This window comes from Amaranthus tricolor, chromosome 11 (assembly GCF_026212465.1).
Source record: "Amaranthus tricolor cultivar Red isolate AtriRed21 chromosome 11, ASM2621246v1, whole genome shotgun sequence".
NCBI lineage: Eukaryota > Viridiplantae > Streptophyta > Magnoliopsida > Caryophyllales > Amaranthaceae > Amaranthus > Amaranthus tricolor.
This window is the reverse complement of record NC_080057.1, coordinates 13,397,569-13,461,932: the sequence shown is the minus strand read 5'-3', so window position 1 is coordinate 13,461,932 and position 64,364 is coordinate 13,397,569. Positions and strand designations below refer to the sequence as shown.

At 32.9% G+C, this 64,364-nt stretch overlaps 2 protein-coding genes across 2 annotated transcripts; both read left to right on the top strand.

Moving 5' to 3' along the window:
* Positions 1-16,488: 16,488 nt before the first annotated feature.
* LOC130826842 (tropinone reductase homolog At2g29290-like) lies at positions 16,489-28,903 on the top strand. Its single transcript, XM_057692437.1, has 5 exons — positions 16,489-16,799; positions 23,205-23,412; positions 26,475-26,691; positions 28,166-28,272; positions 28,591-28,903. Exons 1-5 carry the CDS (start codon positions 16,705-16,707, stop codon positions 28,780-28,782), a joined length of 819 nt encoding a protein of 272 aa, XP_057548420.1. The 5' UTR covers positions 16,489-16,704; the 3' UTR covers positions 28,783-28,903.
* Positions 28,904-41,535: 12,632 nt separating this feature from the next.
* Positions 41,536-51,064, top strand: LOC130826512 (uncharacterized). The gene is made up of 13 exons (XM_057692094.1): positions 41,536-41,559; positions 41,603-42,171; positions 42,253-42,439; positions 42,551-42,625; positions 42,677-43,116; positions 43,161-43,254; positions 43,637-44,215; positions 44,528-44,640; positions 44,755-44,956; positions 45,102-45,209; positions 48,395-48,445; positions 48,515-48,685; positions 51,032-51,064. The coding sequence occupies exons 1-13, from the start codon at positions 41,536-41,538 to the stop codon at positions 51,062-51,064; spliced, it is 2,646 nt and encodes an 881-aa protein (XP_057548077.1).
* Positions 51,065-64,364: the final 13,300 nt, after the last annotated feature.

Sequence of the window (64,364 nt, the reverse complement as noted above, 5' to 3'; positions counted from 1 at the left end):
AGAAACACATTCTTCTTCTCCTCATCATTCTCGATGTAAAAAAAATTCTACAAAAGAAAAATTATATTTATTAGTGTTAATTAAACTAATTTTAAAATGAAACTAAATGAACAAAAATAGAAAAGTTATTGCTTACCACAGTATCATCCCATAGAGAGTTCTTCAAACCTTTTGGAACCTTGTTCCATGCGTACAATATTGAAATCTTGCGGATACATAGGCCCACTTATTTTCCATATTGCCTACGCCATTTTTCACACGATTGACCCTATGCATTGCATTCCAAATGCATGGGTTCTGTGACTTTGAGGTTTTTTCTAGGACCTCGTCCTTTTCTTTTCTTAGTGTCATTGTCATGTGGTGAAGCGTCTTCAGCCATACGCTCGTATCTAATGATTCGGTCCTCTTTAGTGTCATAACTATGATGCTCATTATCCGAGGTCTCAATCTCGGAGGCAATTTCCTCTCCGAAAAGATGCATTGTATATGAGTACCTGAAAGAGTATGAGTAGAAATACATTAGAACATAGGAACATAAATTCAATTCTAACCACTTCAACACAATAATATATACCAAATAGTGTTGTGTGCAAAGTTTCATGCAAAACAAACCAAGTTTGAGCTACTTTATGTGCGAAAGTGCCAAAAAAGCTTTAAAATCCTTAAAATCGCAACTTACCAAGTAATATTAAGAATATGACTATGATTTACAATTCTAACCATTTCAACACAATAATATATACCAAATAGTGTTGTGTGCAAAGTTTCATGCAATACAAACCAATTTTGAGCTACTTTATGCGCGAAAGTGCTAAAAAAGCATAAAAACCCCTTAAAATTCATACCTTGTGAATCACTTAATTCAAATGTATTCATTCTGTGTGATCTACACGCATATAACCAACATCTACAACATCTTGATCCACTAATTTTGGATTGATAAAGGGCGGGGAGTCTTCAAAAGCTTCATATTCTTCCTCATCCTCAACATCACCTATACTAAGGATACTTCTTTTTCTCGGTACAAAAATAGACCATTTTTTATCAAACCGGTTTACAATGTAGAATACTTGCTTGCTTGTGTGGCTAGTATGAATGCCTCCTCACTATCATGCAAACGATCTAAGACTACAAGAGTTAATCCACAAGGGTTCTCATTTTTTATGCATCGTCGATTATTATCTACCCACTTACATTTGAAAAGACCAATAGTGAAAGTATAGTAGTCAAGCTCCCATTTTCATGTACCCGCCCGTAGTATACCAATTTAGCATCAACCAACGCTTGATCCTTGGCACTCGCGTAAAATGTAGATGACGCCAAAATAAGAACCCCACTATTCTGTAGATAAGATGACTTCTTATCTTGACCCTCAATCCAAAATGTGAAGCCATTGACATCGTAAACCTCATATTTGTTGACATCATCACGAAGAGCAAAAGCTAACCACTTAACAATTTCTGATACACCCTTGAGTTCTTCACTTATTACTTGATTATGAAACCAATCAATAAACGTCTTCTTATGCAACTGCATCAATCCCCTATTCCCTCTACAAGGATATTTTTCGCGCAATATATCTAAATGCTCACTGAAAAAAGGATGGACTTCAGGAATGTGATGCAACACATACAAGTGTGCTTGTAGAAGACTGTCTCAAGGAGGTGTGATCGATTTGTAGCCAATTGTTTCTTTTCCCTCAAGCCTTCCTTCATGTCGAGAAGTGGGAAGTCCAATAGGCTTTGCCGTGGCCAAATACTCGGCTACAAAGTTACTAATCTCCTCGCTCACAGTGCCTTGAATCATATTCCCCTCGGGTTGTGCTGGATTCCTCACCTTGTTTTGTAAAACATCCATATGTCTTTCGAAAGGATAACACCACCTAAAAAGAACTGGACCCAAAAGCTTGATTTCACAAACGAGATGGACAATAAGATCAACCATTATGTCAAAGAAAGAAGGTGAAAAATACATCTCAAACTTGCATAAAGTTACAATCACGTCGACTTGATGAGCATCAAGTTTAAAGGGATCAAGAACTTTACTACAAATTGTGTTGAAGAACGAACATTGCTCGGTAATAGCATATCTCACATGTTTTGGCAGTATTCCACGGATTGTAATTGCTAAGAACACTTGCATCATTACATGGCAATCGTGAGATTTCATGCTTCCCAACTTCAACTCACCATTTAGGGTAACAAATCTCCTCATGTTGGATGAGTACCCAGAAGGAACCTTAATGCCATACAAAGACTCACAAAATGCCTGCTTCTCTGCTTTGGACAATGTGTAGCAAGCTGGAGGCAAATAAACTTTGTCATTACTCATCTTCTTACTGCCCTTTTCCTTGTTACTGCCACCAACTTCATCAGCTCTATTTCATTTCTTACTCACGTTAACATGTGCCCACAACTCCGGACGAAGACCCTTACATTCAAACCAATCTCGCACGGCCCTATCATCCTTTGTCTTACCCGGAATGTTCATGCGAGTCCCGAGTATGGCATCGCATACATTTTTCTCTACATGCATAACGTCAAGATAATGCCTGACCTATAAAATCTCTCCAATATGGAAGCTTCCAAAAGATTGGTTCTTTTTTCCATAATCGATCTTCACCCCCTTACACTTGCCCTGTTTTACCAAATACAGTCTCAACTCCCTTAACCTTTTCATAAACCTCATAACCGGTCAACGGTCGACGAGCTACACGGTCCTCCACCTCCTAGTTGAACATCTTCTTCTTTTTTACGATATTGGTGATCTCGTGGGAGGAACATTTGATGGTGCATGAATATGTGTTTGCACTTAGGAATCCACGTGGATTCCATGTCATCGATACATATTGGGCATTCTTTCTTCCCTTTGTTTTTATACCCCGATAAATTGCCATATGCCAGAAAATCATTAACGGTGCATAAAAGCATTGCATGTAAGGTGAACTCCTTATTAGCATATGCATCAAACACGGAAACGCCTTCATCCCACATCTTTCTCAAATCCTCAACGAGAGGTGCAAGATATACATCTATGTCATTGCCAGGTTGTTTAGGACCCGAGATAAGAAGCGAAAGCATAATGTACTTGCGCATCATACACAGTCCAAGTATTATGTTGAGAACTAAGATTGCCGAATGGGTTCATTCCATCCGTACACAGTCCGAGCCTTAAATTACAAACCTCATCCTCAAAAGTCTTATGCAACCTATCAATACTCTTCCACTCCGGAAAATCAAATGGATGTGTGAGAAAGTGACCTTTCTTTATCCTATTTGCATGCCACCTCAAATTTAACGGATCTTTCTTTATAGAAAACAAGCGCTTGAATCTAGGTATTATTGGAAGATACCACAATACCTTAGCCAGGGGGCCTTTAGCATCTCGAGCCCCTTTACGCTTGTAGCGCGATAACCCACACCTAGGACACTCTTCTAATTTCTCGTTTTCATTCTGATACAATACACAATCATTCGGCCACGAATGAATCTTCTGGTACTCTAAGCTTAAAGGACACATGAGCTTTTTGGCATAATATGTCGACTTTGGAAGTTTATTTCCCTCAGAAAGCATCTCACCTAACGCTTCTAATAACATTGTGAAACTAGCGTCACTCCAATTAAACTTTGACTTAATGTTGAAAATTGTCAACACTGTTGTTAGTTTGGTGAACTTTGTACATCTAGGGTACAAAGGCTTTTGAGAAGCCTCTGTCAACAAGTCAAAAACACGAGGACGTTTTTCTAACTCATCCTCGACTCCCTCCATCATCTCATCAACACGATCCACATCCTCATCGACACTCTCTTCATTTATCTCATACCCATCAACATGATCTACTACATCCTCATTGACATCAGCCACATTATTGACATCCTCAATAATACTTTTCTCTTTGTAAACTCCCTCCTCAACATGCCAAACCCAAACATGATCTTGAGGCCTAAACCCACGTCGAAGTATGTGCTCCCTAAGGATATGAACACTATTTACCTTTGATACATTGCCACAAGTGACACATGGGCAATAAAAACCAACTCCTTCGTCCTAACTTGATGTTCAACCGCAATACTACAAAATTCTAATACGCCATCAATAAATTCTGACGATTCAATGCTTTCATACATCGATTTTTTTTCATCCTAATTAGTGTGATTAATCAATTCAAAATAAAATTAATACACATATATACTTATTTATACCAAACAAATTTAACCCTAAAAATATAAGCACTACATTGTGTTCTAAAATAAATCACTTAAAATAATTAACATTGTATACTTCATCTTTAACAAAATACACATAAAAGTTAAAATCATTTAACCCTAAAATATGTATATTCTAATTCTAAAAATTACAAACATATGTACAACAACAAACCACATTTTTAACAAAATACACATAAATCAAAATAAATAAAAAAATAATAACATAACTTTTAAAAATATCAAACTCATTATACAAAATATAAATAATAATGTCAAAGTCCCTAAACCCTAAAAATATGAAAAACAATAAAAATTAGCATCACTAGAAATTACCTTGTGTATGTAGATGAAGAACAATTACAATGTCACCTACAATGAAATAAGAAAAACAAAATTACTACACATAACCATTTTTTCCAAACAAAAGTAAAAATAAACATAAAAAAATACCGTTAGTTTGTGAAAATTATCTTGAAGAGAGAAGATTCGTGGGTATATGAAGAAAAATTTGTGGGTTTTCAAAGCTTAAATAAGAAATTCGTGGGTTTATGAAGAACAGAGTATATGAGGAAGCAAATTTGTGGCCTTCAAATGTCGTGCTTATGTCATGCGTTTATGAGCAAATGAAGAAGAGAGCAAATGAAGAAAGCTTATGTCATGGGTTTATGAGAAGAAGAAGCAAATGTCGTATGGGTTTAAGGAAAATGAAGAAGAACACAGTAGAGTCGTAACAGTCGTGGGGTTTGGAGAACTTGAACAGATTGAAGAGAAGAACACAGTTTAGTTGTGGGTTTTCGAAGAGCTTGAACAAAATTTCGTGGGTTTTTGAAGAAATATTTGAAGAACTTGAAGAAATTAAAGAACTAGAAGAACAAGATTCGTGGGTTTATGCAAAAATACAACAATTATATGAGGGTTTTGAGCAAATGGGTTTTGAGAAAATGAACGTTGAAATGCGGGTTTTAAATTTTCCAGAAGTAAGGCTATTTGCTGCGGGCTACACAAAACCATAGCATATAAGTACTTATATGCTGCAGGCATCAGGTGAACCGCAACATTTGTAGTATTTTTTTTTTCTTTTTTTTTGCTATTTAATGCTGCGTCTAAAGAAAACAACAGCAAATGACATGCAGCAGATACGTTTGTTTCCACTAGTGATTTTTCTTATTAGGAGAAGTACTTTTTTCCATTAAAGGACATTTATTTGACTCTCACATAACCCTCTCCTCTTCCTCTTTCTACCATGTAATCCTAAACAATTATCTTTATTGGAAACTACAATAATAAAATCTAATAAAAAGACACATGACATTCTCATAGAGATTTTGCGATATAAAATAATTCTTACCAAAGTTAAACTCAACTTATTCCTTAATGTATGAGTAGTATATCACAATTAAGTATGTTATTAAATTTTCTTGGAACATATATTTGCTTTTTTATGTTAAAGTATTTGCTAATTAATAAAGTTTCTTCATTAAAATTTTAATTTCTAAAATATTTCATCAAAAAACAAAAAATACATGATAATCAAAAAATTAGTTTAAGAATGATAAAGAATTGTTATGATAATGTTGTTGGAAGATTACCCAAATTGTCTTAAAAAGTATGAGAACTTTAATTAATACTTGTAGTAACAACCAAATAATTTTTTCATTAAAAACGATATACATTATAAAATTCTCTATCTATTTTATAAGAAGTATTATAATTTTATATTGACAACATCTAATTGCATCTCTATTTAAAATCTATATTTATATATAGTTTTTATACTGACAACTTCATGTATTACACGAGTTTCTATATTAGTATTATTAATAATATTTGAAATATTGATACATTTGTGGGAAATATTTAGGTGAACGTATGGAAATTGGTTTTGTATTGTGGTGATTACTTGCATGGATTTCTATTTTAATTTCAAAAATGGGAGAATTCCTGGTTTTTTAGGCTATTCAATAGCCTGTAAAAGAAAACGCTACTTTGTGTAGCAATTCAACATTAAAACAAACCGTCACTTCAACTAGTTGCTTCACAAGGCGTCGTAAACTTTGACTTTTATCTTTTTTTTTTTTTTTGAAAGTAGCAATTTATTTTATCGACATCCCTATTTTAATGAAATGATGAAAATGCTTCTGGACTTAAAATTTGTTTAACACACTTCAATCTCACTTAATAACACTTTTATCACTCTAAAAGCACTGTAAGAACTCTAAAAGTGTCGGAAATGAAATCCTGAACATTTTTTTGTCGCCACCCTACATATATTAAATTTCCAGTATCGCCCCTTCATAATATAAGAACTCAAACATAGTAACATCTCTCAAAAAAACACTCTCTGAGTCAAAACAAGCTAAAAGTTAGAATCGATTTACAATGGCTAACCAAAGCGACTATGAATCTGATTCGGTACATAGTTTAATCCATTCGAATGGTTGTTTTTATTATAAAAAGAAGAAAAAAGGAGTCGCACAAAAACGTGCGACTGGACCACGGTTTGGTTGCGTGCGACTGACATTTTTTTTATTTATTTTTTATATCTCTTTTTTATTTGAGTTATTTCTTATTTTCTTATTATTTAATATATGTTGTAGTAAATTATTTTATTTTGTAATTAATATTATTGTTATTTAAATTATTTTAATAATTTTTTATTTTTTATTTAATTTATTTTGTATTTTATTATTATTAAAGTTATTTTATTATATTATTTAATATATGTCGTAGTAAATTATTTTATTTCATAATTTATAGTATTATTATTTAAATTATTTAAATAAATTACTTAAATTATTTTGTATTTTATTATTATTAAAATTATTTTATTTTATTATTTAATATATATCGTAGTAAATTATTTTATTTTAAAATTTATATTATTATTTGTTAAATTATTTAAATAATTTATTTATATTATTTTGTATTTTATTATTATTAAAATTATTTTATTTTATATACATTTGAATTTAGTTGAAATTTTAATTATTAAAGTAAATTATTTTTTTAATATTGAATTTTTTTATTATTAATGTTTGTTTATATAATATTTTATTAACCAAATCTATGTTTCATTTGATTCTATAGATGAATTACATTACTCTGGTAGATTTGTTACAGATAGGGAATTTGATTCTGTAGATGAATTACATGCTTTGGCCTATGAGATAGCAATAGGAATTGGTTTTCAATTTACACGTGCTTCATAAACACAAAAAGAAGGACGTTTTAAAGTCAGTTTGTATTTAAGATGTCACCGCTATGGTAATATTAAGGGTGATTTGCATAACCTAGATAATGCTGTCCGACCTGGTTCTAAAAGTAGAACATGCGGGTGTAAATTTATGATTGTAGGAAGTAGTCGTAAACCAGAAAAAAGACCTTGGACGGTGAGGGTGTCTCCTGGTGAAAAAGGAAGACATAACCACCCATTCTTAGTGTACAGAGATGGTCATGTAAGGGCAAATAGGTTGAATATAGATATTCGGCGGCACATACGAGAGCTTATTGCAACCGGCATGCAACCTGCGTTTATTATGACCTCAATTAGACAAAATTTCCCTGGTTTTTTTGCTACTATGAATCAAATTTATAATGTTAGACAATCAATTAGGAGAGAAGAGATGGAGGGTAGGACTCCCCTTCAACACTATCTTTATATGGCCACAAAGCATAATTACGTGGTTTGGACAATCTTGGATAGTGAAGGGGAGTTGAGCAGATTATTAGTTGCAAATCCTACATCCATCCAGATGATACATACGTGGCCCTATGTTGTGTTGATAGATACAACGTACAAAACAAAAAACAAAAGTGGTCGCTTTGTGAAGTAATTGGAATGACGCCAACCAATCACAACTTCTTGGTTGCATTTTTCTTGATGCGAGATGAGGCAGTTGTGTCATATTCGTGGCTGTTGGAGGGATTGAGAGAAATGTTTGGCAGAGCTTAGACTCCTAGCGTAATTGTAAGTGATCGAGACGAGGGTTTATCTGCAGCTATTCGTGATGTCTTCCCAGGTAAAAAGGTTGTGTTGATTAATTGGTGTCGTTCTATTTATTGAATATATCTTAATTACATTCAATCTTCTTTTTAATGTAGATGCGCGACATTTATTATGCGTATGGCATATTGCCAATGACGTTGAGAACATGGTGGACAAATTATGTGGCAGGAAAAAAAATCAACAAGGGCAGATATTTAGGAAAACTAGATGGAACCCCTTGGTTAACAGTTCTACGCACTCTGAATTTAAAAAACAGATGGGAATCGATTGTGTCTACTTGGTCGACTAGGAACAGAAAGGTCGTTCAATATTTGGCTGGAACATGGATTCCACATAAAGAGAAATTTATGCGTGCATGGACGAATGACTCTTTACACATGGGTAGCCAGACTACCAGCAGAGTTGAAAGCCAACACTCGTCTTTCAAGTACTATCTTGGTAGCGGTAATAGCTCATTTGATACCCTGTTTAAAAGGGCACACGCATAGATAACAAATCAGCAATTGAGGATCCGATAAGCACTACAGGAATCCATGAATTCTATTTTAAGGTCTTTGCGACATAATTTCTTTAGACCGTTATATCGCCATGTATCAATTTTTGCCTTGGAACAATTGCCGCTTAAGCATAACCGCATGTTAGATTTTGGTGATTATGTATTTGACAAATGCGGTTGTGCATTTCAAAGCACCCATGGATTGCCCTGTGCTTGTTATTTCTATTTTTCGATCAGGTCACAAGGTTCGTTGTATTTGGACGACATTCATCCATTCTGGAGAACTTTAATGTACACAGAGGTAGAAGCTGACACCAACGAAGGAATACGGCACGCAAACGCCGACGACAAAGAGTACTTATAATCGTTGGTTGATGAAGTGTTAAAAGTCGATCCCACAGTTGTACGACGCATGTCTCAGGTACTTAAAGATGAATTACACCCTGATGGTGCCGATATACCTGAGCCATCTGCAAGTCCACCGAGAAAGGTAAGACCAACGACAAGCAAAACCCTCAGGAGAAATAAAATCGCCTTTGAATACAACAAATCATCCACTCGAGGTCGTGGGTCTAGATCTTCATCCCGCGGGAGATCTAGTGGTCAAGAAACGCAATCCTCAGATAGAATTGACTTTAGTTTCAACTTATCCGGTACATGACTTTCCTTTCCGTTAATTAAATTAGTTTGTTACAGCTTAATCTTATTAACCTTATTTTCAATAATTGCAGATGATCTAGTAGGTCGTGATTTTTCACTGTTTCCATGGTCCAATCACATCTCGCACATTCTCCCTCCTTACTTGTTTGATTGGATTGATGTTATAGGTGATGGTAACTGTGGTTTTAGAGCTATTGCCGTCACAAAGTTGGGAGGCAAGGAGGCATAACCTCTTTTACGACGTGCAATGTGTATGCAAATGCAAATGAACAGAGAGCAATACCTATGTGTGTAGCTATCGGTAGAGATGTTAGATAATGCTATATTTTGTATTGGTTCACATAGCAAGGGACCTGCACCGTTTATTCACTAGTTGGAAGCACCGATGGGATTGTACTCTGTAGCATCATTTCTTAACATTAGCATTGCGTATTATGGTTCTGCTGACGGTAATCCAAACTATAGTTGTTTCATACTTCTATTAAGGAAAGCAGCGGGTGTGCATAGTGTAAATAAAATTATACATATTTGTTGGGTGAATAGAAATCATTATGTTCAACTATTAATGAACGATGATTCATCTCCACTGCCGCCACTCCAGCGATCATGGAGAGAAGCAGCTGACAATTTTTGTAGACATTTAGAAACACATTTTCGTAGCAGGATTTCGCTATGGAATAGACTATACGGGCTACAACCACCACAAGGTAATAACACTGCTAAAGATGCTGTCAATTTAGATAGTTCATAATGTAACTATTGTGTACATCAATATTTAGGTTAACTATAAATCTCAATAGAATTCAATATGTAAATCAAAATTGTAAAAAGCATTGATGCAAATTAATAGAAGCAATATGTATAGAAGTTTAGAAATACAACACTACTCCAACAATTAGTTTTTAATTACAAACACAAATAGTTTATGAAGGACCTTGCCCTTTAAAAGCTTGTCATTCGGCAAATAAATCTCTAACTTCACCAATGTATAGATCAGCGGCCTGTCTTTCCTGAGGGCTCATATCCACGAAAGTAGGCATCCTCAGCAATGGCGCGATTCGACTCGGAAATTCATTTGGAAACTGTAAGAAAAAAAAAATTTCAACAAAATCATAAACAGTATTTAAATAATACAAACAGATAAAAGAAAAACAATTAAATTTAAACACTAACGTATTCAACTCTGCTATCTGTTGGATCAAAACCGGCACTCGGTCCTTCGCCGAGAAGAGAAATGGGTGGGAGGACACGCTGAACCAGTCAACGTAACTAGGATCAACCTCTGATGGAACAGATGCCCGACGAAGTGTCTAATCACCAACGCGGGCACAATAGGGGAACCTACTCCATGCCTTCGTGTAAATAGGCGGAGAAGCAAAGGTCACGGAATAGGTACCCTGTGCCGGTCGCAGAGCGTGGGTAGGTCTCATAGGAGCGGGGGTAATAGCTGCACAAAACCCAGTTGTCTCACTGTCCTCTTAGGCAAATATACCTCGATGATATCAAAACAAGTGATACCCCCAATATACGCGATGCGTGGGTGCTCATTTAACAATGCCCTGGGAGAAGTAATGTATGGAGTCCATTCCACCTGCATATAAGCGAAATTAGCATTAACAAAATAATCCAAAATCAAAATAAAATGTATAACAAAGTGTGATGTGATGTACAAAAACTGAGTTTCCGTCATGGAGTCCAATATACTCCTACAGTCTCTCAGCTTGCTGAGCTCACGAACTGGCTTCGGCGTGGACCACATCTCCGCCCTTGTGGCACATCAGCTTGACGAGGATGGGTGAAAGGCCGAAAACCAGCAATGGTCTTGAAACAGCTCTAGACGCCATTCCCAATTTTCGATACAAGTACGCTAGCATCACTGCACCCCAAGCGATCTCATCCTGATCGGCATTGACAGTTAGTATAGGGTGAGGTCGCATTCCAGTTCTGCTCTTATCCACCAGTAGTGTTGAGCCGACAATAGCCAAGTAATAGGTTGTACACTGCGTCTCCAAAGCTTAGGACTAATGGCACATCTGCATAACTTCACCAACGTTGATGCAATGGCTGGTGAAGTACCCCTTCCTTTATAGCTCTCACATGGGCACCCCAAACAGACCAGCCAATGCGAGCTTCCAATCATCATCAGTAGGTTCAGCCGGGAGTGAACCTTCAATACCAATGCCTAATATGCGTTGTACGTCGTGCAACATAATCGTCATCTCCCCCAGGACATATGGCAGGTAAAAGATCGTACAGCTCATCAAACATATCCCGCAGTTCGATTATCGCCTCCATCGGCTTCTTTCTACTACGGCACTCCAAAATCGGAGGCGTACGCTCAGAGCCCTCAAAAATTACTCATTATCATCATTGGTTATATGGTTTAATTTGCCACGACTGTTGATAGCAATTTGCATTAATCTGCTCCATTTCGTGTAATTGTTGTAATTCAATTTTTCAGAAAGTTGGATTGTGGATAGGTTTTCTGTGGGGTTTGGTTTATTGAGTTTCTGGAACATTTGGAACATTTGTTCCATTTGTTCCATGGTAAACATTTGGTTTTGCATTGTTTCATTTACTGATTCATCCATTTGCAGGTAGAGGGTAGATGATGAGTAATGAACGATTTATCGGAGTTTTCCCGGATCTGAACCGTTCGGCTCTGATACCATGAGAATTATAACAGCGGAAGATTAGTGGTTTTAATTCAGTCTTATTATTAATGGGTAAATAACCCTCTCAATATATACATCAACTATGAGACTAAACAAGGCAATAGGAATAGTAGTATGATATTATTTACATAAATAAGAGAATAAAAAATGAATCACAGAAATATTTTGTGATTATGAAATATTCTGTGAATATTTCCACAGAATCATAGGTAGTTTTTTCCTTGTATACCGCCGCCTGTGGCGCATATTCTTTTGAGATCTCCCAGTGTCTCCCGTGCACTTAAAGAGTGAGGTCGACAAACCCTTCACAGAAGGTGGGCTCTTCTTTCACACTGATACAATTGTAGGGAGACCCTTGGATATATAGGTTTTTATACCCCGATGGTTAATGTTTTGATTTTGTATTTAATTGAAAATTATTTTGAAATAAAAAATAATAATAATAATAATAATAATAACAACAACAACAACAATAATAATAATAATAATAATGATAATAATAATAATAATGAATTAATAAAAATAATAATAATAATAATAATAATAATAATAATAATAATAATAATAATAATAATAATAATAATAATAATAACAATAATAATAATAATAATAATAATAATAATAATAATAATAATATTAACAATAATAATAATAATAATAATAATAATAATAATAATAATAATCATTTTAAAAAAAATTTAAAAAATAAAATAAAATAAAATAAAAGGGTGGAGTCGCGCGTTACTCAGCCGTGTCTGAGTCGCACAAAATGCGCGACTCCCCCCTGTTATTTTTTTTATTAATTTTTTTAAATCAAATTCGTTTAGAAATCACCTCAAATTATTACTTGCGTTTTGAATTCCTTAGCTTTAGCTCCACAAATTTTATAATTTAATTTAGTGTTTTTAGAGTGATAAAGGTGTTATTTATTGAGATTGGAGTATATAAGAAATTTAAAGTCCAGGGGCAATATCGTCAATTCATTAAAATAGGGATGATGATAAAATAAAAAAGGTGAAGAAGATTAAAGATTGTGACTAAATACAAATTAAAGTCATATACCTTTTTGTGTTCTATTCGATATACGAGGCAAATTATTCTTTACAATCTTTAAACATCGCCACCCTTTTCATTTTATCGCCACCTCCTAATAAAATTACAATTTTGCCCCTAGACTTAGAATTTCTTACATATACTCTAACCTCACTAAATAACACCTTTATCACACTTAAAAAACAAAATTACAACATAAAATTTTTGGACCAAAAGCTAAGGAATTCAATCCGCAAACAAATAATCGAGGTAATTTTTATTCGAATCATATTATTTCAAATAAAAAAAAAGTGAGTCGCGTGCGACTCACCCAATTTTATTTCTTTTTAAAAATTTTATTTTTTTTAAAATTTTATTTTTTGAAATAATATACTTAATATTATTATTATTATTATTATTATTAGGGATATTGTCTATGGTACCCCTGTACTATAGCAAAATATCAATGGTACCCTCCAAGTATATGCTAATTACAATCGTGACACTATTAATCATTTTTCCGTTAAATGCCCGTTAAATTTTTAATTTAACCTAACCATGGTTAGTTTCTTCTTCTTCCCTTTTCCCTTTCCTCTTCTTGCTCTCCTTCCATGCATGTAATAATAATAAACAAATTAATATTAAATAGTAAGAAAATAATAATAATATTAATAATATAAATTATAAATTATTTAAATTAATAATAATAATAATAATAATAATAATAATACTAATATTAATAATAATATTAATAATAATGATAATAACAACAACAACAACAATAATAATAATCTTAATAATAATAATAATAATAATAATAATAAGAAGAAGAAGAAGAAGAAAAAACAAAAAAAAAAAAAACAATTTGGGTTGTACAAAATGTGCGAGTGGACTAGGGTGGAGTTGCACAAAATGTGCGAGTGCAGGAGTCGCACAAAACATGCGACTGAACCATGGCCCAGTCGCACGTTTTGTCCGACTCCTCCGTGGTCCACTCGCACATTTTGTGCGACTCCACCGTGGTCCACTCGCACATTTTGTGCGACCCAATTTTTTTTTTTAAAAAAACACTCATTCAAATTGATTATAGTACGTACCCGATCTGATTCATAGTCGCTTTCGTTAGCCATAGTAAATCGATTCCAACTATCAGCTTGTTTAAAATCAAAGAACTTTTTTAGAGAGATTTTAGAGAGATAGTATTGTGTTTGAATTCGTATATCATCAAGGGCGCTACTGAAAATTCAATGTATATAGGGTCGCGATAAAAATGTTCGAGATTACGTTTAAACTTTAAATTTAATGTTTTTAAAGTGATAATAGTGTGATTAAGTGAGATTTACGTTTGTTAAACAAATTTTAAGTTTAGGAGCAAAATCATAATTTCATTAAGAGAGTGACGATAAAATAAAAAGTGTGGGGATAAATAATAATGCCTTATTCTTTCTTTTTGGTAAGGTAGGCATTAAGTGTCTTACCAACCATATCGTGGGCGATAATTCAAGAAATACTCTATTCATCTTTTCAATTTGCAATAATTTTACTTTTTAGTTACTTTTTGATTTTGGCAGATTTTTATTTTAGAAAAATTATACAGAATAATTTGATATGTATAATTTCTATTATTGATTATTTCTAAATAATCTAACCTTTATATATTGTTTGCTGACAGTATCTCTTCTTACATTTTAACCTGCTATTGTAGGTACCTACTAGCCGTTACACTCACTTCTTCGTCCCCTTATGCTTCTTCGTTGGTCTTGCCATATTTCTCTTTGGTGGTAGGTACTTATAATAGCCAATTAAAATTTGAAAATGGGTGCTGTCAGCAAATTATATACAAAGATTGGATTATTTAGAAACAATCAATAAGAGGAATTATTCACAACAGATGAAAATTATTCTAAATAATTTTTTCATTTACGTAAATAAGCGCAAATTTTGTCTTCTAACCTCATCCAAACATGCACCTACCAATTCTTCTCTGAATCTCATTCAATTATTTCTTTTATTCACTTATTTTTTTAACTTTTTATTCAACTTTAAATCAATCAAATAATAAAAACTTTTTATGCAATACAGCATCTGACTTCCTATTGTTCACCATCTATCTAATTGTGTCACTATCTTTTTTCCAATTTCTTTTTATATTCCTCTCAAATATTAAAATCTCTCTCAACTCACTCAAACATTTTTTTATCTCTCTAAATCTCACCAAAACTTCGATTGCTTGCAATTGAAACTCATAGATATATAGAAATTGACTATGAAACTTCATCTCTAGGAATTAGTTTTAACCAAATCTAGTTTTATTTTGTTATTTTATTATTAATATTAGTATTTGTATGACATGTCCATTTTCATATTGGTTATTTAATGTACACATATAATTTAATTTTAATTAATTATTATTTATAATTATCAGATAGTGTTATTTAACAAAAATAATAAAAAATATATATTAATAATAAGGCTTACACAAAAATAATATTTTGTTTCAATAAAAATCACATAAAAATAAACAATACTTAAACACAAACATTTAAAAATAATAGACATTAATTAAAAAAAATTAAATGAAAAAACGTAAAAGAAGTCGTAAATATTGTTTGACTCGACCTAAGCAAAGTCACACCCTGTGCGACTCGTAATTTTATGGGTTTTACAAAGAATATTTGTTTAAGATTTTGTTTAAAAATATGTCAATGGCTAAAAAGTCAAAAGAGATGACCAGAGGAGACAATAAAAAAAGATTAAAACCTATACCAAAATTAAATGTCTCATTTATTTTTTGATATTCATCATCAAATCAATATTCCACTCAAAAATAGAGTCAAAGTGAGGAAAGATAACGAACAATTCATACATGAAACCCCTTAAAACAGAGCGGCAGAGAAATGCAATCATTAAAACAAAAAGGTGAGAGTCCTACATATAAAGAAATATGAATGACACCGTTACCTCAAGAGCAAAACAATCAATTATTCTTAGTGTTTTATTCTCTAACTATAAGTTAAAATGTAGTAAACATGAGAACTTTTTGACTTGTTTTAATATAAATTTTACTAATATTTATTTAAAAATTTTATTTTTAACCAAATAGTAAAATAAAAATGTTTTCAATGAGAAATAGTATATTCAATGGAGTATCAATTAACTCTTCTGTTCTTTTTTACTTGCAACATTATTGACTTCAACACTATTTATCAAGCAAATTGACTTTTATATTGTCGGTAATCTATAAGTTAAAACATAGTCATATGAAATCTTGTTTGAATTCTTAATTCAACTTTTATTAATTTCTAATTTTCATAATTTTTGGATATAAATAATTAAAAATATTAATAATTGAATTTGTAAATTAAAAAGTCTGAAAAAATATGTGGTGCAAGTAAAAAAAATAGATGAAGTATTAAAATAGAGGGGACTATTTATTAATAGTAGTAGCCCATTTTAAATAGTACTAAGTGGGGTCATTTCAAACAGAACCCAAAAACGTGAAGAATGTGACCCTCACTTTCCCATCTATAAATATGTGCAAATTGCAGTTAATGTGTGGTGTTGAGAATTCAGACAAAAAATACACAGGTCATAACTTTTAAATTTCAAGTTTACAGATAAGGAGTGATGATGATGTCTAACTCCACCGACGGCTGCATGAATAAACGATGGTCTCTCATTGGCATGACTGCTCTTGTTACTGGTGGTTCTAAAGGCCTTGGGTTTGTTTCTATCTCACACTCTTCCTAATTCAATTATATGCTTATAACTTCCTTTGTATTCATCATAAAATTAATGGTAACGTTTTATTTTCATGCTCTTTAATTTAATATTTTATTTTTAATACTTTTAAACTGTAAAATTAAAAATTGATTTTAAAAATATATGTTCTAGGATGGATCTAACGAAACCAGCTAGATTATGTTTAACATTTGCTTATATAAGACGATTAGACCCATGGGGCTAATTTGCTACATTATAGTATTCCCTCTTATTCATTTTAAGTGTCCTATTTATTTTATACACTCTATCTAATACACTTATTCAATCTTTAATATATCAAATTATATATCATTAAAAATTATAAAAAGTTGATATGAATAAAATTTACATTAAAACGAATTAAATAAGATCTCATATGATTATGTTTTAACTTTTAAATTAATAATAAAACATAATTTAAAAGTGATCAATAAATAGTGTCCCAAAAGTAAATGGGACACTTAATTTACTCTATTTAATAAACTATTTGAGCCAATTTACTACTCTGATTTCATAACTTATTACTCCATGAAAGTGTTTGATTTGCTTGCTTCGTACACTGATATCAGTATATTATATTCAAGTTATACTAGTATGTATATCGTTCAATGCACGAATGTGTATGTATATAAATACATATAAAGAAAAGTGAAGATATTAAGTATTTACAATAATCAATCAAAAACAATATCTATTGGATGATTTCGCCTTTCATATTGTCACTGAAAGTCACAGTTCCTTCATCATAGGTTTCTAGTGAGAGAAATTTTGATCTATCATCTATCATGTACTTCGAACACCCACTGTTGAGATACTATGAGTTGTTCCCCCTCACTAAAACCTTCAAAATAAATTAATTGTTAGAATTAGGAACCCACTCTTCCTTGGGTTCCTTGTCAATTAGACATGAATCATATTTGTTTATCCAGATGCGATCAACATAAATTTCGTTAGAATTATCATGCTGTTCCCTTTTGGCACATTGATATTTTACGTGTAGATTTTCCACAAAAGGTATAGACTTTACTACTTGGTAGATCGACATAGACCTTTTTCTTTTTATTATTCTTATTGTAACCTAAGCCTTCGGTGCTTTTCGTTTTATCATCTAGAATCCATTTAGGTGCATCTTAGATTTTTCCTTTTTCCTCTTGAGTTTAATTCGAATTTCAATTTCTCATTTTGGGCTTTACTGGAATCTAGGTCAATTTTTAATTTTTTAAAATCAGTACTAAAATCATGAATGAATATGTCGTTTAAGTCCTTGTTTAAGCCTAATAATTTATATTGAGTCAACTCAACATTAAGAATAATATTTTCTTGTTTTACCATTTCCAAAGTTTCCTTTAAGGTGATGTTATGATCTAGCAAATTAAAGAATCTAGTTTGAACATAGGATCTAAAAGAATTTACACAGGAAACATAGTCCTTACTAATCTTAAAGTCTTTTTCAATTTAGAGACATTTAACACTATTTTCTTCTAATTTTTCTTGTGTCTCCATAAGCAACTCAATTAATTTATATTCATCCAAACTAAATAGATAATAAGGAAATGAACTAGAAGACATTACCTCCTTTCCTTTAAACTTTTCAGTCTTGCTGTCGTGTGAAACCATGAGACATAAATTGGTTGTTTCTTCTTCTACGGGGTTTTCTGTCTCTATTTCAATTTCGGATTCTCCCCATGCAGCAATCATAGCTTTGCAAAAGTCAGTTTCGTTGAGATTTCCTTTTATCGGTAGTCTTCCGGTTTTCTCTTGCCCTTTTCCTTTTTCCATGTTGCGCAATCTTGGATGAAGTGATCAGTACTCCACATTTGTGGCATTCGTAGTCGGACTTGGAATTTGCAGATCTCTTGTCTTTGTTGTTTCTTTGATTGACGTATCTATTATTCCTGAAGAATTTCTTAAATCTTCGTACCAACATAGCAACCTCTTTTTCATCATATTCTGACTCTTCTTGATCATTCACTGCCAGAGCCAAACCTTTGTTTCTAGAATTGTCAGTTGTTCCCAAATGTAGTTCGTGAGTCATAAGGGAACTAGCCAGCTCTTCCAGATTGAATATATTGAAATCTTTTGATTCCTGTATGGCTATGACTTTGGCTCTCCAACGTTCATCTTGAGAGAGACTCCGTAGAATTTTCCTAACCTGTTCATCAGCGGGAATATTTCTTTCAAGAAGACAAGTTCATTTGTGATAATGGTGAACCTGATAAACATCTCTTGGATGCTTTCTCTAGGTTCTATAACGAACCGTTCATATTTAGACATTAGCAAGTCTCTATTAGAGCACTTTACTTTACTAGTACCCTCGTGGGTAACTTCCAGCAGATCCAAAATCTTCTTGGCAGATTTGCAACCCATAATACGGTTATGTTCGTTTGGTCCAAGACCATAGTGAAGTAATTTAATGGCAGGAGCGTTCATCTCCATTTTCTAGAAATCTTTGTCATACCTTTTATTTGTAGTTGTTGAATGTTGATTTATCGTTGTCCGATATACATGATCTTATTCGTTTTCGTTGTCATCATCTTGTTGGTTAGATGCTTCCGTTAATTCTGCTCCTGACGATGATGCAGAAGTATCCATCATCATCCATAGATCATCATCATCTTGATCATCATCGTTCTTGAGTCCTTTTGTTTGGAGCTCCGCTTGATCCCAATCTTTCTTGCAAACACATATTTGAATAGTATGTAGAGCAAAACGAGATATCTTTTCATCTAGAACTCTTCCACCTGCACTAAAAGAAGACTCCGACGCAATAGTAGAAGCAGGAATTGCAAGGATATCCTTTGCAATTCTCGATAATATGGGGTATATTATTGATTTTTCTTTCCACCATTCTAAAATATTATAACTACCTTGTTCAATTTCAAAGTGATGTTTAAGATAATTATCTAGTCCTAAATTTGAAGCGAAGGGTGAGGAAGAAGATGTTCTTACAAAAAGTATCATCTTGGCTTATTATGTTAGCTATTATGGGATTATAATAAGTAGACGTATCGCGACTTGGGTTATATATACTAGAATAGTGATCATAAAGTTCTACTAAAAGCTTTTTACAATTTCCAACATAATTATGTACATCACTAGTGGGGCAATCTAATGATTGGTAGTAAAATCCAATTAATTTAGTAAGGTTTTCCGTCTTAAAACATGGGTCTAAAAATGTCGCAATTACATAAATTAAAGGAAAATCAGTAAAATACGTCTTTCACTTGTCCATCAAATCTGCAAGAGTCGGCTTTAAAAATATATTAGTATCATATGCGAGTGTTTAAGAAGATGATTAAAAATAGTAATACATTCACTTATTAAGTAGACGTTTGGTTCGTAAACATATGAAAAAATCTTAGTTGCGTGGACCTACGCTTCTAATATTTTCTGTACGCCTATAGCTAGTTTCCATGTTTCATCACTTATACGGATATCCGTACACTCAATATACAGTTGTGTTATAACCGGACGATAAGCAATAGCCTTTTTTAATAAATCATGGGTTGAGCCCCAACGCGTAGGAGTATCTAATGACCAATATACTTTTTTTACTTGATAATGGTCACATAATTGCTCATATGTTCTCTTTACCTGTCATAATCTAAGCCACTTCACTATGTTTCTAATAGGATCTAATAAATCACTTAGTTGTCTAAAACCTGCTTGGCAAGATAAGTTAACAATATGAGCACAACAACGTATGTGTAATAATCTACCACCAAGGATAAAACTAAAAGCAGGTTAGTTATACAAAAGTTCGAAGCATTTAATGTTGGCGGTTGCATTATTGGTAGAACAACAAAATTTCTTATCTAATAAGTTCCATTATTTTCATATCTCTATTAATCTATATTTTATATTATCACTTATATGTTTTTCGAGCATTAACTCAAAAGCAATTAATTTTTTTTGAATAAACCAATTATGATCTATCCAATTGCTGTTACACATATATAAGGTTCTAAATGTGGGGGAGCAGACCAAATATCAGTTGTTATGCTAACCCTACCATTAAAGATTTGATCATTTCTACTAATTCATAGTATTTTGATTCATATAATAATTTTATTGTGTATCGTTTAAGAGTGTTCCTAGGGATTAGTCTATATTGTGGCTGCAAAGTTTTTCTAGTGTAATACTCGCATGCATTACTTTCACCATGGTTAAATGTCAACTCATCACAAATTACATATTTTTAGAAAATTCATCAATCATTTCATTACGATTATATTTAAAAGGCATACAGCCTCCACCGGGGATGTCCATTGTCCACTATCGGTTTCCACTTGTGGTCCCGCTGCCGCTTGCTGCATGAGTTCCTTTTGTGATTCCATGCTTCTTTGCCAAATGTTTGTTGAAAGATCCCGTACCACCACCAAATACATATTCACAAAACACAATAAATGAATTTTTAATACATTTTGATTTACAAAATATAAATATCATGTATAAACACTTAAAAAATATTTACCTCTGGTAAAATTGTATGAAACTAAGGGCTTTACCCGTTGACTTTCACAAATTTGACAAGTGCATAAGAAAACATTCGGATTGTCGGTTGGTTGTTTTATAAAATACGACCACACATGTGAAACAGCTCTATCACTTGGAGGTTGCATTGCCGAAAAAGGTTGTCTTACTGGTTCATCTTCATCTAAATTTAAATATAAAGACATACTCAAATACTACAATATATAAATAAATAATAATTTAATATTTAATCAATCTGAAGAATAAAATTATAAAACTAACCGATACTTTTGAAATTGACTCGTTTACCACGAGTTTATCTTTGTTGTTGTTGTTGTTGTTGTTGTTCTTGTGGTACTTCATGTGATCTCATTGATGATTGTCGAGATCTAAGTATCCCAATAAGGGTCGTTGGTTCCTGTTCTTCTTCTTCTTCAATTTGTATTTCTCTTTCCACTTCTTCTGCATAATCGTGTAATTCTTGGTTGTACCATTCTGGATAATTTGGTTCATAATATAATTACTAACCGAAGGTGTTGTTGATACCGACGGAGTTGAAGTGGTCTTTCTTTTGGAACTAGAAGCTCCTAATGATTTTGCCACTTTAAGAACTTTTTAGAGGCTTTTCTCAAAAAGAAGACATGATAATAATTGAAATAATAATGTAATTAAGAAATAAATAAATAATTAAAAGACTAATTATGTAATTATGATATAATTAAAAGACTAATTATGTAATTAAGAGAATAATTACGTAATTAAGTAGAGAGAGTAGGAGAAGAGATGAATTGTGAATGAAAAGATTGAAAGTGTGGAGTATATATAGAAAAATCTCAACGGCTAGTAACGGCTACTTTTGACCGGTTCCAAAGAACCGCCGGACCGGGTGAACCGCACGATTTCGGTTCCGGTTCCAAGGAACCGTTGGGCGGGGTGAACCGTTCCGGTCCCGTTCCCGGTTCTTTGGTCCGGTTCTAGCGGTTTTTTTCAGCGGTTCTATGGTTCCGCGGTTCCAAACCTGTCGCGAACTATTCCAGTTCCGGGTAACCCGCTCCGTGGCCATCATTACGTAGCTATGTGAAAGTAATAATTATCCATTACATCCTTAATCCTAAAATCAAGGAAGAGTAAGTGGAACTTGATATGCAAGAAATAAAGCCACAATTTTTCTTTCTAAAATAAGGCAAGTTAGTTTTTCTTGATTAAACCAATAATTCTAGCCTATTTATGTGGAGAAAAATTAGAAGAAGTTTTCTCCAGCTTTAAGAAAAAGTACCGATTATTCTTAAAAGTAGTTATAAAATATTTTGCCAACTAACTTAGTAAATTAACGATGCAACAATTAATCTTACCCACACATCAACTAAAAAAATCAGAAAAATATTTTCTACAGAATTTTCAGCTGATGTTTCTTTCAGACTTGAGTTTTGGGAACAGAGCACTGTCTCCACTCATCGACAAGTATCATCAGATTATAAACTTAGGAATAGTAGACCTCTTGTCTATATTTGACTTCCTACAATGATCTTCCTTATCTAACTTCCTTGGATATATTTGACATGTACAATGTTCATAGACCAAGTCGTAGGCACTATCAATGATCTTTATCAAGATCGGATATTGACCTGTACACAATCTCTAAAATACAGTCGTTAGTATTAAATGTAGTCATTATCAAAATCTAAAACAACCAACAAGATTCATTAATTAAACAGGGTAGTTATTATGCTCTTGAGAAAATAAAGTCAACAACTTTGGATATGAATAAATGCGCACCCATAAAGAAGAAGCTATCAACACTATCTGGCTTGCCATACGCTTCTCATTTCAATTATTTCATTCACGTACTTGTTCTATCCACTATTTTTAAATTTACATTTTGTTTATTACAGGCATGCAATTGTTGAAGAACTATGTAGATTAGGAGCCAAAGTTCATACATGCGCTAGAAATGAGTCTGAACTCAAAGCTTGCAAAGATAATTGGGATAAAAAAGGTTTTCAAGTTAGTTCATCTATTTGTGATGTATCTTCTCGTGTTGAACGAGAAAAATTAATGGAACTCGCCTCCTCTAAGTTCCAAGGAAAGCTTAATATCCTGGTGAGTAGAATTGTTCAATAGGAAGGGCCAACATTTGAATTGGGTGACTATTTTATGGATAATGATATGAGGCCAAATTAAATTACACAAGAGTCTCAATAAGATAGCTTGACAAAAAATGCATTTGATCCAACATAACCAATTTCTTAATTTGTTATTTCTTACTAAAAAAATTTAATAAATTTTCATGACAAAAATTATTTAAACGTTCAATATGTCATATAATGTCATATGAAAATTTTACAAGTTCAAGGAGATTTGCTGTGAAAATTTATATACTCAATCTATCGTATATAGAAATGTTTACTTCTCCATCTTAATAAATAAGTCGATTATTTGAAAACCTATTTTTATGTCCAAATCAAGATTATTGGTGAAATGAGTGGAATAATAGGTTTTAAATATTGTCTACACTGTTGATTATCTATGTGGGTCATTTTAATAGAATTAATATTGTGAAAGTTATATGTGCGCCTTAAAATGAAAATACATGCAAGATTTAACAAACATATTTTTATCTTTCTTTAGCTAGGGATGTGAATTGAATAAAAAACATATATATATATATATATATATATATATATATATATATATATATATATATATATATATATATATATATATATATATATATATATATATATATATATATATATATATATATATATATATATATATATATATATATATATATATATATATATATATATATATATATATATATATATATATATATATATATATATATATATATATATATATATATATATATATATATATATATATATCAGGTTAAGGGCTCAAATCCTTATGTAAGCAATTATATTTTTAATAAACTAGAAAAGCTATATAATAATGTCATTATTACTTTTTATCTTTTATAGTTTACATTCATCCTTAATTAGTGTGTGTATTTATATTTTTGTTATCTTAATTTGAATAGTCTTTCTTTTGGGACTTGCTAGGCAAATAATAGAGTAAAAAAATACATGATATTTTTTTCAAAAGAGATAATTATATCGAAGCTTTAAACTCCATTTCGTGAATATAATTTTTTATGATGTCCAGTTGAGTTGTAGTAAAGGTGTTCATTCGAGTCATCGTGTTGATTTCTAATTTCAGTGTTTCGTCGATTCAAAATCGGGTTTTGTGTCTATATTGAGTTTTATATAATTGTAAATAATTTTTAAAGTCGGTAAAATCGGGTTTGGTTACAAGAATGGGTAAATATCGGATAATCGGGTCTTTTTTGAACACCTCTTATTGTCAGTCCTTAATTTAAAAAATTTTCATAAGTTAACTAGTTTTATATAGGAAATAAGCTTATTGTGATTACTTATAACCTTAATATGATTACTTATGATCTTAAAGTAAATAATTGAAGAACTGGGCTATTATATGGACCAATCTCATTGTGAACGGGTCTCATACAAGACGAGCTATTCTAGCAATGTTATTTCTCTTTCCTCATCTTTGTATTCTTTTTATACTATTACTACCCCCTCTGTTATTTAAAACAGTTTGCAATTGTCATTCTAAAGTGTTTTATTTATTGTTCCAATAAAGAATATTTCTATTTATGTCATAAATTTTGGACAAGAATAACATTATTTATCCTCACTTATTTTATATTGTTTATGGTCCTTATATGTTTCCCACTATCTTTATTTTAACATTTTTATATTTCTAATGGTCCCTACATGTTTCTCACTAACTATATAAAAATATTTTCTTATTAGTTGTGATCCCTATATTTTTTCCATTAACTTTCTTTTAATATTTTTTTTGATGTTTATAATCCCTATTTTTCTTCCAAAATTTCAATTAAATAATATATCCAGTATTTAAAATATTCTATATTTCTGAATTCCTGTAAATATTCATTGTGTTAACTTTATTAGGAAATGTGGGGAGTATTTTCTTAGTACTACTATTCTAAAACGCTATAATAAAAAGGCTAAAACTCATATTTAATAATTATCAATTATGACATTTGAATAATAAACAATTAATTGCTCACAATAGCCATTCATCTTTATTTCCTTAATCTTGAAGAATTTAAATGATCTTTAATTAAGTTGTTATTTAAAAATAATTTCCACCCAAAAAATCCTTAAATGTTCAATTTTAATACTCAAACTTAAACCACCTGTTTTCTATGTTGGGTAGAATTTATTACATGTATATGCCAAGTTATTTCTTAACTTATCCATATCATCCTATGCAGCAAATATTTCTAACTGATTATTTTTAAAAAAATATATTTACGTTATGTAATAGAGTGGGATTCATAATATATTTAATATAACTCATTCTAATAAGTCATAATCACTCAATTTATTTTGTTTTAAAAATGATATATTACTTAGTTTAATTAATTTTTGGGAGTACTAAAATTATAGATTGGTTAATTTTAATCATGACATTAGCCAATTAGGGTCGTCTTTAGATATTTTTTGAGCCCTAAGTGAAAGCAAAACAATGTGCTCTTAAAATATGAGTTTTTTTTTTTTTTGAAAGGTTTAAAAAAAATATTGTTACTTGGTTACTTAAACATTTTGAAAATCAAAGAAAAATATAGCAAATTATATCCACCAAAAAATAATCCAAATATAAATAATTAACTAGCCATTAACAAGGTCATGAATGATCATCAAATATGAAAAATTATTGTCATTTATTATACTATTATTTTTTCATCTATGTGAAGTAATATAGCTCTTTTTTAATGGATAAAAAAAAATTAACAATAATACAAAATTTAGGCCCCTTAAAATAATAGGGCCCTGAACCGTCGCTAATGATTCGCTTATATAAAAGTTGGCCTTGAATCCTGCATTAACCCATAAAATTTTTCTATCTAGCTATAGGCTACATAAAGATAACACAAAAAAACATTTTAGTTTTTTTAGAAAATTATATGATATCAAAAAGTATAAATAACTAATGTACGTATTAGATATTAATCATCATATTAAGTAAGAGAAATATAAGCTAAGCTTATAAACATTCCGGATAGGAGCAAACCTTTCTATCTTTTACTAAATCGTATATATATGTAGGTGAACAACGTAGGAACCGCCATCATAAAGCCCACAGAGAAGGTCACAGCTGAAGATTATGCAATTGTTATGAGCACCAACCTTGAGTCAACTTACCATTTAAGCCAACTTGCACATCCTCTTCTCAAAGCATCTGGGTTTGGTAGTATTATCTTTATGTCTTCTGTTGCTGGTGTTGTTGCTGTCAATGTTGGCTCTCTATATAGCACTACAAAAGGTATCAATTTTCTAATCAATTTCTTTGTATGGAGCAATCTATATCCTTGCATAGGCAATAACCCGGGTCATTCGATAAAAATCACAATTATAACTGAATTGTGTAACAAATAATAAAGAAGAGTCACAATTGAATTGTGTAACAAATAATAAAGAAGAGTCACAATTGAGTCGTTTCACCACACATGTAGAAAATAAGTGTTCACCCTATCCTACAATAGTGTTGTGAAATTTTTTCTATTTTTTTTAGGACTGAGCAAAACTATATAATGACAGAAAATCTGATGATTCGATTTGATATCCAATTCGAAATTCTGATCTAGTTCACATCGGATAGCAGTTCAAAATTCAGATTTCAGATACATATTCGCATATCAAATTTGTGTGATTAAATCATGCGAATATTCGACATTGTTCAGATTCTCATGTATCAGATATTAAATATCCGCATGTTATTAGAAAATTCAGATATCAGATACTAATAAGAAAAGAATTATATTTGATGAAAAAATTATGAGAAATTCCACGTGGTAACCATGAGGTATTTGGTTTTCCATGTGGTAACTAAAACTTTGAAAAAATCCATGCGGTGCCCTAAGGTATACCAATTGTTCCATCGTAACCTTTTTTGCTCATAAAATGTTTGCAAATGTTAATTTCGAAGCTTTAACGCTACTATATGCCTATTCATACGACTCACCATTTCTAATTCTATCAGTTTCTACCTTTTCCCTTAAAGATAGTAGAGTTAGGGTTCATATTTTGGGGAAAAAGGTTGAAACTGATTTAATTTGAAATGGTGAGTCGCATAAATAGGCGTAAGACAACCTTAAAGCTTCGAAATTAATGTTTGCTAATGCTTTATGTGCACAAAATATCGGACATTTTAAATATTCGATTCAAATTGTTTCGATAATCGAAATTATATATAAGATCCGATTGAATGTTTCAGCTTGGATATTCGAATTTATTCACCATTATTTTCATACCTTTAGCAAACATAATCTTTGGCTTAATCTTACCCTTCTGATTTTCAACCTCTGCTCAATTGATCTCTCCTCTATACACACACACACACACACACACACACACATATATATATATATACTCACTCCGTTTCTTTTTGTTTGTTTATTTAATTTTTCACTTATTTCAATGCAAATTTTGAGCCTCGATAACTCATATTACGCATAATAAAAAATTGTAAAAATTATATATTAAAATTTTCATCAAAACGAATCTAACAAGGTCCCACATGAATATATTTTGTCTTGACTTTATACTTTAAAAATCAAATTTAAAATTATCATTCATAAAGTGGAAAAAACTTAAACTGGACAAACAAAATGGAATGGAGAGAGTATAAATATATATTTATAATCTCGAATAATAAAATAATTTCTTGTTACAAAAATTATGTTTATTACAATAAATTGATTACAATTTGAAACATCTATCAAATATATTGTGTGCAGGTGCAATGAATCAATTAGCAAAAAATTTGGCATGTGAATGGGCAAAGGATAATATTAGAATCAATTCTGTTGCACCTTGGTTCATCAAAACCCCTCTTACTGAAAAGGTAATGTTATATATCAAGCATAATATCTTTTAAATGTTCAATTGTTCTATTATTTTTACTTTTTCGATGTAGAAAGTAAAATATAGAAAATATAATGTGAAATATGAACAACAAAAACATCAGTGCAGAAATTGCTAACAAAATGTTAGTATCGATAATTTAAAATCGACTACCCGAACATGAAAATATTTTATTATTCAACTCTTTTAACTGGGCTTACTTCTTAATTTTACTTTTTAATTTATTTATCATATAATTATCAATGTTTGTTACATTTTATTATCTTCCTTTCTTCTAATGTATATGTGAATATGATAGGTTCTTAGTGACCCAGAATATCTAGAAGCTGTAGAAGAAAGAACTCCACTTGGAAGAACCGGAGAAATGGATGAGGTTTCTAGTTTAGTTGCCTTTCTATGTATGCCTGCTGCTTCTTACATTACTGGCCAGACCATTTGTGTTGATGGTGGTTTCACTATTAACGGATTAAACTATTGCCAATATCGGTAATAGTAGAAGTTACCCCTCAAGTTTATAAAATAATGTATATTTTTTTCTATCTTCGATTTGGAACAACATAAGACAAAAATCAATGAGTTAATAAATGAAGTTTGTTGGTTTTTGGTTGTTAGTTAGTTGAATAGATAAATAATAGTTTTATATTTTTTTCAGCTTGTTCAAAGTCGACTTTCTTGTTAGTCGAAAATTCAAAAGTTAGATAAAATTTTGAGCAGCATTTTTAGATTTCAACCTATTATCCCACTCTTTTAAGTTAATCTACAGTAGTAACTCATAGAAGTAGAATATAACAACAAATGTTAAACTTCTATAACAAAGAAAAACATGTTTTCATATTACATAAATCAATAATATGAGTTAAAAACCGACAAACTTTGATGCGTGACTTCTACTACCATATAGGGACTGAGTACTGCAGAATGCTATCGACTCAGAGATTAGTATCAAATAAGATACTTCTAATTAGTTTACTTAAACTAGATCAATAGTATGATAGCACCGCGAAAAATATTAATAAAAGAAACAAGTTTTCATTTAAATTTTATCTTTCAGTCAATTATTTCTATCGAATTATCATTCCTATTTATAATAAAAGGTAAGATCATAATTGAAAATTCCCTTTGAAATAAACCTATTCAACTATAAAGTTTAATAGAGTACTCTCAATGTAATATTATTAACTTGTTAAAAATTGATCTTTTAACTATTTTGTGTGACCTCTTAGGATTATGCACTTATGTTTTTTAAGTCTGATCTTATTAGTTCAGAAATGTACGGTATTCTCTAGCAACCAACGTGCGCATTTTATATGTACAACTTATATCTCCATATCAATCCTATAATATTTAATATGTATTGTTAGATTGTTCCACGAATATAATCCTTCAAGCTCCCGTTTGTCCATAAAAAAGATAACACTACCATAATTCCCTAAGTCTTATGATATCTAAAGACACAAATCTCTTAAATGATGATAATTCAAAACACATATTAATTAAACAAATAAAAGTAATTATATTTAGTTGTTTAAGTTGGTCCAAAATCATATTAAATATGAATAATTTATATATATTTTAAGTTCAAAATATTTTAAATGTTGGTAGATTATTTGATAAACTAGCTAAGATTGACATATGCTTGAAATACGTTTAAATGACTTAAGTTTATCTTAAGGATGAATTTATAAGGTTTGAAATAAGTTTAAATGTTTTTAAGATAATTATGTGGCAGCAATATCTTGTATGAGTTCTAATGTGGCAGCACAGCATTGGTTGTTAATAACTAAAAATAGCACGCAATGACGTAGTTATATGAGGTGTCAGTGCAACGTCAGTTTGAGTTAAAGTTCAAGATCTTGAAGACTGGCACAGATTAACCAGATCAACGAAATTGACGGATGAAGCTTTCTTGTTTTTCAAGGATATGTTGAGGCGTGACATATATAAATACAAGGCTTCGTTCAAGAATTAAGATTGCACCTCTTCTTACAATTTTCTCTCTTGTGGAAATAAGATCTACTATTCTCTAAGTATTCAAAAGAGTTCTAATTCTTAGCTCATCTAGCGCTTACAATTTGTAATAGGAGTAAGTGTTAAAAAGTGTAACAGGCTCAAATTTCTTAATCTTAATCTTCCGATTAATTATTCTGAAATTTTGTTTCGAATTCCTAATCCCTTGGTTATCTAATTCAAATCACCTTTAATTCCTAAACCTTATTCCGATTTTGTAATTTCTTCCAAATATTAAACTTAAATTTATATATATTCTTAAATTTCTTTATAAGCACTAAAATATTATTTTATTATTTTATACTACAAAAAGTAAAATTTTAATATTATATTTACGGTTTTATTAAAACGTTACGTTTCAATTTCGTTTCCTTAAACTAACTTTACTACTTATCATTTTAACCTTACAACTTTGATTTAATTATTTTATACCTAAAAAGTAACTATATTTTTTCTTATTACCTTTAAATATAGTTTTAACCAAAATTTTCTAAGTAAACTATCATATTTTCATAATCAAACCTTAATCATACTTTCCCATTAATCTAAAACATTTCACTAGTATAAACTAGAACAAAAATTTGATGAACCAAAATCCTTTCTACATCAATCCATAATGTTCATCACTTACACAAGCTATCACCATTCCCTTACACAAGTTAACCTTCTTTTACACTCCAAACTCTTACACATCCACTTACACACTCTAAATCACTTACACAAGTTAACCTTCTTTTTCATACAATCTTATGAACTAAAAAGTTGCGCAAAATCCATTATAAATACCCCTCTTTAGCCATGAGATCACTTGCACCCCCATCATCAAATCTTTCTACCATTCTTTCTTATATCTTCTCTTCATTAACATCTTACTAACTTTATACCCTTTTTATTTGTTGAAGAATCAAATGAAGATGAAGCTTGATCTTATCACTTCTTAAGCCACTAATCATCAACTTTTGAAAAGTCAAGAATTATCTTTTGGAGCTTGGATATCATTTTCTTTTGGGTAATTGAAGATCTACTTCTTTGAAGCTTGGAGCCTTGAAGACTTTCTCTTTTGGAGCTTATTTCTTTAAGTTCTTATTTTCCTATTGTTATTCTCTTACTTGGTTTAGCACCACCTTTGGAGGAAAATGGTACACATTTTCTTAACTCTCTCGTTATGTGATATTTATTTATGGTTACATGATAATATAAAAGCATGATCAACATGATTTTATTTTAGTCATTTAAACTTTACATGGTAATATTAAAGTCATATCCAGTTTAGTGATATTTTTGTCAAAACAATAATACTTTTGGGACACTCGAAAAAAAAAAGTCATATATATGGAAATTTTTGATTAATATGATAATATAGATATATATGAATTTTTACTAGTTAAATAAACTTATGTCTTTAAAATGATTCCATATCATCTTGGTGTTTTGATAAATTTTTAATCGGTTTGTTGGTAAAATAGTCAAACAAATTTGTTAAAATGCTTAGCGTTGTTTTTCTCGAAAACTCATTTCATTTAGATTTTGGACCTTTAATAACTTGTCGGATTATGTTTTCTTAGTTATGATAGATCCGTTTTACTATTTATTGATTATTTGATAAAATACGTTATTAATATTACTCTTGACTTTTATGATTATTTATGACATAATAATGACTTAATTGAGCCTCAGGAATCTTAGTATAGCTATGAAAATTTGTTATTTAATTAATATTAATTTATTAGATACTAGTAATTTGTTTCTATTAAAAGGGTAGAATTGTCAAAAATTTGACTAGTGCCAGTTTGACTTATAAGAATGTAAACTATTTCAGTTTAGAGTCTTGTTTGATATTGCATGATATTGATTGTATGACTCTGATAGTAAGGTAATGTCGAACCATGGACCGGCATGTAAAATCCCGGTGTCCGTGTTAGCCGGCACGTAAAATGTGGTGTCAGACAGGGGGTCCAAGAAAAACCCATCCGCTGAAGTCTGGAGCATAACAGTATTGAGAGGAGTGACAACTCCCACCACAGTTAGGGTTTAGGACTACGGTCCTCACCTAACCAGACCCTTACATATATCAGTTTTCATTATTGTTGTGATCTTGTGATGTGCTATGATGGTAAAGTTATGAGGCTTAATTGAATTTGATTAAATAAGAATTAAGGTTACCAAGTATTTAGTAGCAGTAATGAACTTCTGCAAGTATTGAGAATGTAACTTAATGGCTTAGTAAAGGTCAATAATGAGTAATAACCATCTATATTGTGCTTGATGATTATTTTGTAAGCATGATTTAACTATCGCATCATAAGCTTGTTGAGAAAATTGTACTCGGCTTTATCGCTGACCGATTTAATCGGCTGTCATCTGTATTATGGATGACAGTATTTTGCAGGAAAATTTAGCTCAGGTTTCGATCCAGGCCGCAACTTTAATTATTCTATCGAGGACTTAGCTTCAATGACTTTACTTGATGACTATATTGTACTTATGTTTTTTTTCGTATTTAAGTAAACCTTATTTTATATTTTCTCAATTGTAAGATATATTTTTTTTTACTTATGTTTTGAACGATTTTAGTTTAAATGGTTTTTAGCAGTTCAGCGTTTTACACTTCCGCATTATTTATCTTAAGTATAATTATTAATGTTAATTATGTATCGAGAGTGCCACTCCTGCTACAAAAAGAGTTAGAATTTTCATAGATTAATACGCCTAACCTTAGAATACTTTTTAAAGTGTTCAACTTGTAATCTCTATTGTGAGATTGGGATTTGCTTTTATTAAGGGACTTGTAAGACGTTTTTCAAGTGGAAGAACGTGGTGAGAGAAGATAGAAAGATTTTCTAGTTTGTCTTAAAGTCTATTAATAAAAGGCGTTGAATCCTAAGGGTTGGAAGAGAACCCATAGGCATAGGTTGCTTAGAACCGAACCTCTTTAACATATCGTGTGTTATTGTTTAAGTCTATTTCTGCACATACGTTATAGTTTTATTAATCGACCTAAAAATGTTCCAGAATACAGTTTTGAAAGGTCACCCAAGCTCTTGAGCTAACCTTCCAGACAAAAATTTTATACGGACATACTCTCTATTCATCCCCTCTCTAGAGAGTATTCGACCTCCTATCAACTTTTAATTGGTATTAGAGCTCAAGACTCTGAAACATGAGTCTGAGAAAAGCTTACAAGCCTTAACAAAGCTAAATGACTCCGAATCTAAATTTACGAAAATGATTACACGTCAAAAAGGATTCAATGATAAATGTGGTATAGGTTATAATAATGTTACACGTAACTACAAGAGTAAAACCACATTTGTCAAGAGTGCATACAAACATTGACGTATACCTACTTGCTCATTTTGTTACAAAGAAGGACATTTTAAGTTTTCATGTCCCTACAGACGTAAGGACAATTATATTATTAAGAATTCCTTTCCTTTTGAATTACGTGAGCAGATAAAGAAAATATGGGTTTCTAAAGGGACAAGATCACCCAATATGGTTTACCCCGAATATGGTCCCAAATTTGTCACTTGGTTGGTTAAGTAAAGTTGAGAAAGGTTATTTTTTGTTTTGTAGGAAAAGCAAAAGTGGATCTTAGATAGTGGATGCTCGAGACATATGAGTGGTAAAATTTCTTTATTTTCTGAAATTAAAGAAAGATGCAATGGCTCGATCACCCTAGGAGACAAAGGTAAATGCAAAATTTTAGGTGTTGGCAAAGTTGGTAAGAATCGCTCTAAAACTATTCATAATGTCTATTTAGTTGAAGGTCTAAAATTTAATTTGCTAAGTGTGTCTCAACTATGTGATAAAGGTAATCAAGTAATCTTTGATAAAGAAAAATGTGTTGTTAAAAACCCTAACACCGGAGATACATTTATTACCACCCTTAGACATGATAATGTTTATGCTTTGAATACTAACGAAATTGCAGCTCAAAATTTCAAGTGCTTGAAGGCTATGTCAGATGATCCAAAACTATGGCATAGACGTCTTGGTCACATCAATATTCATATCATGCATTAGAGGAAAACAAGTAAGAAGTTCATTTAAACCGAAGAAAATGGTAAGCCCTTCAAGACCATGTGAACTTTTACATATTGATTTATGTGGTCCAATACGTGTATGGAGCATATGAGGTAAATCTTACATTCTAGTTACAGTTATTGATTATTCTAGATTTACGTGGGTTGATTTTTTGAAGGATAAAAGTGAAGCCTTGAAACCATTCTCAAGACGTTGTAAAGAAATACGAACTCAGCTAAATCTTCCAATAGTCTCGATTAGAAGTGATCATGTGAGAGAGTTTGATCAATTAGGCTTTAATTAGGCTTTGATTCCTTTTGTGAAAAATACGGTATAACCTATAACTTTTCAGCTCCTAGGACACCCCAACAAAACGGTGTGGTTGAAAAGAAAAATCGAACTTTAGAGGAAATGGCTAGGACAATGCTTATAGAAAAGAGATTAGCCAAACATTAGGCCAAGGCTTTTAACACAACAAATTATGTCTTAAATAGGTGTCTCATTAGACCTATACTAAAGAAAACACCCTACGAGTTATTTAAAGGAAGAAAACCAAACATAGCCTTCCTTAGACCATTTGGTTACAAATGTTTTATCCATAATAATGGTAAGGACAATCTAGGTAAATTTGATGCTAGAAGTGTTGAAAAAATATTTCTTGGATACTTATTAAATAGTAAAGCTTATAGAGTTCTAAATAAGCGTACAAGTATGGTTGAGGAAAGTATACATGTAGTATTTGATGAATCCGACAATGGAATATTAAGTGAAGGATTTAAAGAGTTAAACCTTAACAAACATTATGATGATATAAGTGATGATGAATTGGATGCCAATGATCTTAATCAAGATAAAAAGAAAAACATGCAGGATACTATACAAAGTCTTGATGAGGTTGAAGAAAAACAGGTTGAAAACATTGAAGACTCACAGCCTGATCTTGAGACCCATTCTCAAGACCTAGAGACAGCTCCTAAACGTACTGATTAGACACACCAATTAGAAATCCCTCAATGGAAGTAGGTACAAGTTCTTTGAATGATTTCACACCATCCATATTACGTAGAAGACTTAGAATGTCACCTCAACATCCACCAGAAAACATCATAAGTGTCCAAACAAAGGTACTCAAACTCGATCATCTCTTAAAAATTTATGTGCATTTTCCAATACAAGAACCAGAGTGGATCATTGCTATGCAAAATGAATTAAATGAATTCAAAAGAAACAAAGTTTGGGATCTAGTTGAAAGGCCACCAGACCGTACAATTATTGGAACTAGATGGGTCTTTCGCAATAAGCTCAATGAGGATGGAGACATTATAAGGAATACAACAAGGTTGGTAGCTCAAGTTTATAATCAAGAAGAAGGTATAGATTATGACGATACTTTCGCTCCAGTTGCAAGGTTAAAATCTATCCGTATTTGCCGACAGGGGAAGAATCTTTGAAGGAACGTATCTTGGATGAGGCCCATTGTACAAAATTTTCAGTCCATCTGGGCGGTGACAAAATGTATCAAGACCTTAAGCTAATGTTTTGGTGGTCTGGGATGAAGAAGGATATTGCAGATTATGCCTCGCCCTGTTAGACTTGTCAAAAGGTTAAAAGTGAGCATAAAAGACCAGGAGGTTTACTACAACCTTTGGAGATACCGGTATGGAAGTGGGATGATATCTCTATGGATTTTATTGTGGGTTTACCCCAGACGAAGGCGGGAAATGATGCATCATGGGTCATAGTGGACCGTTTGACTAAGTCAGCCCGTTTCATCCCTATTAGTTGTCGTTGGGAGATGGAACAGTTAGCTCGAGCTTACATTAAATATGTCGTGCGATTTCATTGTGTGCCCCGTGCTATTGTGTCCGATAGAGATACACGGTATTTGTCACAATTTTGGCAAACCTTGCATCAGGCAATGGGCACTACGTTACTTTATAGTACGTCTTCCCACCCACAGACGGATGGGCAGACGAAACGGATAAATCAGATTCTAGAAGATATGTTGCGTGCTATTGCCATGGAATGGCAAGGGTCGTGGGATGAATATTTGGACCTGGTCGAATTTTCTTGCAACAACAGTTATCAGGCATCTATACAGATGGCTCCATTTGAGGCTTTGTATGGGCGTCGTTGTCGTAGTCCGGTTTATTGGGATGATTTCACCGAAGCGATGACCTTGGGACCTGAGTTGTTATTTCAGATGACTGCAAAAGTGAAGTTGATAAGGGATCGTTTAAAAGCGGCACAGGATCGTCAAAAGTCTTATGCTGATTTGAAGCGACGACCAGAAGAGTTCACCGTGGGCGAACGCGTATTACTTCGCGTGTCACCCATGCGCAGAGTAATCCGTTTTGGTATTCATGGAAAGTTGAGCCCTCGATTCATAGGACCATATGAAATTTTGGAACGTGTGGGTAAGGTGGCTTATCGGTTAGCCCTTCCAAACTCCTTGAAAAAAGGTACATGACGTATTCCATGTGTCTCAGCTTAAGCGATATCATGTCGCAGCCTCTCATGTCTTAGATCCCGAACCTTTAGATTTGGATATATCCTTGTCTTACTCTGAGAAACCGGTCAGAATCTTGGACACGAAGGTCCGTAGTACGCGACGAAAGAATATAACTATGGTAAAGGTCCTGTGGTCAAATCACGAGCATAAAGCGGCTACATGGGAAACGGAAGACTCTATGCGAGAAAAGTACCATCACCTCTTTCAGGTTAGTAGCATTACGGGGACGTAACTTCTTAAGGGGGGTAGAGGGCGATAGGAATTTCGCGCGAATAATGATAAATCTTTTGGTTGGTCGTTTTGCCTTTTTGCAAGTGTTGTGTTATGATAACATGTGTGTTCAGCGTTTTCCGTTGCCATGCAAGTTACGAGGACGTAACTTCTTTTAAGGGGGGTAGTCTGTAACACCCCGTCAATTATCGGGTTTAAAAAAAAATAAAATATAATAAAATAAAGTATAACAAAATAAAATAAATAAGTAATATTGAATTATATTATTTTACATGGTTAATTATAAGAAACGAAGAAAGTTTATTTAACGGTAACGCGTTTTATCGCATACGTTGTTATTGCGTAATATTTCTTTTCTGCTTTTAACAAAAAAAATAGACAATTATATAATTAAGTAATTAATTAATTAAAAAAGATAAAAGATTAGGGAAGGGGAAGGGTGACCGGTTGTGTGAAGGAATGGGAGGAGTCTTGTAACTCCTCTCATAAGTGTGTATTAAGGCACATTAAGCTCATCCTTTAATTGCCTATTAATCCTTTTGAAAACCATTTGAGTTCTTCACCCTTCTAAGCTTCCAATTGAACAAAAAAAAATCAGAAAAATTCTCTCCTTTGGGCTTGTGATTCGGCATTTCAAGAAAAAAAAAATTGTTCTCTTGTTCTTCCATTCAATCTTTTGATCAAAGAGGTAAGTCTAATTGAATTGCTAGTTATAGATTTTATATACAAGGTTTTCTAAGATGAATTACATTTTATGTATGATGATATCCTATGACTTTGAGGAGGATTGAGTATATTTTTATGTAATTTTCTTTAACAATCCTTTAATAAACCTTAATTTTGTTAAAAGGATTAAGTTATGTTCTTGATTTATATTCTTTAACAAAGTTTAAATTTTTTTATAAGAATTGAGTTTTGTTGATATTCAAATAAATTTCTTTTATGGTTTAAATTTCTCTAACTAAATTTCAATATGTTAGTAGAAATTAAGTTGGTATGGATTAAGTTATGTAGTCATCCAAGGGTTTAATAATCCTTTAGCAAAATTTGATTTACTTGAAGGATTGTGTTATATTTATATATATGTGTGTCTTGATTTAAAAGGGTGATTTAGTTTTGTAATTCTCTACAAAATTTAATTTGTTAAGAGAATTAAGTATTTAATTTAGTTATTATAATTTATGAAATTTCAAGTCTCTTGAAGGATTTGGTGAATGTGACCTTGCAAGAATTATTTTGGTCATGAGATTTAAAAAGGGTTGATAATGTATATATAAACTAATAATAATAATGAATAAAAAAAAATAATAATAATATATAAATGTAGGCGGCAGCAGCTGTTCCGTCTCGTTAGAGGTACCGACTCGGAAATGTTAGTCGTTTTTCGTTGTTTTATGCACCGTTGCGTTAAAAACTCGTTAAACGCTTAAAATAATTAAAAATAGTAAATGGATGTTAGAAATTACAAAATTTGGTACCCAAGGTAATTGACGTGTTCCGAACGCAACGCCGAAGTCGGATTTTTCATTTGAATTTTCTAAACTGTCTGAAATGGCCAATAAAGTTTCTGGTCGGAAATTAATTTTTGGAATCATTGGAAGTTGGATGAAAACATTTAAAATTATCAAGTCTTAGTGATATCTTAGTGGTATGGAGTGGATTAAATGTGTAAACACGATTTAATATGTGATCGTTTTGTGTGTGTTATATAGGACCTCGATTTATAAGAGGGCGAAATTCCTATTGTGCTTGAGCAACGTGTGTTTGCAGCGTTTAAGGTACACGCTTAGACCATACTGTTTATATGGTGGTGCAAGTAGTGTTGTTTCATTTCTAATCGAGGCATTGTAAATCACATAAGGATTAGACACCTCCAATAATATGAAATAATTAATTGGAAATTGAGAATTTATGTGTTTGTCACCCAAAAGGGTTGACGTTTGGTTATGTTACCCAAAGGGGTTAACGATTGGTTTGGATTATTATAATTATTGTTCCCATGGCAGATTTGGATCATTACGGTCACCATGGGGGTATGCATACTTTAGCCTTTGGCGACCCGAACAGGACGGGCAACGTCTTAGGTTGGTGGTTGCCTTGGGATTAGCTCTCCCAAGTGTATTCCACCAAAAATATTTGAATTTATACTTGAACGACCCGAACAGGACGGACAACATTACAAGTTGTAATTATCTAAAAGAAATAAATGGTTTATACTTGAACGACCCGAACAGGACGGGCAATGTTACAAGATTGGAGATATTGAATAATGAATATATATTAGAGCCTTTGCATGCTAGGATAAACACAATGCTTGTATTCAACCTGTTTGACATATGTATGAAATCTCTGACGTGTATTGGTTGTTCTTTGGAATCTGCTATGTGTTGTCATACGACGTGCAGTAGGTTGATTGTAGGTAGGGGTTGGAGTGAGGACTCAGCTTAGAACCCGTAACCATAAAGACTAAGATATATTTTGTAATAAGTTTATGAGTCGAAATAACTCCGTTTATGTAACGAAAGTTTATGACGTTTTTCTTTTTATTTCGTACAACTTTTTAGCTAGTCTAGAGGCCGGTAGGCACTCGAGTTGTATGTAAAGACTTCCGCTGACTTGTTTTCTTTGTTTGGTGTTATTTCTTGCGTTGACCATATTCCTTTACCGTTGGAACGTTGACGATCCGAGTAAAAAAAAAATAATTTTATTTGTGTCTGTTTATGAACCGGGATCATGTTTTCATATGATTTTTCGGGTCACTTAAATCGGGCCGTTACAATTGGTATCAGAGCCAACGTTCCTCATATGATAAAGGAATTAACAACCTTAGTAGAGAGTTGGGAAGTAGTCGTTGGGACGTAAAATTGTTGGAATGTGTTTGCGTTGTAGGTTGTTTGTGATAGTAATGTTTTGTTTGTACTTCCGAGTAGAATCAAGATTTATGGATAAGAGAAAAACACCCTTGGACTCACTCACCCTCGGGAAGTCTAGTAAGATACCGATGTTTGACCTAGAGACTGCCTAGAGAGAAGTCTCCAATGCTGATATTTGGAAAATAAGGGATGGTGAAAGTATCCGAGATTATAGGGAGAGGATGCGTATGGTTAAGGCAAAGGCTGATAGGGTATGTTATGATTTAGTTTTAGACCTAAAAGAGTTACGTCGTTTGTCTGAATCTAGGAAAAATGTAGAACCCGAGGAGGAGGGCGAGACCCACATATCGGACGACGCTGATGTGGTCATGGAACCCTTGAAGGAGCGGAACCTACCCGTCCCTCCACTAGTGGAAACCGAGGTTCAATCGGAGAGTGATGTCGAAATGTGGGAGCCTAAGCGAGAACCACCTAATTATGTAGAGATTTCCAGCGAAGATGAGAGTGGCATTTGGGGGTCGCACTATGATCTGTATGGATATGGGACTGGGTTTGATAGGGGTTGCTCAAATGAAGAGGATCCCGAAGAAGACGTGGAGGAAGTATCAATAGACCACCCTAGGAATAGTGATAATGAATCAGAAGATGCGCACTCGAACTTCAGCTCTGATTCTGGGGAAGATGCAAATGATGAGGACTTTGACTTAGCAAGCTATGATGAGAGTGCTGACACTTGGGACGCTTGGCGTTAAAATAAGATGCCTCCTTTGTCAAGAAAGACACTTTCTAGAAACAGTGCCAACCGTACACTAAGGAGTTTAGTAAGAGCTCTTACTGATGTGGGCACTCCACGAGAGAGATCTGTGTCGGAATTAGCCTCTGATATGAGTAAGAGGATCAGTCAGAGCAAACCCTCGACTTTCAATGGTAAGGGGGAACCATCGGAACTCGAGCTCTGGTTAAGGAAATTTTGACAAACTTTTTGATGTGGTTGAATGCCCAGAGGAATTGAAGGTCAACCAGGCTGCGTTTTATTTGGTTGGTGAAGCCGACTATTGGTGGGCAAATAGTAGATCTGGGTTATTAGAACAAACTCATGGAGTCTTTAATTGAGATTTGTTTAAAAGGGCTATGCGAGAGAAATTATACCCTTTGCACGTCAGAAAAGATAAGTCAAACGAGTTCGCTCGTTTGGAAATGGGAGACATGACTGTTGATGAATATTACCGAAAGTTTATGGAATATATTCAGTACTGTCCTGACGATGTTCCCACTAAGGAGAAAAAGATGCAGCGATTTGAACTGGGATTGTCATATGACATTCAAAAACATATTGAGAGCGACCGCTATAACACCATGGAACAGATGTACAAGCGTGCGTCTCAAATAGAGAACATTCTGAGGAAGGAGAACAAAAAAGAGAAGGGTAAGGACCCTGAGAAGAGGAAGGAGATTGCAGGCCAGACATCAGGGATTTCGTCGGACTTTTATCAAAAGAAAGCTAGAACTTTCGAAAATTTTCAGGGAAGTTGATCTAGTACAAATTCTGGGTTTAGGGGAGACGTGAAGCCTGCTAAGCCATTACTGGACCGAGATGGCAATGAAAGGAAATATTTCTGTAGAAGATGCAGGGGAAACTATCCTGGAAAGAATTGTGATAGGATTTGGTTGAATGTAATTTTTGCCACAAGAGGGGACATAGGGAGTATAAATGCTACATAAAGAAAGGGAGTGGGAGTCAACAGCCGGGTGGGCAGCACCAGCAGCAGAATTTTAATAACTCCGAAAGGCAAGTCAACCTGCAGTACGAAAATGGTAATCATGGAAACACTGCTCAGAGGTTTCAGCGACCTATTAGTAGGGGACAAGCCCGGGTGGATGGAAACCGAATCGAAGGGTCAGGTATGCAACGTGGGGGTAATCAAGTGGAAGTAATAAATGCACAGCCGTTTGGTGGACGGGTAACTGCGGTCAGTGCAAGGGAAGCTGACCAAGCAACGGATGTAGTTACAAGTACGTTCACCATTCATTCTGTAGTTGTTAATGTACTTTTTGACTCGGGTGCAACATGTTCATTTCTTGCAAAGAGTAAAGTAGAGGAGTTGAATTTAGGAACATCTGAAAAAGTTTCTTATATAGTGGCTGTTCCATCGGGAAGATTGTACAATTGTGATAGATTGTATAAGGAAGTGCCCTTAAGAATAAGGAAGGTCATTTTTCCTAGTGACTTGTATGTGTTAGATATGGAAGGCTTAGAGGTAATTTTGGGGATGGACTGGTTAGGAAAATATAAAGCCACTATAGAATGTAGGGAGCAGAGAGTGACGCTAGAAGGACCAAGAGGGGAAAAGGTTAGATATCGGAAATTTCAAAAAGGACCCCGAACGAATTTGGTATCGACTTTAGAATTGCAAAGACTCATGAAGCAGGGACACCCTTTGTACTTACGTCATATCAGCCAAGGGGGAAAGAAGGAGGAGGACCCCAAGGATATTGCTGTAGTGAATGAATTTTTGGATGTTTTTCCTGACGAGATTCCCGGTATGCCACCTCAACGGGATATTGACTTCACGATAGACTTGATACCTGGGACTGGGCCGATTTCTAAGGCCCCTTATCGTATGGCTCCGAAAGAGATGGAGGAATTAAAGTCTCAGCTTGAAGAATTGTTGGAAAAGGGTTATGTTCGACCTAGTGTTTCACCTTGGGGCGCTCCAGTTTTGTTTGTGAGAAAGAAAGATGGTAGTTTGAGATTATGCATCGACTACAGAGAGTTAAACAAGGTAACCGTTAAGAATAAATACCCGTTACCCCGGATAGATGACTTATTTGATCAATTGAGAGGAGCCGAGATCTTTTCTAAAATTGACTCAAGATCGGGTTATCATCAGCTAAGAATAGCTGAAGGGGATATACATAAAACCGCTTTCAGAACACGTGATGGACATTATGAGTTCACCGTGATGCCGTTTGGGTTGACAAATGCTCCAGCTGCATTCATGTGCTTAATTAACCAAGTGTTTAGTGCGTACCTGGATAAATTCGTCGTTATCTTTATTGATGACATATTGGTCTATTCGAAGGACCGAGATGAACATCAGAAACATCTACGATTTGTCCTGCAAACCCTGCGAGAAAACAAGTTGTACGCAAAATTGTCAAAGTGTGAATTCTGGTTGGAAAAGGTATCATTTTTGGGTCATTTTGTTTCTAAGGAAGGTATTTCGGTGGATCCGGTGACGGTGGAGGCAGTTCGAAGTTGTTCGTCACCCAAGAACGTCACCGAGGTGCGAAGTTTCTTAGGCTTGGCCGGGTATTACCGTCGTTTTGCTAAGGATTACTCGCGTATTGCTCGGCCCATGACTTCATTGATGAAGAAAGAGAAGAAGTTCGAGTGGACTGACGAGTGTGAACAGGCCTTCGTGACTTTGAAGGAAAGGTTAACTACGGCCCCTGTTCTTACTCTACCTGACCCAAAGTTGGATTATATTGTTTACAGTGACGCATCGAAGAAAGGATTGGGTTGTGTACTGATGCAGGACCGTAAGGTGATTGCTTACGCATCATGACAGATGAAAGTACATGAAGTTAATTATACTACCCATGATCTGGAGTTAGCTGCTATAGTGTTTACTCTCAAAATATGGCGGCATTACTTGTATGGCGTCAAATGTAGGATCTACACTGATCATCAGAGTCTGAAGTATCTCTACATTCAGTTCGATTTAAACATTCGACAACGTCGGTGGCTAGAGTTGATGACAGATTATGATTTGGAGTTCATATATCATGAGGGACGAGCAAATTTAGTAGCCGATGCGTTGAGTAGGAAGTCCAATCACTCGATGTCCGCCTTGGACGAAGTTGAAGAGTTGCATCGGGATTTTGCGAGGTTGAACATGGAAGTGGTGTGTAAGGGTGAATTACAGGGATGTCTGAATGCTTTGTCTATTCGACTTTCCTTCTTTGAAGAAATTTTGAATTCCCAAGATAAAGACCCGAAACTATTGAAGTTGAAGGAGCAAGCTCGGGAAGGAAAAGTGGAGGGATTCTTTGTTCATGAAGATGGGAGCTTGAGGTTCAATGGTCGCTGGTGTTTGCCGACAGGGGAAGAATCTTTGAAGGAACGTATCTTGGATGAGGCCCATTGTACAAAATTTTCAGTCCATCTGGGCGGTGACAAAATGTATCAAGACCTTAAGCTAATGTTTTGGTGGTCTGGGATGAAGAAGGATATTGCAGATTATGCCACGCCCTGTTTGACTTGTCAAAAGGTTAAAAGTGAGCATAAAAGACCAGGAGGTTTACTACAACCTTTGGAGATACCGGTATGGAAGTGGGATGATATCTCTATGGATTTTAATGTGGGTTTACCCCGGACGAAGGCGGGAAATGATGCATCATGGGTCATAGTGGACCGTTTGACTAAGTCAGCCCGTTTCATCCCTATCAGTTGTCGTTGGGAGATGGAACAGTTAGCTCGAGCTTACATTAAGTATGTCGTGCGATTTCATGGTGTGCCCCGTACTATTGTGTCCAATAGAGATACACGGTATTTGTCACAATTTTGGCAAACCTTGCATCAGGCAATTGGCAATACGTTACTTTATAGTACGTCTTCCCACCCACAGACGGATGGGCAGACGGAACGGATAAATCAGATTCTAGAAGATATGTTGCGCGCTATTGCCATGGAATGGCAAGGGTCGTGGGATGAATATTTGGACCTGGTCGAATTTTCTTGCAACAACAGTTATCAGACATCTATACAGATGGCTCCATTTGAGGCTTTGTATGGGCGTCGTTGTCGTAGTCCGGTTTATTGGGATGATTTCACCGAAGCGGTGACCTTGGGACCTGAGTTGTTATTTCAGATGACTGCAAAAGTGAAGTTGATAAGGGATCGTTTAAAAGCGGCACAGGATCGTCAAAAGTCTTATGCTGATTTGAAGCGACGACCAGAAGAGTTCACTGTGGGCGAACGCGTATTACTTCGCGTGTCACCCGTGCGCAGAGTAATCCGTTTTGGTATTCGTGGAAAGTTGAGCCCTCGATTCATAGGACCATATGAAATTTTGGAACGTGTGGGTAAGGTGGCTTATCGGTTAGCCCTTCCAAACTCCTTGAAAAAAGGTACATGACGTATTCCATGTGTCGCAGCTTAAGCGATATCTTGTCGCAGCCTCTCATGTCTTAGATCTCGAACCTTTAGATTTGGATATATCCTTGTCTTACTCTGAGAAACCGGTCAGAATCTTGGACACGAAGGTCCGTAGTACGCGACGAAAGAATATAACTATGGTAAAGGTCCTATGGTCAAATCACGAGCATAAAGCGGCTACATGGGAAACGGAAGACTCTATGCGAGAAAAGTACCATCACCTCTTTCAGGTTAGTAGCATTACGGGGACGTAACTTCTTAAGGGGGGTAGAGGGCGATAGGAATTTCGCACGAATAATGATAAATCTTTTGGTTGGTCGTTTTGCCTTTTTGCAAGTGTTGTGTTATGATAACATGTGTGTTCAGCGTTTTTCGTTGCCATGCAAGTTACGAGGACGTAACTTCTTTTAAGGGGGGTAGTCTGTAACACCCCGTAAATTATCGGGTTAAAAAAAAAAAAAAATATAATAAAATAAAGTATAACAAAATAAAATAAATAAGTAATATTGAATTATATTATTTTACATGGTTAATTATAAGAAACGAAGAAAGTTTATTTAACGGTAACGCGTTTTATCGCATACGTTGTTATTGCGTAATATTTCTTTTCTGCTTTTAACAAAAAAAATAGACAATTATATAATTAAGTAATTAATTAATTAAAAAAGATAAAAGATTAGGGAAGGGGAAGGGTGACCGGTTGTGTGAAGGAATGGGAGGAGTCTTGTAACTCCTCTCATAAGTGTGTATTAAGGCACATTAAGCTCATCCTTTAATTGCCTATTAATCCTTTTGAAAACCATTTGAGTTCTTCACCCTTCTAAGCTTCCAATTGAACAAAAAAAAATCAGAAAAATTCTCTCCTTTGGGCTTGTGATTCGGCATTTCAAGAAAAAAAAAATTATTCTCTTGTTCTTCCATTCAATCTTTTGATCAAAGAGGTAAGTCTAATTGAATTGCTAGTTATAGATTTTATATACAAGGTTTTCTAAGATGAATTACATTTTATGTATGATGATATCCTATGACTTTGAGGAGGATTGAGTATATTTTTATGTAATTTTCTTTAACAATCCTTTAATAAACCTTAATTTTGTTAAAAGGATTAAGTTATGTTCTTGATTTATATTCTTTAACAAAGTTTAAATTTTTTTATAAGAATTGAGTTTTGTTGATATTCAAATAAATTTCTTTTATGGTTTAAATTTCTCTAACTAAATTTCAATATGTTAGTAAAAATTAAGTTGGTATGGATTAAGTTATGTAGTCATCCAAGGGTTTAATAATCCTTTAGCAAAATTTGATTTACTTGAAGGATTGTGTTATATTTATATATATGTGTGTCTTGATTTAAAAGGGTGATTTAGTTTTGTAATTCTCTACAAAATTTAATTTGTTAAGAGAATTAAGTATTTAATTTAGTTATTATAATTTATGAAATTTCAAGTCTCTTGAAGGATTTGTGAATGTGACCTTGCAAGAATTATTTTGGTCATGAGATTTAAAAAGGGTTGATAATGTATATATAAACTAATAATAATAATGAATAAAAAAAAATAATAATAATATATAAATGTAGGCGGCAGCAGCTGTTCCGCCTCGTTAGAGGTACCGACTCGGAAATGTTAGTCGTTTTTCGTTGTTTTATGCACCGTTGCGTTAAAAACTCGTTAAACGCTTAAAATAAATAAAAATAGTAAATGGATGTTAGAAATTATAAAATTTGGTACCCAAGGTAATTGACGCGTTCCGAACGCAACGGCGAAGTCGGATTTTTCATTTGAATTTTCTAAACTGTCTGAAATGGCCAATAAAGTTTCTGGTCAGAAATTAATTTTTGGAATCATTGGAAGTTGGATGAAAACATTTAAAATTATCAAGTCTTAGTGATATCTTAGTGGTATGGAGTGGATTAAATGTGTAAACACGATCTAATATGTGATCGTTTTGTGTGTGTTATATAGGACCTCGATTTATAAGAGGGCGAAATTCCTATTGTGCTTGAGCAACGTGTGTTTGCAGCGTTTAAGGTACACGCTTAGACCATACTGTTTATATGGTGGTGCAAGTAGTGTTGTTTCATTTCTAATCGAGGCATTGTAAATCACATAAGGATTAGACACCTCCAATAATATGAAATAATTAATTGGAAATTGAGAATTTATGTGTTTGTCACCCAAAGGGGTTGACGTTTGGTTATGTTACCCAAAGGGGTTAACGATTGGTTTGGATTATTATAATTATTGTTCCCATGGCAGTTTTGGATCATTACGGTCACCATGGGGGTATGCATACTTTAGCCTTTGGCGACCCGAACAGGACGGGCAACGTCTTAGGTCGGTGGTTGCCTTGGGATTAGCTCTCCCAAGTGTATTCCACCAAAAATATTTGAATTTATACTTGAACGACCCGAACAGGACGGGCAACGTTACAAGTTGGAATTATCTAAAAGAAATAAATGGTTTATACTTGAACGACCCGAACAGGACGGGCAACGTTACAAGATTGGAGATATTGAATAATGAATATATATTAGAGCCTTTGCATGCTAGGATAAACACAATGCTTGTATTCAACCTGTTTGACATATGTATGAAATCTCTGACGTGTATTGGTTGTTCTTTGGAACGTGCTATGTGTTGTCATACGACGTGCAGTAGGTTGATTGCAGGTGGGGGTTGGAGTGAGGACTCAGCTTAGAACCCATAACCATCAAGAGTAAGATATATTTGTAATAATTTTATGAGTCGAAATAACTCCGTTTATGTAACGAAAGTTTATGACGTTTTTCTTTTTATTTCGTACAACTTTTTAGCTAGTCTAGAGGCCGGTAGGCACTCGAGTTGTATGTAAAGACTTCCGCTGACTTGTTTTCTTTGTTTGGCGTTGTTTCTTGCGTTGACCATATTCCTTTACCGTTGGAACGTTGACGATCCGAGTAAAAAAAAAAATAATTTTATTTGTGTCCGTTTATGAACCGGGATCATGTTTTCATATGATTTTTCGGGTCACTTAAATCGGGCCGTTACAGCAACACTAAGTCTAGACCAAGACACAAATGGTAAGAGTGTTGATCAAAAGACTTATAGATGTATGATTGGTTCTTTATTGTATTTAACTGCTAGTCTTCCTGATATTATGTTTAGTGTTTGCTTATGTGCACGTTTTCAAGCTAACCCAAAAGAATCTCACTTAACAACAGTTAAGAGAATCTTTAGATATTTTTATGGGACTAAAGACTTCGGTCTATGGTACCCTAGTTGTGGAGATTTTGGTTTGATTTGTTTTTCAGATGATGATTATGCTGGTTATAAGGTGGATAGAAAGAGCACTTCAGGATCGTGTCAATTCTTGGGAAATTCATTGATTTCATGGTATTCTAAAAAGAAAAATTCAGTTGCTTTATCTATAGCTGAAGCTCAATACAGCTGCTGGTGCATGTTGCTCTCAAATATTATGGATTGCACAACAACTTCAAGATCTTGGAGTTGATCTCAAAGTTATTCCAATCAAATGTGATAATACAAGCGCAATTTGTATTACTAAAAATCCGGGACAACATTCACGTACTAAACACATTAAGGTTCGTCACCAATTCATACGTGATCATGTTGAAAAAGGTTACTCTATCTTTTATTTCTATAAAAAATCAATTAGCTGATATATTTACAAAACCTTTAAGTCCTGATCGTTTTTCATATATTCGTATAGAACTTGGCATGTTAAATGATGTTGCATGAACTAAGGGGGAGTAAGGGTTCAATAGTAAAGGTAAAATATTACTAAATACTAATATTTAGGGGGAGTATTTCATTTTATTTACATGATTTTATTATGGTTGCATATATACGTCTTTATACATGTTTTTGAAAATTGAAAATTAAATTTCAATTTCTAAAAATCATTTGTTACAAATAAATATATAAAAGTGGGATTTACAATTAAATACCTTTAATCAATAAAGAATATTTAAAGTTAAACTAATTTGTTTGCTTGAAAATTTTTTACATCCCAACATTTTCATCCCTGTTTACTTTTTGATGAAAGTCAAAAAGGGGGAGAAATTATGTAAATTATGTTTATGCTTTGCTTTGCTTGCTTTGCTTATTCTTATTCGTTTTATTTGCTTTCCTATTGGTTTTGTTTGCTTGCTTGCTGTTATTCTATGGTACATGCTTGGTTCGTTGTTCATTTGATGATTTCTTTATTATTTGTTTTGATGATATGTTCATAGTTACTGATTATTGTTCTTGTTTATGTCGTTTAATAATCATCATACACTTTGTTGATCGTGTTGCTACAATTTAATACTGATTATTATGCCTTTGCATGTATTGTGATTAGATATTTGTTTACTTGTGATAATCTTATTAATGATTTCAATATCCATGCATGAAAATTTATTGGTTTATACTATTTTTATCATGTTTTTCAATTCATGTTCAACTAGTAATATGATTTAGGAAAATATGGTTTTGACTTTCATCAAGGGGGAGATTGAAGACTCAACTCTCTTAAATGATGATAATTCAAAACACATATTAATTAAACAAATAAATTAAGTAATTATATTTAGTTTTTTAAGTTGGTCCAAAATCATATTAAATATAAAGTGAATAATTGATATATATTTTAAGTTCAAAATATTTTAAATGTTGGTAGATTATTTGATAAACTAGCTAACATTGAAATATGCTTTAAATACGTTTAAATGACTTAAGTCTATCTTAAGGATGAATTTATAAGGCTTGGAATAAGTTTAAAGTTTTTAAGATAATTATGCTTAAGATAAGGTTATTTTTGTCATTATAGTTTGAAATATTTTAATAGGTCAAAGTATATTAAAATTAACTTTTAAATATTTTAATAGGTTAAAATTTATTGAAATTAAGTTTGAGTTAAATATATGTATGTTCAAAATGTTAAAATACTTGAATTATACATGTGCTCAAGATATTCAAATAGTTGTTTAAATTACAAGTTTGCGTTTAAATTTTGAATAAAATAGTGGTTTGTAATTTAAATGTTATCACACGGTTTATATTTGAATATTTGAATATAAATTAGTTGTTAAGCTATACTAATTAAAGAGCTTTCCTATAAATAAGATGACAATTTAAATTGATACTAAAAATAGGAAAAGTCAATTTAAATCAATGCTCAAAACAGGAATTAATTTTGAATAATTATTTACACGTTATTTTATCTGGTTTTTGCTGAGTTTTCAATATCTTGTATGAGTTCAAAGGGGGCAGCACAATATTGGTTGTTAATATTTAAAAACAGCACACAATGACGTAGTTATATGAGCTGTCAGTGCAACGTCAGTTTGAGTTAAAATTCAAGATCTTGAAGACTGGCACAGATTAACCAAATCAACGAAATTGACGGATGAAGCTTTCTTTTTCTTCAATGATATGTTGAGGCGTGACATATATAAATACAAGGCTTCGTGCAAGAATTAAGATTGCACCTCTTCTTACAATTTTCTCTCTTGTGGAAATAAGATCTATTATTCTCTAAGCATTCAAAAGAGTTGTAATTCTTAGTTCATCTAGCTCTTACAATTTGTAATAGGATTAAGTGTTAAAAAGAGTTAGTAGTTTCATAGATTAATACGCCTAACCTTAGAATACTTTTTAAAGTGTTTAACTTGTAATCTCTATTGTGAGATTGGGATTTGCTTTTATTAGGGGACTTATAAGACGTTCTTCAAGGGGAAGAATGTGCTCAGAGAAGATAGAGAGATCTTCTAGTTTATCTTAAAGTCTATTAATAAAAGGCGTTGAATCCTACGGGTTGGAAGAGAACCCATAGGCGGGGAGTAGGTTGTTTAGAACCGAACCTCATTAACATATCGTGTGTTATTGTTTAAGTTTATTTCCGCACATACGTTATAGTTTTGTTAATCGACCTAAAAATGTTCCAGAATACAGTTTTGAAAGGTCATCCAAGCTCTTGAACTAACCTTCTAGACAAAAATTTTAAACGGGCATACTCTCTATTCACCTCCCTGCCTTCCCTAGAGAGTATTCGACCTCCTATAAACTTTCAATATCAGATTGTGCTATTATATTTCATAACTCCTTATGAACCTAAAATGTTACCGCAATTCCTTTCCTTCTCTCTTATAGTTCGAATTAAGGGTACATAAGTTATAAATTAGCCCAGAATGCATGGCCATGCTTTAATTCTTAATTTTCGCTCACAAGTGGCTTAGATTCCAATCCTATCAAAACATAATGACTTATTCAATTATATAATAGAATTATTCTTAGTCTCTTCGTCGATCTTAGCCTTGACTTAATTGCATGAAATCATTGAAAATATGCCACCTACCGTCGAGTCTAAGAATGCCTTGTTTGAAAGGTTGAGACCATCAAAGAAAAATGTGTTCAAATTTTCCTCCCCGTACTCATGGTGAAGGCATGCACGGATCATTCTTTTAAATCTACTGACTCAGGTTCTCATCATCCTCTTGTGTGAATGACACAATCATTTTCTGTCTGTCTTAAGTTTCCACCATAGGATAGAACCTCTCTAAGAAAGTAGTTTTCAATTGAGCCAATGTAATGATGGAGTTTGGCGCAATGCACCTGCGCCAATCTCTGGCATCTCCAGCTAGACTTAGGTAGGTAGATGCAATCAAACATAATCAGGGCTATTGGGGCATGAAAGGATGACTCCACAACTGTCAATGGATGCTTCAAGGTATTGGAAAGGGTATTCATTCATTAACCCGCAAAATAGGGTCTCTTTTACCATACAGGTGAACTGTCGGTGAATTTATGGGGTTGCAGATGTGCAAGCATGACACCTCCTGAAACTTTTGGAGCCCAATAGTCCCAATCGACCAAACAGCTCGTGTTCCTCGATGATTGTAGAGGTAGGAAGTGAGTTTGCCTTCTCAAACATTAGACGTCTAAATTGTATGGCACTACCAGTTTTTTAATAAAGATAACGCCTTGTTGTCACCCTCTCAAAAAATATTTAAATACTCTAAAATGTAACTCCTCATTAAGATGTCATGTAAATAATATTTCATGTAATTTATTTTAGACAATAAAATTATAAATTACGTATATTTTAGGTTGGCTATCATTTAAATTTCGTTGTGCGTGTGTTTTATCGCGTAACACTTTATCCCTTAATGTATCTTATCATCTTACATATTAATTGAATAATGTAATCAAATTATTAAATAGAGAAAAAATAAATAATAAAAATAAAAAGGTAAAGTTAAGAAGGTGTGGCCGATTGTAGGGGGTATTGAAGGAGTTCATGTAACTCCTCCTTCGATGCATATTATGGACAATTAAACTTAGGATTTAAAGCTTAGGTGGCTTGATGTGGCATTAAATTTACATATGAATGTGAATGTTAGAAGCTTAAAATTAGAAAATTTCCCCTTCATTTTCCCATTCCATTCGAAATTTAGAGAGAAAAAAGGGAGAAAAAGACAATATATCAAGGGTTGGTTTTTGGTGTTCAAGTGTTCTGAATTGTATTCTTTTTGATCCTTGCTTGGTAAGTCCATTTGATTCATAAACCTTTGACAAAGTTTTATTTTGTTTAAAGGATTATGTTCATATTTCTATATACAATACGGTATAGTTGATGAAAAAGTATAGGTGCATTTTGTTCATGGTTTCATATGATCTTTGAGTACTTTTTTTATTTTGTGTGTGTGCATCTTATTCAAAAATATTTTTTACATGATTATATATTTAAAAAGAGTGTGGGACGTGATGATTTAGAAAATAAAAACTATATGTGTTCATAATATATGGTTGTTGATCATCATATGGGAATTTTGGTTTTTAGTTTTAAAGGATTTAGTTCTGTTATATATGTATATATGCATGAAATATGGATATAAAAATAAAACCATGAAAATAGAGTCAAGAATATATATTTTCTATTTAGATTGGATTATTTATAATTTTTGGTTGATTTAATTTATTTGATATTTGGGTGAAGATGTATATACGTCGTATTATGATTTTTGCATCGTGGTCGGAATCCGATGAATTGATGAACAAGATTAAAGGAATTAAAAAACAAAATTATGTAAACTTAACTTTTAGACATAATCTTTTGTCTTAGGACGCGTGCCGCGTGCCTTCATTGTTCGGGTGCGTTTCATTTCATATTTTTACACCCAATTGAATTAAAAATCGCTTTAACGACAAAATGAGTTAATAATAGTAAACGGGTGTGAAAAATTATGAAATTTAGTGCCAAAGGTAATTGATACGTTCCGGACACATTGGTGAAATTGGATTATCAATTTGAAGTTCATAAGTTAACCGACAAGGGCTGCAAAGTTTCTGGTTGTTTTGGAAAATAAGGAACATTGAGATTTAGTGATTTAGTCATTTAATATTATTAAGTATAGTAATGCCTTGATAGTATAGAGTGGATTCGATGTGTGAACAAATGTTAGTATGTGATTTTTGTGTGTGCGTGTGTGTGTGTTTGTGTTTAGGATCTCGAATCATAAGATGTTAAATATCATGCGTGCAGTGATATGTGTTGGATTTTACGTGCTGTCAAGGTACACACTTAATTCATAATTATGTACGTAGTTGGTTACATTAAGGAATGGTGTATTCATTCTATGGTGTGAAGTTGTATATCACTTAAGGATTATACACCTCAAATAATTTGAAAAAGAGTTTAACATACAACTTGAGGATGAATGTGTTATTTACTAAAATAGGGTTGGTATAGGATACTTTGGGTACCCTTATAGGGTTGGCATTATTATTATTTGTTCCTTTGGTAAGGGTTCTAATAAGAGCCACCATGGGGGTATGTATACTACCTATGACAACTCGATCAAAATGGGCAACGTCTTAGATCGGGGGCTGTCTTGGGATTTGCTTTACCTTGTGTATTTTTCTATATTTATATAAAACTCTAGCGATCGGATCTGGATGGGTAACAACACGAGTTGGGGAATTATAAGTCGAGTATGACAAAAGCTTGTTAGAGCCTTTGTACGCTAGGATGAAATTATTTCTTATTACTTTATATGATAAAAGCTTGTCGAGTATGAAGTCTCTGACGTGTGCTGGTAATTGTGTTCTTTGGAACATGCGATGGTGTTGCCATTTGACAATTAGTTGGTTGAATGCAGGTGGGCATAGGAAGGGAGATAGGTGGTGAAACAATCGAATTATTAATGAGATTTCATTAGTCGTTTTTAGCGCCTAATTTTTTTTTATATTTTTGTGCGTTACTAATTAAATTTTAATTAGTGATGGTAGTAATTTGAAAAATTTCTATGATGATTAGAAACTCGTCAACTCGTAACGTAGTTATGAAGTGTAACAAGTAACGTAAACTTTGGAGGTAAAACTTAAAGTTGAGCAACAACCCATAACAGTTCGAGAAAATTTTAATTATTACCCAAGCATATTATATAACCTTGATGGGAGTAAATTAAATATTTCACACATATACAAGTGATTTTTAAACATGAAGTACAAGTTACATAACTTGTTACATGTACAAAAATTTTTACCCAAACCTTAAACTATCTTAGATAAACCTTTCCTACACCATAATAGATCAAATGATGGACAAAAATCACCAAAAAAACAACCCCAACCAGCCATGCTAAAGCTGTCCTACTCCCCTTATAGCCCTTTGTATACTTACATAGACAAGCTAAAAACTCTACCCAGAAACCCCTTTTGTTCTACCCAAAGCTTGTGCATCATTACAAGCATGCAAGAGGCAAATATTTGAAGCAAAAACACTCTAGTTTCTGAATAATTATTCAGCCATAAACCCCAACACATTGCTCCCAAGTTCATCCATGAACAAACACTAGAATCCTTCAAACTTTCAATAACTAAAACACCTTCTTTTCTCATCAAATCTTCTTCAAAAACCCATCTAAAACTTCTGAAAATTTATGTTTATAAACTCAAATCTCTCATAAAATAATCTTCATCTTAAGAGCTTTCCACAATTACCAAACTTGAAGAAATCCACCAAGTATAGAGTAAGTTATGTTCATTTCTTTATTCCACTAGTTTTTGTTAAAACTTGCTCATGTAAAACATTTTTTTACATGATCTTTCTATGAACTAAGATCATTATAAAATGAGTAATTTATCTCTAAACTAAGAAATCATCACTTATACATCTATAAAAATTGGCATAATAGAAAGTAAGAAGATGTTTTTTCCACAAACATATAAATTTTGTTACTTAAAATTCAAGTGAAATTATGGGACTTAACTAAGTATGTTGCTCAACATAATAATTATACTCCAAATATGTTAAAATCATCACAAGTATTAATTTAACAACTCTAACTAGGAAAAGTTAAGTGCATGTTAGAAATCAAAAATTATTATTGATTTTTGGATGAATGCAATATGTTTAGTTGAAGAGTTGGAGTTGAGACTTGTAGGGCAAGGACCCGAAGTTAGAACCACTTCTAAGAACACGTAGGAGCTTACGTGGGAGTTTACGGAATAATCATGTAGGCTTGGAGTTGAGGTATGTCACATGGGTGATTTTAAAGGATTTAAGAACAAGTTGGGAAAGTTTGTGTATAATCTTGTTTTTAAAAAAATAAAATTCCCGAAGAGAAGTTCTTAAATCTTGAAAAATGATGTCAAAATGATAAATTTGAGTATGGAATAATTTATTACATGTATTATTATTGTGGGCATCATGCATGTTGATTTTATAAATTATTGTATGTTTAAAGGCATGTTTAACACTACTTTGTGAAAGTTGTTGTGATGGAAATGATTATATGAATTTGAAAATATTTGAAATTCATTTTAAAAGAAATTTCCAGTAGCTATATGTTAAGAAAATTTCTTGATTAGTTTTTGTCGAGATTATTCGTTAAATTGATATTTTAATGTATTTTAAGGTGTTAAATACTCTTATTATAAAACATGGTATTAGATGAACTCTTCGTCATCATAAATAATTAATAAAAACATATTATAATGTCTCCAACCAGATTTGGCCAGAATATATTTAGTTTGGAATTTTTTTTTAATGATTTTTGAATAATCGTTAAATTGTTTAACGGTAAATTGTAAAATGGTAAAATATAAAATAATTACCAAACAAAGACATATGGACTCGAAATTTTTATCACATTCTAATATGAATAATAGGTAACATTGGTAAAAGTTTGGGAAGGTTTCGTTGACATTTAAGGACTTTAATAATTTTACTCGGTTATTAATAATCGGTAAGTTTGAAAACGGTAAAATATAAAATAAATACTAAATGATGTCTTTTGGACATGCAAATTTATTGAGACACTCATATAAATAGTAGATACATGTTCAAAAATGTATATGGATTTTCGTGACCATATATGGACTTAAATAAATTTTATTTCGTTTATCGGTAAAATAACGATATTAATTATTAAAAATATCACACATGATTTTTAATGATTATTTAAAACTTTATACCCCTTAAAATAGCTTCTTGAATATCATATAAATTTTTATAATATTTTATTCGGACTCAAATAATTTTAAACCTATTTTATTCTATCTATCGATAAAATGTCTATACATAAAACAACATACATGACTTTTATAAGTTCAAATGGCCTAATAAACATGTTATATGACTTCTGGAACTTTGGTATAATTTTATAAAATAAATTATTAATTATTTACTAAATTATCAAATTAATAGAAAATATTTATTTATCAAAAGGTGTAATATTGTTAATTAAATTTAGGTAAAAATAGACCTATATCAAAAATTTATAATTATATTAATAACCTACTGCCTCATAGTATAAAATAAGTTTAAATTAGATGGTTTATAAATTTTACGGATTTAAGACACAATTTAAATAACGGTAAATACCCAAATTGTTGAAAATAATTGTAAGATTGTTGTAAATTCGCATAACCAATTATAATCTGATGGGACAACCTTAAATTCATTTTAAATAAGGTATTATAATGACTTGATTAATTTGGGCCTTGTTGGAGAATTAATATGTATTTTGTAAATCAATTATTGATTTTATTACCGACAAAATTATCTTGTATTTAAGAAAACAGTGTTCTATGAAATCTTTTTTCATAATGACATTATAGACTTATGAATTATATTCTAGTTTTTTTGAATGAATTTCAAAACCCTTTTAAGTATATTTACTTTAAGAAGGATTGAAACGAAACATTTTAGTGGTTTCCTTAAAAAATGGTATTGAACTTTAATCACTTTTTGTTACGATGTATTTTCATATATGGTAGTGATGCCCCAATATAATACAAAGGTTATGTTTAATGATATGATTATGCTAAGGATGTTTTACCCATGTGGGAAATATTATGATTTGATTTTGCTAAGTCGCAAATAAAGTATGTTTTGCTATGTGCAAATAAAAGATGTTTATCATATGAAAAAAGTTAATATTTTTGATTTTCAAATGCTATTAAAATTACAAGATATATATTATATACAAAAATTTTTTTAGCCTAAATGGCGTGTACATATGCCACAACAAATGTTGTGTGCATGATTAAACGGCTCACCAATGCTGAGCGCGTATTGTTCACAATACCATTGTGTTACACTTGCCGGACATGTCGCGAACGGTAGACCGAACACCAAACGAGTCACAGGATGACTCACAGAGTAACCATGTAAACTTATGATATGAGTTTGAAATTGATTTGGATCCATTGAGATCTTATGATTTATGATGAAAAATAAGAATTTGTAATGACTATAGAGCCATTGAACTGGGTCTGAATGATAATATGATTTATCAAATAAAAGAGCATATTTCAAAATGAATTTACTCAGATAACAAAAAGGTTTTAATAACTTGTTTGATGGACACCAGTGTGTTTATACTCAGCCTTTTTGCTGATACTATGCTTTTTATGTTTTTCCAATGGTTTTGTGTTTAGAGTAAACCCCTATGGCACCTCGACAGAGAATGGGTATGCGAGCGGATGATGAACCCGAGTTAGAGTATGACTCCCCTTTTATTTAGATATCTTTATTGTATTTGAGAGACTTTTAATTTAGATTTAGACTATTTTAAGGATGTAATTTGAACTTTTGACATATTTCGATTTGGTTGTAATTTTCCTATATTTTGGACAGTTAAGACATTCGTTATATTGCTTTGGTTTGATTCAATTATTATACTTGGATATTAGTTTGACCTTTCAGTAATCCCTTAATTGTGTTGGCAAAAGTAAGCTTCCGCTTGATTAATACTAAATTCCAGTTAGTGTTTGCCTTCATAATTCGAGGCGATTACAGGTGGTCTCTAGGAACCTTTGATATTAATCATCTGATGCATTTACTTTTTTCATGAACTTAATGTTATTATTGGATTTTAATTTCTTTTCGCATGTACTACATGTTAGATTTATTCCGGTTTAGTGATGCCTAGTGGTTCTCAAGATGTAAACCTTTTAAACATCTGCTAAGTTTATTTCTTTTTGTTTGACACTTCTTTATTTCTTTATTACTAGAACATCGTCAGTCCAATTATCCGGTTAAACATAAATGTGTGTCACCCAGAATTCATATTTACATGTGAATTTTTGGTTCAGTTTAATTAAATGATGAATAAAAGTAAAGCTTTGTATCTAAAAGTAAAGTATTGTTTATTCTAAATCAGGATATAATGAATAAAGGTAAAGCACCCTTGAAACCTCAAACAAGAGAAGAGGTGAATTAGGATCTAAACTTTGACCCTGTACCTATCTGAAGAGAATTACAAACTTAGATATTTGGAGGGTAAGAGAGAAGGAACTCTTAGAGTTTAGAGGAAGGATGAAAATTATACAAATAAAGGTAGATAGGGTCTGTTATGACCTACAATTCGACTTAAATAAGTTTTACCGTTTTCCACACAATAGGGGGTGAATATATGAATGAGGGGAAAGCCTAATAGGGCATATCAAACTTAAGAGACACTGATTCATGAAGTATCTCCACCTAACCATAGCGTTGAGGATCCTTTAAGGGAAAAAGAAGTAGTCGTACCTGAGGAGCCCGAGCTAGCCCCAAAGCCATTAGAGGAGGAAATGATACCTGAGCCCCTAATAGGTGACCCAGTTGACCTGGATAAGTATTTTCCAAAGAGGAGGTAAAGATTATGAAGGGAGAACTTGAATTTATGAACTATAGCCTTGAGAGGTGTTTAGGAATGGATGTTAGAATCCAAGAGTATGATAGAAATGTAGGAGCCAGAACTAGTGTCACCTAGGTCCATAGAATCTCAGATGAAGAAGGAGGTGTCGAGTTTGGGGAATTTGATTATGACATGTATGGATACGGGAACAAGTTCACTAGTGGTTGGTCAGAAGAAGAAGATCCAAAAGAAGATCCCAAAGAGGATCCCAATAAATAACCACCCACCGATTCAGACGCTGAGAATGATAACAGCCAAATAAAAGATTGAAAATCTAAATTAAGTAGTGACTCGAGCAATGAGGCGAATGACGAGGAATTTTTACCATCCAATTACCATCAGCACCTTGATAATAAAGATGAAAACCATTAGTTTTGTAACTTAACAAATTTATTTTTCTGTAGTTTTCTATTAATGTAGATCTTCAGGTAGAATAATTCAAGATTTTCTCTTTTACTTTTTCGTTTTATGTATACTTTGATGCATGAAGGAAATGCGGACAAATTTAATATAAGGAGTGTTACTATTTTGCTTTTTTCTTAATTTTGGAGGATTTTATGCATTGAACAATTGTGAAATTTGGTTTGTTTTGCACGAAACTTGGCACACAACACTATTTGGTATATATTATTGCGTTAAAATGGTTAGAATTGAAAATCATAGTCATGCTTAAAATTATGTCTTAAGTTGAAATTTTAAGGGTTTTTAAGCGTTTTTGCCACTTTCGCGCATAAAGTAGCTCAAACTTGGTATGTTTTGCATGAAACTTGGCACACAACACTATTTGGTATATATTATTGTGTTGAAATAGTTAGAATTAAAAATCATGGTCACTTGCTTGAAATTACGTGGTAAGTTGCAATTTTAAAGGTTTTTAAACGTTTTTGGTACTTTCGCGAATAAAGTAGCTCGCTCAAACTTGGTTTGTTTTGCACGAACCATGGCACACAACACTATTTGGTATATATTATTAATTTGAAATTGTTAGAATTGAAAATCATAGTCATGTGCTGGAAATTACGTGCTAAGTTGTGATTTTAAAGATTTTTAAGCGTTTTTTCCACTTTCGCGAATAGAATGGCTCAAACTTGGTTTCTTTTGCACGAAACTTGGCACACAACACTATTTGGTGTATATTATTGTGTTGAAATGGTTAGAATTAAAAATCATAGTCATATTCTTGAAATTACGAGCTAAGTTGCCATTTTAAGGATTTTTAAGCCTTTTTGCCATTTTCGCGCATAAAGTGGCTCAAACTTGGTTTGTTTTGCACGAAACTTGGCACACAACACTACTTCGTATATATTATTGTTTTGAAATGGTTAAAATTGAAAATCATAGTCATATGTTTAAAATTACGTGTTAAGTTGCGATATTAAGGATTTTTTGGCGTTTTTGGCACTTTCTCGCATAAAGTAACTCAAATTTGGTTTCATTCGCACGAAACTAGGCACACAACACTATTTGGTATATATTATTGTTGTGAAATGGTTCAAATTAATAATCATAGTCATATGCTTTAAATTACGTGCTAAGTGGCGATTTTAATGGTTTTTATGTGTTTTTGCCACTTTTGCGCATAAAGTGGCTCAAACTTTGTTTCTTTTGCACGAAACTTGGCACACAACACTATTTGGTGTATATTATTGTGTTGAAATGGTTAGAATTGAAAATCATAGTCATATGTAGGGATGCAGGCGAGGCGGTTCTAATAGGAGACCCGCCCCATCCCCGCCCCATCAGGGCGGGGACGGGTTCCGGTTTGATGGGTCATGGGGCGGGTACGGGTATAAAATTGATACCCACCGCGGGGATGGGGATAGGGATGGGTTTTAGGTGATACCCGCCCCATCCCCGCCTCGCCCCGCCCCGCCCCGCCCCACCCCGCCCCCCTCAAGAAATATACAAATTTTCGAAAACCCTAAATTTATTTTAAAAAAAAAATTTTCAAATTTCTAGAAACCTTGAATTTATTTTCAAATTTTTTTTAAAATTTTAAAAAACCCCGATTTATATTTTCAAAACCCTAAATTTACTTTGGGCCTTTGGAAATCCCGTCTTCACTCTTCTTGACTGCTGGCCGTCATTCACTCATTTGCTTCTTCTTCACTGCTGCAGCCTGCAATCATCTTCTTCTTGAAACAGACTCCCATCTTCTTCACTCTTGCTGCCGTCATCTTGCTTCATCTTCACCATTCACGTTGAGACGTCACCGTTCTTCACCGTTCATCACCGCTCATCACCGTTCTTCTTCAGATTGATGCTTTATTTGCCTTGTTGCACATCGTCATCAACAGGTAAGCATCAAAGAACAATTTATTTTAGGGTTGTAGAACTTTTTGTATTCTTCCATTTTTTGATTTTAATTTCAATTTTTATTTTCTCAATTCTTCCATTATTTCTTTAATGGTGACATAATTGTATTTTACTTTAACTGATATCTGAGTGAGGAACTGAGGATTGAAGTCATATGCATGTGTTTTCTTCTTTGAAGGTTCCTGACCGGGAGTTTCTTTTGCAGATGTCCTATTTGGCGATTTATATTGAAGAGATAAATGACCTGTTGGTTCCTGAACACAGAAGACTACAAATTCATGAAATAACTTTGATTTCTTTTTTACTGGTTTAATGTTTGCCTTAAATTTTATATTTGAGTATATTAGATGACTTGAAGCCTGAAGGTAAATATTATTTGGCAGTGGGGAATATATGTAGCAGGTTTGCGTGACGAAATTGTTGCCTCACTCGATCAGGTCTTCTTTGCTCTGACTCTTATAAATAGCTTTTCAATTCAAATTTACAATTGCGGCTTTCATTTTTATAGCTCTTCTTTTAATGTGTTGGAAAGAATTGGCTTTTTAGTTCTCTTGACTGACTGAACTTGTTACAACTAATTAAGTTGACTTATTCATTGAAATTGGTCTGTACTGATTACCTCTGATTATTAAAATAGAAACTAGATTTGCCTAATAGAAACTAGATTTGCCTTCTACTTATTAATCTAGCAAGAGGTTGTTTGGAATTTGTTTTAATCGAACAATAAGCAGGGATCCCAAACAAGAAACTCAACTAAAAGACTCTTGAAACTAAGTGGGTTTAATTAGAATGGAATTATCCAATAGACCAATTAAACTTCTTTGGTGGAGTGGATATTCAAGATATTACTAATGTGCTTTGATTCTGGTGTGCTCTGTTGATTAAGAATAATTGCTATGTTCATTTAGAATAATTTGCTCAGAATTTTATACACTTCTGAATATCGAGACTTAAAACTAAATTTTTATTAGTTTCCAGGATCAAAATCTAAGGAGGTTATTGAGGTATATATTGGGTTAATTTTCTACGGTTAATTTTTTTAAGAATAATGAAATTTATTGTTTATGAAAAATATAATTTTTGTTTTTTCGTAAATTATTTTACATTTGTCATGTGATGGGTATTAAGCGGGGATTTGACGGTGGTGAGGCGGGTAAAATGGGAATTACACGGGGATGGATACCCAGATGGGTGGCGAGGCGGGGATAGATTTAGGTAACCCATCGGGGAGGGTACGGGGAATTAATTATACCCGTCGCGGGGATGAGGACGAGGATGGGTATTGCAATACTAGATGGGGATAGGGATGGGAATTCCAATCCCCGCCACGCCCCGCCCTGCCCCGTTTGCATCCCTAGTCATATGCAAGAAATTACGTGCTAAGTTGCGATTTTCAGGGTTTTTAAGCGTTTTTGGCACTTTCGCGCATAAAGTAGCTCAAACTTGGTTTGTTTTGAACGAAACATGGCACACAACACTATTTGGTGTATATTATTTTGTTAAAATGTTTATGATTGAAATCATATGCTTGAAATTACGTGCTAAGCTGCGATTTTAAGGGTTTTTAAGCGTTTTCGGCACTTTCGCGCTTAACGTAGTTGAAAATTGGTTTGTTTCTTACAAAATTTGGCACACAACAATATTTGCTATATATTATTGTGTTGAAATTTTTAGAATTAAAAATCATGGTCACTTGCTTGAAGTTACGTGGTAAGTTGGGATTTTAAGGGTTTTTAAGCGTTTTTGGCACTTTCGCGCATAAAGTAGCTCAAATTTGGTTTATTTTGCACGAAACTTGGCACACAACACTATTTGGTGTATATTATTGTGTTTAAATGGTTAGAATTTGAAATGATAATCTATATGCTTGAAATTACGTGCTAAGTTGCGATGTTAAGGGTTTTTAAGTGTTTTTGACACTTTCGCGCATAAAGTAACTCTAACATGGTTTGTTTTGCACGAAACATGGCACACAACACTATTGGTATATATTATTGTGTTAAAATGGTTAGAATTCAAAATCATAGTCATATGTTTAAAATTACGTGTTAAGTTGCGACTTTAAGGATTTTTAAGAGTTTTTGGCACTTTCTTGCAGATAGTACCTTAAACTTAGTTTGTTTCGCACGAAAATTGGCACACAACACTATTTGGTATTTATTATTGTGTTGAAATGGTTAGAATTGAAAATATTTTCAAATGCTTAAAATTACTTCTTAAGTTCCAATTATGATGATTTTTAAGTGTTTTTTGCACTTTCGTGCTGAAAGTAGCTCAAAGTTGGTTTGTTTTGCACGAAACTTGGCACACAACTTTATTTGTATATATTATTGTGTTGAAATTGTTAGAATTAAAAATCATGGTCGCTTGCTTGAAATTACGTGGTAAGTTGCGATTTTAAGAGTTTGTTAGCGTTTTTGGCACTTTCGCGCATAAAGTAGCTCAAATTTGGTTTGTTTTGCACAGGAACTTGGCACACAATACTATTTGGTGTATATTATTCTGTTCAAATGGTTAGACGTGAAAATCATAGTCATATGCATGAAATTAAGAGCTATGTTGCGATTTTAAGGGTATATAAACGTTTTTGCCACTTTCGCGCATAAAGTGGCTCAAACTTGGTTTCTTTTGCACGAAACTCGACACACAACACTATTTGGTGTATATTATTGTGTGGAAATGGTTTAATTTAAAATCATAGTTATATGCTTGAAAATACGTGCTAAGTTGCGATTTTAAGAGTTTTTAAACGTTTTTTCCATTTTCGCGCATAAAG

Coding starts and splice junctions, on each gene's coding strand:
- LOC130826842 (XM_057692437.1), top strand. CDS start 16,705: ATGATGATGTCTAACTCCACCGACGGCTGCATGAATAAACGATGGTCT. Junction 16,800..23,204: donor GGTGGTTCTAAAGGCCTTGG/GTTTGTTTCTAT, acceptor TGTTTATTACAG/GCATGCAATTGTTGAAGAAC. Junction 26,692..28,165: donor TCTATATAGCACTACAAAAG/GTATCAATTTTC, acceptor TATTGTGTGCAG/GTGCAATGAATCAATTAGCA.
- LOC130826512 (XM_057692094.1), top strand. CDS start 41,536: ATGGCAATGAAAGGAAATATTTCT. Junction 41,560..41,602: donor CAATGAAAGGAAATATTTCT/GTAGAAGATGCA, acceptor GAATTGTGATAG/GATTTGGTTGAATGTAATTT. Junction 44,216..44,527: donor CCTGTTTGACTTGTCAAAAG/GTTAAAAGTGAG, acceptor ACCTTGCATCAG/GCAATTGGCAATACGTTACT.